This window comes from Apium graveolens, chromosome 11 (assembly GCF_009905375.1).
Source record: "Apium graveolens cultivar Ventura chromosome 11, ASM990537v1, whole genome shotgun sequence".
NCBI classification, from domain to species: Eukaryota; Viridiplantae; Streptophyta; class Magnoliopsida; order Apiales; family Apiaceae; genus Apium; species Apium graveolens.
Window position 1 is genome coordinate 11,472,303 of NC_133657.1, and position 72,089 is coordinate 11,544,391.

Genomic DNA, 72,089 nt, shown 5'->3' on the forward strand with positions numbered 1-72,089 from the left:
AAATGTTTGTTACTGATGTTGTTTCAATTTTTGAAAGTGAATATTTGCGAAAACCGAACGCAAATGATGTGCAACGTCTCCTTGAGATGGGAGAGGCTCGCGGTTTTCCAGGTATGATGGGCAGTATTGATTGTATGCACTGACAATGGAAAAACTGCCCCAAAGCATGGAAAGAAATGTTCATGAGTGGTCATAAAGGGGTTCCAACAATATTACTAGAAGTTGTTGCATCATCAGACTTATGGATATGGCATGCATTTTTCGGAGTTGCAGGTTCTAATAACGATATAAATGTGTTAGATCGGTCACCGATATTTGATGATGTATTGGAGGGTCGTGCTCCTGAGGTAAATTATAATATAAATGGTAACAATTATAATATGGGATACTATCTCACAGATGGAATCTATCCTTAATGGGCTACATTCGTGAAAACAATTCCTCGACCTCAAGGTGAGAAGAGAAAATTGTTTTCAAAATATCAAGAAGGCCAACGAAAAGATGTTGAAAGAGCGTTCGGTATGTTGCAGTCTCGATTTGCAATTGTACGTGGTCCTGCACGATTTTGGGATAAAGCAGATCTCTCTAAAATAATGAGAGCATGTATCATACTACACAATATGATTGTCGAGGACGAGAGAGACACATATGCCACTCCATTTGGCCCTCTACCAACTTACGATGATGCAACAGATGGTTTACCACCTCCAAACTTGGGCGAAGAACCTTTAGCCCCTTATGAAAGATATATTGAAAGAAATATCCAAATTCGCGACAAACAAAAACATCGTCAACTACAATCCGATTTGATTGAGCATATTGCAAGGTTCCATGATAGTCGTTAATTTGTTTGAATGTAATGTTTTTTTTATTATATAATGCATTTAATTTGTAAGTCATGTATTATTTTAATTTAATTCTTAGTTTTTCTTAATTTTTTATTAAAAATTAAAAAAAGTCAAAATTATATTACAACTTAAAGATAATATATATTATTTAAAACAATCATGTCAAAATTATATTAACTACTTAAATATAATATATAAACTGTTTAAAATTAATCAAGTAGGGTCTACTAAAAGTTGGACTTGAGTCTTGCATTAGACTTCATCGTCCACTTTTTTAAGGAGCCCACTTTTTGTTGAGTTGGCTTGCTGTAAAGTAAATTCGTCAGGGATCTGGGCTTGTCCACTGAACTTGCTCTTAAAGGACTTAGAGCAAGTCCAATGCATAGAGCCCTTACCTATTTTCTCCTCCAGCTGTACACATATAGGGATTGAACCTCAAATAAGCTTCTCCAACGGTGCTCCCCCTTCCCCATATTTTTTAGGTGAGAGAAAATGGAACCCCATGTTTGGGGAAGAAAATTGTCTCCCCTAAATCTTTCAGCTCATCAAACCTCGCTCATTCTCTTCTCTCTCTCCTGCTCTCTTCACCTTTTCTTCTTGTTCATTTCTTCTTTTTCAATTATTTCTCTCCAAAATAATAATTAAGTATCGTTTTGGAAATATAGGGAAGCAAAATAGGGAATATGATTGGAGTGAAATAGCTTTTTCATTACCTATATTTTAGGTAATCTTTACTTTAATATATTTTAGGGGATAAAAATAGGGAAGTCCATTGGAGTTGCTCTTATAAGTAATCTCTCATCGCCTTACTTAAAATTTAAAGTCTTAACCTCAATTTTAAAGGGCTTATAAGTAATCTCTCGTTACTGCATGAAATATGAAATAATTTGTTATTGTATTTAGCACCGCACAAAAAATTCCTCGCCCCCCTCAGCCCCTCCCGCTACATTTCTAAAATCAAATCAGACACATAACATTTCCCAAAAACCCAAAAATAGGGCAAAGCAATAACAAAAGAATGGAGGCAGGAATGGTATCAGTGGACCGTTGGACTCACGGCAGTCAAGTCTATTTCCTCACTCACCTCCACTCCGATCACACTAAAGGACTCTCTCCCACCTGGAAAATAGCCCCTTTATACTGCTCTCGCATCACCGCCAAGCTTTTCCCCTCTAAATTCCCTGACTTTAATCTATCTCTTCTTCGAATTGTCGAAACCGGTGTTTGGTACTCTCTTTCTTTGATCTCCCCTTCCTGTAATTCGCTTGTCACTGTTAAGGTCATGGCCATTGACGCTCAACATTGTCCCGGTAATTATCGCTTCCTTTTTTCGCGGTTTTAGTTTGCTTGGTAATTGTTTGATCTAGAGTCTGACTGAAGATTTTGATTGCGCTAATTTTCGGGTTTTTGGTGAAACTGTAATTTAAATATTAGCCTTTTCGTGCTTACATTTAAATTCACGTACACTGTGCTTACTATGATTTTGTTAATAGTTGATTTTTAAGTCATTGTTTATATGAATAAATTGTTTAGCACTTTGAACCTTACTCATTTTATATGTTAGCAGGGGCGGTAATGTATTTGTTCCAGGGAGAGTTTGGCTGCATGCTCTACACTGGGGACTTTCGGTGGGAAAGAACCAGTAAGAGGGCACAAATTGGAAAAACTATGCTACTTAATGCTCTCAAAAATGAGAAAATTGACAATCTTTACTTAGATAACACTTACTGCAATCCTTCGTTTATATTTCCTCCTCGTAAAGTTGCTGCTCAGCAGGTGCATATTCATTTGTCTTAATACGTTTTAATGGGGCTACCATGCATGGTTGTCACGGCCCTCGAGACTAGTCGCGACTAGTGGCGACTAGTCCAGCAGTCGAGATTTAGAAGTCGACTGAACTTGTCGACTGGAAAAAATCAGATATTTCGAGCAACTAGTTGACTGACCGGTCGACTGGGCGACTAGTCGTTCCAGGTCAACTGGTTTATTTTAAAGACCCAAATCCTGTTCAAATCCATTTTAACAGAGAATGCGACCCAGCCCTAACATATACTGAGGTTTTCCACTTTCCAGATCTTCTTTAACCTTAATTCACAATAAGCTTCTTTTTCTTCTTCTTTCACACACACATGTATATAAATATAGTTATATTATATATACATGTCTGTACAATATTATAAGTATAATATGATATTTTATAACTATACATATATATTATGTTGTATATGTATACGAATATGATTGTATATATACATATATGTATCATGCATGTATGTACTTGTACGTTTTAACTGTAAGTTATAATAATTAACAAAGTGGTAACTTGTAAGTTGTGACAAGTCCTCATCCTTGGATATGAAATGCAAGGATCTAAAATACAATATGTTGGTAGATGTTAGAAACTTGGAATTTAGAAGTCTAAATTATATAAAATATACATATATGTTATCTTATATTTAATTACAGTTACGTTTTTTTTGGTCGACTAGTCCACGACTAATCGACTAGTCGACTAGCCGGAGGTCCATCGACTCGTCTTGACTTAGCGCCGTGACAACCATGCTACCATGGCATAATTGTATTCCCTTTTTCTTATTAACTGCAATTCTTGTAGAGTTTTTTTGATACTGTCTTTAAGGACTAAAAATAGACAAGTTTAGTTCAGCCTATGTTGTTGAATGACAGTATACTATAATATAACTCAAACAGGTGCAAGTACTTGACTACATATATGGGACTTTGGGAATCTGTTACAGTGGTGATTTAAGATAGAACCATGAATAGACGTGTACAACCATACCAGATGACCAATAGCTAAAATTTTATATTATTATTGTGGTAAGATATCAACATCAGCGTAAAAACAGACAATTAACAGGCGTGCAAGGTCAATAGCTGAAGTTGTATTATAGTAAATTCAGCTGCCAGTATCAGATCAAAGAAGAAACAGATGTTGGATAGATGTGCACAACAATAATCCATGGCAAATTATGAAATTAATTACTTGCATTTCGACTACCAGAATCAATACCGATTGTCTAACAATAAATTCAAATAAAAAATTGTGTATTTCTTTAAGTTTGTGTACTTTTAACCTCTTGTAAGATTTAAAATTTCTCTGAAATTCTGTTTGTCTTTAACACCGCTTACATGTTTCAAACTTAGTTTATGATTCTGGGGAATATATTTATGTCAAAGAACATTAAGAGAGCAGATGAACCCTGGTCTCCAGTATTAGAGCTTTCTGTTAGAACTCAATATTCAGCGAAACATGTAGCACAGTTGACTCTTATTGGTTACTCTTTTGATACTGATTGCAGATCGTCGACATCATAGTCTCTAATCCTGATCACGACATCATTATTGGGATCGACTCTTTGGGTAAAGAAGAACTTCTATTAAACATTTCAAGGGTGCTTAAAACAAAGGTATTTTCATGACTTTGTTAATTTGAAACTTCTATTCTTTGAAGAGCATAATAAATATATATGTATACACACGCACACACACGTGTATATGTATGCATTAAGTTTAGAAGAGTGTATTTTGTCACTACATTTCCCACGACATAATGCCCTCCTCCCGGATGGATAGTGCTAATAATTTATGCTCCATCTCATTGATTAGAAAGAATTTCAGTTGCTTTCTTCGTCGGGCTGTGGATTACCTCAAACCGGCAATTAAAAGTACAATGTATAAACTACTGTGAAATGTGTACTAGCAAGCTTAGAATTTCCATTGGAATAAGGGTCAAGAAATATATAGATTTATTGAAAACTGAATATGTACTACTGTACTTCAGTAGTCTGTCGACAATGCTCTGGCTGACCATAGGAGAAAATTTAGTGCATTACCTTGGACCTCGGGTCTGACCTTGTAAGAAGTCAATGCTATCAAAAATATTTTGTATTGTGAAATGCTAATTTCTGGAACTTTTTTTTAAAATTACCTTATTATGAAGAACATGTAGAAGATTTTAATACAAAGATGGTGATGGGTATATCTTCTTATCTGATCATGTATGCATTTGAACATACATACTTTTCGTGACTTAAAATTACTGTTAAAAATTTCAATTACAAATTTCGAAATAAAATTACGAATACCTCAAAACATTTGAAGTCATGCTTATAAAATCGAGATAATTAGTAATCGACCTCTTCCTTCAATTCTTCTGAGCAGATCTGGGTGTGGCCTGAGCGCTTGCAAACAATGCATCTACTGGGGTTACATGGCATCTTTACAACGAAAACCTCAGTGACTAGAGTGCGGGCTGTTCCCCGTTACAGTTTTAGCATCGATACTTTGGAGGGACTAAATTTGGTGCGCCCAACTATAGGGATCATGCCATCTGGTCTTCCATGGGCATTAAAATGGGTTGGAGAAAATCGAGATCCTCTACGATCTTCATCACGTTCAGTTTCTCGCGGAAATAGAATTAACCGGAGCTCAAATATTGGCGCCTATAGCAACATAGAAATGCCAAATATGATTGTGAAGTCAGTTGAAAGATATCATAAATATATGTATGCGGTTCCATATTCTGACCATGCATGTTTTGCTGAGATACAAGAATTTCTTGAGTTTCTCCAGCCAAACACCATCAAAGGTATTGTTTCCTCATCCCCTTCCTATGTCGACCCTCATTACTATTTCAGCCACCTTTGTAGAGGAATTCAGCCATCATGCAAATATCAGAAACTTGAAAGTCACAGTGAATGGAAAAAGGATGAAGAGTTTCATACCAAATATAATTTTGGAAGCAAAGATTTTGTGGGAGCAGTCAGTGAACATAAAAGACTTAGACAACGTGCTCTAAATAGTCGTGAAGAAAGGGTTAGTATACTTAGAAGAGTAAGGCGTGGTGTAAAATTTTTGGAAACTGACCACAATGACTAATCAGATATATAATGAACATGTATCAATTGCAGTAAATAGTAAGTGCAAATTTTAAATGTTATAGCTCTCGGCTCTAAGACATTATGCCCGGGAAGGTGCTTATTTGAGGCATAAGCTAGACATCCTTGTCATTTTTTAGGCTTACCCACTAAGGTGCTAATATTAACCCCAGAACTAAACCTCATGTAATGTATCTCTAATTTGTATGTTAGGATTTGCATTAGAGTTGTCTAATGTGTTTTGACTTGATTTAAGCTATAACTAATCTTCTAACTTGAGGTTCATTTGTTTATCGAATATACTAATTATGTTAAGATCATAATAAATTCCTAATTCTGTTTTTCAGTCTTTATTTGATGATAGAATCAAAATTCTGTTTGTCAATGTAATTTTATTGTGTTGAACTTCAAATTAATGCACAAAATATATACTGTGCTAATTATTTGGCCTCCTGAATGAATTGTTCTTATATAGTATTACCTACTTATTTGCAATTTTAGAATTTTTTTTATTACATAGTAGTTTTCTGATTGTGGTGTGTTCAGGAATAGAATGTTTACCTGCTTCACAATTTTAGGGAAGTTTTGATTATATTCTAGTTTTCTAACTGTGGGGGTTCAGGCTGTATAGGCTGTAGCCTTTGAATATACTGTGCTAATTATTTGTTCTCATAGAATCTTTACAATGTGATAATTGAGTCACATGTCATAATTAATCTCAAGCAAGAGACTAATAAACATGAGACTCACTGAGACCTATCTGTTCGACGTCCATTTGCTAACTTTAATATAATATTTTTTCGCTTAGTGTTAATCTGATAGCTGCATACCATGTTTAGGAGAATATAACTGATAGATTAACAAAGTTAAGATTAATGTATAACTGATAGCAAATAGGGTACACATGATGTCCAGAAAGAATATTGGGTTTTTAATATGGAAGTAGAGATGACCCGGGGCCAAACTGAAGACACCGCGAAGGGTCTTCAAATCTCCAAAGTACTAACCTCAACCCGATGGGCTCTTACCCAATCCTGATGATTCTTGTGGATCAAGAAGGGTATAGGAAAACTTGAATTATGAACCCGGAATGTCAATAGACCTGCTTGGGGTATGCTTTAGCGGCTAGAATCCATTGAGTGACATAGCTAGACAGATTTGGGTCAGATACTCAGATTCCTTAAAGGTTTTGAAGCTTAATGTAAATTATGTGGGTTTATGCAATTAATCCCGATCTGCTTTGGGGTCTGATTTGATTTACAAAGAAACCTGTCATGAGACAAAGATTTCCTCTTGAAAAATCTTAACATCACCCAGACTCGATTTTCACAGGGATAGTTTGAGTTATCGGTCTTCTGTCAGAGAACTAGGAAAGGTGACTTTGCTTAAATCTAAGATCTGCATCTTTATTTCTGATTCTTCTAATTGTTGCTCTGCACAGATAGAGATTGAGTTTGGACTTCAGACCATTTATAAATTGTGTTGAATTCAGGTGTTCTGAAGTAATGCTTTAGAAATGCTAGCTCATGTTGTGAACATGTTAGCAAATACACGAAAATAAGATAAAAGATATAGTTTATTTATTAGGGGCTCGTTTTCAGGAGAATTGGGATGTTTTTATAATTTTATTTCCAAACACATAGTTTGTTTTTCACAATTAACCAAAGAAACATATATAAAAAAGACTTGGTCTGTACATAATCCTTCTATAAAAATACCCTCTTTTTGTTTCTTTAACAAATTTTTATTTTTTTAACATTTTGTAAAGCTAGCCAGAAAGATATTGCGTGCCCATTAATTTATTAGTGGCACATATAATTTATGTCCATTTTGTCATTTCTAGCATCTTTGTGCATGTTTGAGCATCTTTGTGCATGTTCGGCTCATCATTCATCATTCTTGGGGCTCATTTGAGTCCAAAGCACAATATACTATTTGCTTACCTGTTTGGCTTAGAATCCATTCTGAGCCATAAATGAAATGTTAGAAATCCTAACATTTACTTTTTATTCTTCATTTTCATTTTATCACAACTCATTTACTCTGTCTCCTAGTTTTTTTTTTAAATTTATATTAGTTTAAAATTTGTATGATATATTAAATATTTTTAATAATATTAATTTTTCTAAAATTAATTTGATGAAATTTGTTGGATATGAAATTTGTACATTTAAAATTTTAAATGATAGTTAATTATCTTTGATTTTAATTTTATTTCAAAACTCATTCCAATCGTATAATTTTATTACTTGTTTTTAGATTTTAGATTTTTATATTCATGTATTAAAATTATTAATTTATATAATTTGTAATTTAAATTTTATTTTCTTTTTAAAAAATTATAACTTTTAAGTTACGATTTACTAAACACATTATAAACTTATAAGTAACTTATACATGAAATTATCCAAACACTTAAATAACTTATAAGTTATCAGGTTCATATGACAATTTTCAATTTTAAATCATAAGTTACATTTTTTATAAAAACCCCAAACGGGCCCTTAGTCTATTCATAATTCTTCTATTTATAAGGTGATTTTTCACATAGAAATATATATAATAACATAATTTGATTTATAGAAGTTGTTGACTACTTCTACATAATAAAACAAGTGGACTGATTGAGTATTGAAATCGACATATTAATATTCCTATTTAAATAATTCTGAAATTAATTTAATTATTTGTGGACAATTTTTAGATCGATAACTACTAATCCTCCATGCATAGCCAACCAAACGTGGTAGAAAGACAACCAAAAATTAATGGGAGGGAACGGGAGAGAAGCAATTGTCGTGAGCTTAGGGTTACGGTGGCTTCATTTGTAGTTTTGTACTTCCTCTTGACCAAAACCTTTTATACTTTACAAACAAGAGATTCACAAAGATTGACTAGTCGTCTAGAGAGACAAGGTCTTCTTTGTAGTTGGTCTCATTGCTTATAGTATATTTTGAGCTGCATTCTCCAGTAGGAAATATGAACTTTGCATGCATATATTTGTACTAGCAATGGAGTACTATTCTATGTTAACACTACTTCTCATATGTTTATTTATCAACATTTATCCCTCTTTTGGAGCTGATAGCATATTAGCTAATCAGTCTCTCTCTGGCAACAATACCATAATCTCTTCTGGTGGAAATTACGAACTTGGTTTCTTCAAGCCTAGTAGCTCTTCCAAGTACTTTATTGGCATCTGGTTCAAAAAGGTCCCAGAGCAAACCGTAGTTTGGGTTGCAAACAGGGCGAAACCTGTAAGAAATAAGTATACCTCAGAGCTGAAAGTTGTAGATGGTAATTTGGTGCTTTTAGACGAGATGAAAACACAAGTTTGGTCCACGAAGACAGAATTTACTTCTTACACTCTAGTAGCAGTACTTTTTGATGATGGAAACTTGGTTTTGAGAAATGAGTCATGTTCAGCTTTGATTACCCATCTCACACCTGGTTGCCAGGTAGTAAGATTTCATATGATAAACGTACAAACAAAATGAGAACTCTTACTTCATGGAAGAATTCCGAAGATCCTGCTCCTGGATTGTTTATACTGGAAGTTGATCCAATTAACAATGAGGGTGTCATTATGTGGAACAGGTCGAAGCAGATATGGAAGAGTGGACCTTGGGATGGTCAAGCATTTGGTTTAGTACCTAATGTGCGCCATAATTCTTATTCTCTGTTTAACTTCACCTATATTACCAATGAAAATGAGACTTCTTTATCCTACAATGTGATACAGACTCCACACTGTATATCCAGAACCATCATAGATTTTCTGGGCAGTTACAGCTATTTTCATGGTTGGGAAAAAACAATAAGTGGGTCTTAATTTGGTCTGTGCCAAAACAACAGTGTGAAGTTAGTGATGTTTGTGGGGCGTATGGTATATGTAATCAACTTGCTTTACCTCCCTGTAATTGTCTGCCCGCCTTCGAGAGTAGGTTTGAGAAAAGTTGGAGCTTGGGAGATTACTCTGGTGGTTGTGTCAGAAACAACAAGCTGGAGTGTGGTAAAACAAATGCATCCAATGGCCAAAAAGAGGTGTTTGGAAAATATTCATACATTAAGTTGCCTGATAATTCTCGATCCGTTTCATCTGTTGGAAGTATTGCAGACTGCAAATCTGTATGTTTTAGCAACTGTTCTTGCAGTGCTTATTCTTACCATGATGGTACCTGTTTTACTTGGAACACGGACCTCTATAATATGCAACAGCTATCAAAAGACGACAATAACGGGAAGGTCATCTATATAAGACTCAGCCCACTAGAGTTCTCTAAAAAGAGTAGGAGGTTTGTTTATGGAGCTGTTGGAGGGTCATCTGTAGTTATGTTAATAATTCCTTTAGGGCTTATTTTAATTATAATTAGAAGAAGGAATTTAAAGGAAGTGAAGAGTGCTCAAGCTGTAGAAGGTACATTGGTGGCCTATGATTACAAAGATATGAAAATTGCCACAAAGAATTTCTCAGAAAGGTTGGGTGGAGGAGGTTTTGGATCTGTTTTCAAAGGAACATTGCCGAACTCAATAGTAATAGCAGTGAAGAAGTTGGAAGGCATTAACCAAGGAGAAAAGCAATTCCACAATGAAGTTAGCACAATTGGGAACATTCAACATGTAAATCTTGTGCATCTTCGTGGTTTCTGTTCTCAAGGTAACGAGAAGTTGCTTGTGTATGAGTATATGTCCAATGGTTCATTAGATTCCCATATCTTCAAAGCAGAGAAGGGTAAAAGTATATTATCCTGGAAAACAAGGTATGCCATTTCACTAGGCATAGCAAAATGGTTAGTTTATCTGCATGAGAAATGCATCGACTGCATCATACATTGTGATATTAAACCCGAAAACATTCTTCTGGATGAATATGAAGACAATCAAAGAGATAGTATACAGGAAGGAATGCATATAATTGTTACTCAGAGTTTCAACCTTATCCGGGAGTATGGAATGGCTACAATGTTCACTCTGATTACATCCTAGGAGCATGAGACATATGTAGGCTCATCTAAATGACAAACTAAGAGACAGCTGTTAAGACCCAGACAATCTCAGCCATACACCAATAACAACCTTAATGTTTCAATGAGACAAAAGTAGAAAATATTAGGAAAGGAGTAAAGGACAATAAAACAGATCAGCAGAGTAGAAAATACACTAGTATTTCCTCAATACTCCCCCTCAAGCGACAGGGGAATCCTTGGATGATACTGTAAGCTTGTTCAAATGAGAATTGTGTAAACCAACTGACAGCTGCTTGGTGAAGATGTCTGCTACCTGTTTTTGAGAAGACACATGAACAGTCTTAATATTTCCAGTTTTGACTTGATCACGAACGTAGTGACAATCTAGTTCAACGTGCTTGGTACGCTCATGAAGTACCGGGTTTGCAACTATAGAAAGGGCTGCTTTGTTGTCACAGTTCAACAGAGTAGGTGGAATATTTTTGAGGTCCAAATCTTTAAGTAAGGCAGATAACCAAGTCATTTCGCATGTGGTGAGGGCCATTGCCCGATATTCTACTTCTACGGAGAATCTCGATGCTACAGACTGTTTTTTGGACTTCCACGAGATGGGCGAGTTGCCTAAGAAAATACAGTAACCCGTGGTGGATCTTCGGGAAATTGGACAAGACGCCCAGTCACTATCGTAAAATGCAGTCAACTGGGCTGCAGAATTGGAAGCTAACAGGATGCCTTGAGACTTTGAACCAGCAAGATACCGCAGCTATCGATAAGCAACTTGGAGATGTGCCGTGGTTGGCTTGTTGGTGTATTAAGAGAGAAGTTGCACGCTAAAACAAATGTCTGGGCGTGTGATTGTCAGGTAAATCAACTGCCCAAGTAGACGTTGGTACACTAGAGGATTAGGAAGAGGATCACCCAAATCTGGAGTTAACTTTATGTGAGAATCCAAAGGTAGTAATAAAGGTCTGGCATTCAACAAGTTGTGCTCCTTTAAGATGTCAATTGTGTACTTTCGCTGACTTAGAAAAATACCATCAGCAGAGTTGTCAATCTCAAGACCCAGAAAATAACGCAGCTGGCCAAGATCTTTCATGTGGAAATGTTGAGCTAGAAGAGACTTGAGTTTGCCAATGACTGTGAGACAGTTGCCACTCAACAACAAATCATCAACGTAAACTAGAACAAGTGTTATGTTGGAAGAAGTGTGCTTGCTGAATAAGCTATAGTCCGTTTTGGACTGTTGATATCCCATCTGAAGCAGAGTCGTAGATAATTTGTCAAACCACAAACGTGGTGCTTGACGGAGACCATACAGAGACTTCCTTAGACGACAGACCATATTTGGTGGGACAAGAGACAGCTCCATATTCACAGAAATTCTACCCCCAATTCCTCTGTAACGTTTAGGCATTTTCATATAGACAATTTCAGACAAGTTGCCATGTAAAAAGGCGTTAGATACGTCCATTTGATGAGTGTACCAGCTTTGAATTGCAGCCACGGCAAGAACAATTCGAACGGTTGTAAGTTTGGCAACCAGAGCCAAAGTTTCAAACTAGTCCACACCAGACTTTTGGTGACAACCCAAGATAACAAGACGTGCTTTGTACTTGCTATGGAACCATCCTCTTTGAACTTTGTTTTGAAAATCCATTTAGAATCAATAGAACGTTTTCCTTGAGGTAGCTCCACAATATCCCAAGTGTTGTTCAGTTCAAGAGCTTCCAGCTCTAAATTCATTGCTTCGACCCACTCATTACTTTGGACAGCCACATTAAAGGAGACAGGGTCTTGGTGTGTAGAGATAGTAGATAAAAAACAATTAAAATTGTTGTCTATAGATGTAACAGCAAGATTCGAAATGTGATGAGTATTATTGGGTGTCACAAAATCTTGTAGCCAATGTGGTGGAACATAAGGTCTAGTTGATCTCCTAACAGGAATAGGAGAGAGAACAAGTGGAACGGGACTGTTGGCAGCAGAAGAAGATTCTGGGCTTGGTGGAGTGGAATTCAACTGTGGTGGTTCAGGTATATCAGTTGTGTATAGTTCATCGACACAATCATAGTTGTTATTAGTCATAGAAGGAGGGATGGGCTGCATATAGTTGCTGGCAGAGTCTTTATGATATGGAAAAATGGTTTCGTGAAACACCACATCTCTAGAGGAAAATTCTTGTTTTGTAAGAAGGTTTAGAAGACGATAGCCTTTCTGACCTGGTGGGTAGCCAAGGAAAACACAAGGCACACCACGATGTTCAAATTTATCAAGAGGTGGGGAATGATTATATGCAAAGGCCAAGCACCCGAAGACCTTTAGATTATCATATTCAGGTAATTCATTGTATAACAGCTCATGAGGAGATCTGTTGTACAGAACACGAGTTGGAATTTTATTGATCAAATGCACGGCTGTAAGAACACAAGCCCCCCAGAAATCCAAAGACAAACCAGCATGAAAACGAAGAGCTCTAGCCACCTCTAAAATGTGACGGTGTTTCCGTTCCACTCGAGCATTTTTCTGTGGTCGATATGGACATGAAGTTTGGTGGAGGATTCCATTAGCAGAGAAGAACTCATTGCAAGATGAAGATGTAAACTCCAAAGCGTTATCAGAATGAATGGATTTCACAGATGCATTGAAGTGATTTGACACATATTTCAGAAAAGATTTCAGTGTAGCAAGAGCATCTGATTTAAGGTGCAACAGATAGACCCATGTATTACGGAAAAAATAATCGATAATTGTCAAAAAATATCTGTACTTTGATTTATAAGGGACCTTATACGGACCCATATGTCCAAGTGCAACAGTTCAAAGATTGTAGAAGCATGTGACTTGCTTTTTGTAAAAGAGAGTCTAGTGAGTTTTGACATGGGACAGGAAACACACACTGTAGTAGGGTGAGAAGTAGAGTATTTAATACAAGGAATATGTTTGAGGCTAGACACAGAGGCATGTCCCAGACGATGGTGCCACAAAGCCAAGTCACTTTCAGCAGTGGCAGAGACAATATTGCAATCAGCAGACAAGTAGGTTGTATTTATAGGAGCAGAAGAATTAATGTAATACAGATCATTTTTAGCAATCCCAGTAGCATGTATTTGTTTTGAAAGTTTATCAAAGATCACACAATGAGTAGAATAGAAATGCACATCACAATTGTTCTCTCTTAGTAAGCGTTGCACATAAAGTAGGTTATGCTTAAACGAAGGCACACACAAGACATCATTGAGAGTCAAGGTGTTGGGTTCCGAAGGCATAAAACGCAGCGGATAAACGTAAATAAAACAAAAATTTCGAAACCCAAAACATGATCCATGTATAATTATGGGCAGATTATGGAGATAACGAATCATACCTTTCAAGAGCTTAACTTTCACGAACTCAACGGAGATCCTAGCTATCACGCTTTGTGTCTACCTCTCGGAGAAACACCTCTATGGTATCCACACGAGCACCTTCAAGAACGTCTCACGAACTTGACTACGGAATGGATGTACTAGCCTCCTTCTTGACGATCTGAATTGTCTCTGCCTCTCTTTGCTGCTAGGGTTTTTTTCTTAAAAACGTACAAGCCTCTTTAACCTATCATTATCTATTTATAATGGCTGATTAAAAAGGCCCATAATAGCAAAGCCCAACCCTAGTAGGTATTGGATTAAATAATAAAAACGAATTTCTATTATTTAATTAATAACTAAGTCATACTTAATTATTATGGGCAAAAACATTCCTTTTAATTCGAATTTATATTATCTCAATTAAGTCTTACTTAATTATAATAAAATTCAAATAATCATCAATTAATTTAAATCTATAATTTAAATTAACTATTCCATTAAGTGCTCTATTTGTGCGACCCTATAGGCTATTATTTAATTGACAATAATTTTATTCTCTAATAAAATTATAAACAATGAGCGGTATCTAGTAATACATCATTGTTACCCAATTAAACAATAATTAAATCGTGATTAGATAAAACCTTTCGTGATTAATATTTTTCGTGTAATATAATCCCTTTAACCATACATATTATAGATTAAACTCGAGGCATGTATTTAGTCATCCTCTTCAACATTTAATCCGGGTTTACTTGATCCATGAGTAGATTATCGAGACAAATCATTATTTGAGCATGGCCATGCTTTTATAATCTCACTCAATCAAGAGGCCAATAATATCTCTCCTAATTATAGGAGGGTTAAATCCTTTATCTATCATTCATATTTCTCATACGACTCATGATATACCCGATGTCCACTTTTATCATCACCCGATCAAAAGTAACTTTTAATGTAGTCAAAGTATATTAATCCTCGTATAGAAATATAATGATTTCAAGTCAAAGGATCGTTACACCATTATCACCGTGAGTCTTTCTTATGACTTTATTAAACATGAAGAATCTCACTGTGGGTCTGTCCAGTACCATGTACTCTCATATGTACCTATGTATTGACTTTAGTATCTCCATACTTATAACCAATGAGATGTGGTTATCTTGTCAAACAACATACTAGTCTATCTATGTATTATTATTGTCCTATATAATAATACTCGACTAGGGACCTTTAAGAATATGATATATTATATAATCTCAAGTTCAAGTCATGTACTTAAACTATACAATTTGTATCATGATTCTAAGGACATTTATTATGCTAACAAAATATCGCAGTAATTAAGGTCATAATAAATACATTTATTGAATGATCAACTGACATAAAGATTATAAAAGAATAATGTATTGCCTCTAGGGCACCTACACTAACAATCTCCCACTTGCACTAGAGCCAATCACCCATATATCTAATACCCATGGAACTAGTGTGACCATCGTGCTTCTGCTGCGACAAGCCTTTGGTCAGTGGGTCTGCAATGTTATCATTTGTGTGCACTTTACATATGTGTATATCACCCCTTTCATTAATCTCTCGAATAAGGTGAAATCTCCTGAGTATATGTTTAGCCCGGGAGTGTGATCTAGGTTCTTTAGCCTGTGCAAAGGCTCCATTATTATCGCAGTATAGATCAATGGGATCTGCGATCGATGGAACCACTCCCAAATCAGAAATGAACTTTCGAATCCAAACGGCCTCCTTAGCTGCTTCACAAGCTGCAATGTACTCAGCCTTCATTGTAGAATCAGCCACTGTTTCTTGCTTTAAACTCTTCCAGCTTACAGCACCTCCGTTTAGACAAAACACAAAACCAGACTGTGATACAGTATCATCTCTGTCTGTTTGGAAACTTGCATCGGTGTAACCTTTTACAACGAGTTTCTCTTCTCCTCCATACACCAAGAATGAATCTTTAGTTCTTTTCAGGTACTTAAGAATATTCTTAACTGCCGTCCAATGACCTTCACCCGGATTAGACTGGTATCTGCTCGTCATGCTCAAAGCATACGAGACATCTGGGCGAGTACATACCATTGCATACATGATAGATCCAATTGCTGAAGCATATGGAACTTTATTCATGTGGTCCTTCTCATCCAATGATTTCGGACACTGGTCCTTAGAGATCGTTATCCCTTGAGACACGGGGACATATCCCCTTTTTGCATTTTGCATTCCAAAACGATGCAAAACCTTATCAATGTATGAGCTCTGACTTAGACCGATCATCCTTCTAGATCTTTCTCTATAGATCCTCATTCCTAGAATGTAGGATGCCTCTCCTAAGTCTTTAATGGAGAAATTGCTCCCTAACCAAGTCTTAACAGCCTTTAGAGAAGGTATGTCATTCCCCATTAGTAGTATATCATCAACATATAGTACTATGAATGCCACATAGCTCCCACTAACCTTCTTGTAAACACACGGTTCATCTTCGTTTTGAACAAAGCCATACTCTGTGACTATTTCATCAAAACGGATATTCCATCTCCTAGAGGATTGCTTCAATCCATAAATGGATCAACACAATTTACATACCTTGCCAGCATTCCTTGGATCGACAAAACCCTCAGGTTGTGTCATGTACACATCCTCTTCAAGGCTTCCATTAAGGAAGGCTGTTTTGACATCCATTTGCCAGATTTCATAATCATGGAATGCTGCAATGGCAAGTAAAATCCTTATAGACTTGACCATAGCCACTGGTGAAAAAGTTTCATCATAGTCAATACCATGAATTTGTTTGAAACCTTTTGCAACCAGCCTAGCTTTATAGGTCTGAACATTTCCATCCATGCCCTTTTTCTTCTTAAAAACCCATTTGTACCCTATGGGTTTTACCCCTTCAGGTGGATCAACCAAAGTCCATACTTGGTTTTCGTACATGGAATCTATCTCGGATTTCATGGCTTCAAGCCATCTCTTAGAGTCTGGACTGTTCATAGCATCTTGGTATGTGAGAGGCTCATCTTCATCTATGAGCATCAAATCACCACACTGAGTCATGAGAAATCCATATCTCTCTGGCTCATGGCGAAATCTACCAGACCTACGAACAACCTGTGTTTGTTGAGCATTATCATTATTCTGCTCTTGTTCCACTTCAGGTTCAATGCTATTTTGCGGTTCTCGATCTTCATCGAGATCTATAGTTCTCCCACTGTTTCTTTTGGAAACAAAATCTCTTTCCATGAAGACAGCATCTCGAGCAATAAACACTTTCTGCTCAGAAGGACTATAAAAATAATACGCCTTTATTTCATTAGGGTATCCTACAAAAATGCACTCTTCGGATTTAGGTCCAAGCTTGTCAGATTCTTGACGTTTCACAAACGCCTTACATCCCCAAACTTTCATAAAGTTCATGCCTGACCGTTTCTCCTTCCATATCTCATATGGAGTCTTTTGAACCTTCTTAGTGGGAACACGGTTAAGTGTGAAAGCCGCTGTTTCTAGAGCGTAACCCCAGAAACTAATTGGAAGATCTGCATGACTCATCATCGATCGCATCATATCCAACAAGGTGCGATTTCTCCTCTCTGAAACTCCATTCCATTGAGGTGTTCCTGGCGGAGTGAGTTGTGATACAATACCACACTCTTTCAAATACTCTCTAAATTCGGTGCTTAAGTATTCACCCCCATGATCGGATCGTAAGATCTTAATACTTGCATCTCCGCTAATTTGCTTCTCTACTTCAACCTTGTATTCTTTAAATTTTTCAAAAGAATCGGATTTGTTCTTCATAAGATATACATATCCATATCTACTGAAATCATCAGTAAATGTTATGAAGTAGTAGTAGCCTCCTCTAGCCATTACACGCATTGGGCCACATACATCACTATGTATTAGCTCCAGACATTTAGTGGCCCTTTGACCCTTACCAGTGAAAGGGGCTTTAGTCATCTTACCAAGCAAACAAGATTCGCATTCTTGGTATGATTCAAAATCAAACTTATCCAAGTATCCATCCTTATGTAATTTGGATATGCGTTTCTCATTTATGTGGCCTAGACGACAATGCCAGAGGTATGTTTGATTTGAGTCATTCATTTTAAGTCGTTTGTTTTCTATATTACAGACAGGGTTATCTAAATCAAGAACATATAAACCATTAAATAAACGCGCAACACCATAGGTTAAATCATTCAAAGCAAAAGAGCAACTGTTGTTCTTTATTGTAAACGAAAAACCTTTCTTGTTCAAACAGGAAACAGAAATAATGTTTCTGCGAATCGCAGGCACGTAAAAACAGTCTTCTAGTTCTAAAACAAGCCCAGAGGGCATAGATAAATAATAAGTCCCTACAGCTAAAGCAGCAACTTTTGCTCCATTGCCTACTCTTAGGTCCACTTCTCCCTTAGCCAAAGTTCTACTTCTCTGCAGGCCCTGCACATTTATACAAATGTGAGAAGCACATCCAGTATCAAATACCCAAGATGTAGAAATAGACAAATTGACTTCTATAACATAAATACCTGATCCAGAAATCTGAACTGCTTTCTTTTTCTTCAGATCCTCCAAGTAAATTGGACAGTTTCTCTTCCAGTGACCATCTTTCTTACAGTAGTGATATTCACCCTTGGCCACACCACCTTTAGGCTTTAAAGCCTGTTTGGGACCTGACTTTGGCTTGGGTGTAGAATCAGATCCAATCTTCTTCTTACCCTTCCATTTGCCCTTCCCTTTGGCCTTACCTTTATTTCCCACCATCAGTATGGGAGCAGGTTCAGCTGTCTTCATGTTGGTCTCATATGTTCTCAACATATGAAACAATTCAGTAGGTGTTTTGTCAAATTAATTCATATTATAGTTCACAACAAACTGAGTGAATTTGTTGTTCAAAGAATTCATGATTAGGTCAATACCAGTTTCCGGACCAATCGGGAAACCCAAAGTTTCAAGGTACTCAATGTAACCAATCATCTTCAGAACATGTGGGCCAACTGGTTCACTCGCCCCTTGTTTGCAATTAAAAAGTGACTTACTCGTGTTGAACCTTTCTTGACGAGTTTGGCTTGCAAACATGCTTTGCAAGTGCTCATTGATAGTATATGCATCCATATGCACATGTTGTCTTTGAAGCTCAGCACTCATAGTTGCCAACATAAGACATGCAACATCATTTGCATCATTCTCATCCCTTGTGCGTGCTGCTCGTTCATCAGCAGTAGCACCCTCAGGAAGGGGGCCTGGAGGAGGAATATCAATGACATGAAGCTTGCGCTCCTGCCTGAGGACAATCCTCAAATTCCTCTGCCAGTCTAGGAAGTTGTTTCCTCCTGTCAGCTTGTCCTTCTCAAGGATTGAACGTACGGACAGTGTGTTTGTGTTGTTTGCCATTACTCAGTATCTACAATAATAAAAGCGCAAAATAAACATTAGATTGTCTGAGTTAAAATTTTATGTTCATATGATTATGATATATTCATAATATATCTCCCACTATTTTTTATCAAATTAATAGCCCTAACTATTAATTCGGAAAGTATATCCCATAAATCTTTCTAGTGAGCCAAGATCCATATTTCGTCATGTTCTAAGTCAACCACTGGTATCCTTAAAACATGATTATTTAGGTAGACAACAGTTGTCAATTATATCATATATAATTCTTGGATAATTTGGTGAACAACAATTGATCTTATCTATCTAATAGATTTTTAACCAAACTCTATGCTTCTAAGTTCATAATAGTTGAATATAACCGTTTATATTCACCTTATTATGATGACTCAGTTAAGTTAGACCCAATGATACAACGTCCGAATATAACCGTTTATATTCGTCGCATTTCACCATGATAGATAGGAGTCCCCTGCCACTGACAGCCCTTCCCCTTATCGATCTAGGATTTAATGAGTGTTCATTCATTGGAAAGCATCTGATTAAAACTTAATATTTTTACTTAGGGATTTTTAATTTAGAACGATCATGATCCCATCATAAAGAGATTCCCAATTTTTCCTTGAATAAAATACTTCAAATCAATACTCGTCAATGGTTTGATTTCCAGGTAGTGGAGGAGTCACATCGGTCTCGCTTAAAACCCACAGCCTTACAAGTTCTATGAACCCGTTGTTGACAAAATCGTCCCATGTCAGAAATAAAGAAAATTCGTATTTTATTCCGTATTTCATAAACACGAGAATCTCATGATCGTTTGTTAATTTTAAATCTTGAGTCGTTACAGATTTTATCTTGTTTAAAGGCATGACATGGGTGATGTATATAATACATACATGCATCATTAATCTAATTAAAACATGCATTTTCTACTCTACACATACTATTTATACATCATATGAAAAGTGCGTAAAGTAAACGTGCAATAATTATGGCCCAATCCTATGTGATCTTTTCAGGCTAATGAAAAGATCAAGGTCAGTCTATGGTGTAAAAAATAACTATTACATATGTCTTCTCTATTGCTTCCATTGTCTCCTTGGCCTCCATAGGATGCCTCCTCTTTCCCTTGTCCTTCTTGGATGTTACATTAAGAATTATACTAATGAACTTACAAAAGAACTCGAGTTACATTCGAGATAAAACAACTACAAATAGAAAACGATATGCAAGTCGTATTTATTACAAACCAAAAGAATAAACCATTACAACTAAGGTCTTAAGGCCATAACTATGCACCATGCTCAAGTAACCATTAAAGAACATGATAGATCATATAAAGATGACATACTATTTATCACTTATCCTGATCCAATCAAGAATAATAAATAAGTAAAGCATATGTCATAAGCACAAATTAAAAACAAAACCCTAAGCACGCGGATCGACCTCCGCGGTGAGGTCGCTAGGGGGGTTCGGGGGGGCAGCGAGCCCCCCGATGGCGGAAATTTTTGCAAAATCAAGTATCAGAATACTAGCAAAACATGTATCAGAATACTATTCCAGAAGCATGTATCAGTATACACACGATCCATATCCCAGTGACCAAAAACATGTATCAGTATACATATTTTAAGAGATCGCATACATAAGAGTTATGGCAGATCTTAAACATACTAGTATCATCATATAGATCATTAACAGATTCATCATATCATTCATATAACATAACTGTTATCATGGCAGACTCATATAACATAACTGTTATCATGGCAGACTCATCACACATGCATACTTGTAAAAATACAGTAAACACGTAACCAAATCAGCCCCTTATACACGTAGCTCTGATGCCATTGTTGGGTTCCGAAGGCATAAAACGCAGCGGATAAACGTAAATAAAACAAAAATTTCGAAACCCAAAACAGGATCCATGTATAATTATGGGCAGATTATGGAGATAACGAATCATACCTTTCAAGAGCTTAACTTTCACGAACTCAACGGAGATCCTAGCTATTACGCTTTGTGTCTACCTCTCGGAGAAACACCTCTATGGTATACACACGAGCACCTTCAAGAACGTCTCACGAACTTGACTAACGAATGGATGTACTAGCCTCCTTCTTGACGATCTGAATTGTCTCTGCCTCTCTTTGTTGCTAGGGTTTTTTTCTTAAAAACGTACAAGCCTCTTTAACCTATCATTATCTATTTATAATGGCTGATTAAAAAGGCCCATAATAGCAAAGCCCAACCCTAGTAGGTATTGGATTAAATAATAAAAATGAATTTCTATTATTTAATTAATAAGTAAGTCATACTTAATTATTATGGGCAAAAATATTCCTTTTAATTCGAATTTATATTATCTCAATTAAGTCTTACTTAATTATAATAAAATTCAAATAATCATCAATTAATTTAAATCTATAATTTAAATTAACTATTCCATTAAGTGCTCTATTTGTGCGACCCTATAGGCTATTATTTAATTGACAATAATTTTATTCTCTAATAAAATTATAAACAATGAGCGGTATCTAGTAATACATCATTGTTACCCAATTAAACAATAATTAAATCGTGATTAGATAAAACCTTTCGTGATTAATATTTTTCGTGTAATATAATCCCTTTAACCATACATATTATAGATTAAACTCGAGGCATGTATTTAGTCATCCTCTTCAACATTTAATCCGAGTTTACTTGATCCATGAGTAGATTATCGAGAAAAATCATTATTTGAGCATGGCCATGCTTTTATAATCTCACTCAATCAAGAGGCCAATAATATTTCTCCTAATTATAGGAGGGTTAAATCCTTTATCTATCATTCATATTTCTCATACGACTCATGATATACCCGATGTCCACTTTTATCATCACCCGATCAAAAGTAACTTTTAATGTAGTCAAAGTATATTAATCCTCGTATGGAAATATAATGATTTCAAGTCAAAGGATCGTTACACCATTATCACTGTGAGTCTTTCTTATGACTTTATTAAACATGAAGAATCTCACTGTGGGTCTGTCCAGTACCATGTACTCTCACATGTACCTATGTATTGACTTTAGTATCCCCATACTTATAACCAATGAGATGTGGTTATCTTGTCAAACAACATACTAGTCTATCTATGTATTATTATTGTCCTCTATAATAATACTCGACTAGGGACCTTTAAGAATATGATATATTATATAATCTCAAGTTCAAGTCATGTACTTAAACTATACAATTTGTATCATGATTCTAAGGACATTTATTATGCTAACAAAATATCGCAGTAATTAAGGTCATAATAAATACATTTATTGAATGATCAACTGACATAAAGATTATAAAAGAATAATGTATTGCCTCTAGGGCACCTACACTAACACAAGGTTGGGGTCAAATGTACCTGAACTTTTTGTGATATAATCACAGCAGCTCCTGTTGGCAAATTGATGTTATGTGTCCCCTCCAAAGACGTAGCATTAGCCAAAGTTGAGGAAAGAGAGGTCATATGGTCAGAAGCCCCCGAATCCACAATCCACTCCGTAGAATTGTCACCGGCATTGAAGCATGATATCATTCCAGAAAAATGAAAATCGATTTCATCATCATTATCAGACTGCTTAGATGGGATAGTTGTCATCATTTGTGCCAATCGTTCGAGTTGTTGTGGAGTAAACAACTGAGCAGCATCACTTGTCTGGGCATGTGCTGCAAATTTCTGATGTTGAACACCAGATTTTAGAGAGTTCTGAGGCTGCCACTTTCCTGAATGCTGAGTAGACTGAACATATGATCTACGAGCTCCTCCTGTGCCTGTGTTGGACTTTGTAGAATGAGGATGCCAACTAGGATAACCCACAATCTGCCAATAATTTTTAGCAAGATGTCCCTTTCCACAAACATTGCAAACAACAACTGGTTTATCTTGAGAAGCTTTACTAAACATGGCCATCAAATCACTTCCAGATGCCCCCAAATTCAGCATAACACGTTGTGCTTCTTCTTGTTCTAGTGCAGAGCAGGAAACCTCTACTGGGTAATGGTATTTGTAACAATAACTGACTTCTATGAGAGTTATATTGTTCATCCAACCTATTTAAAAACTGAAACAACCTAGATTCCTCTTTTTGTAGAGCTATAGCATCTAACAGCTTGACTACTTCTGGGGTTGGGGCAGCAATAACAGGAAGCATATTTAAAGAATCTAGTTCCTCCCAAACAGCCTTCATAGATGTATAATACTCTGTGATAGAAGTACTTTGTTGTTTCAATTCATACAAATCTTTACACAACTTGTATTTACGACTTCCATTTGTTAAAGAAAATCATTTTTCAAGATTAGCCCAAATATCTTTTGCATCAGTCATATACATGATGGATCTTTTAATAGTGGGTGAGACATTATTAGTGATCCAGACAATAACCATATTTTTATAAGTCTCACACATTTCAGCTTTAATAAGATCATCAGTGGGCAATGGAACCGTACCTGTGACGAAAACCAGTTTGCGTTTTGACGAGAGATTGATTTCTATCGATCTACGCCATAGCCTGTAATCAGATGACCCTTGAAGCTTATCCACTTGGATCGAACTAGCGTTATCCGAGGGATGAAGAAAGAGGGGTGTCATCATTTCTTGATATGTCAAACGAGCACCAGCAATGAGGAACACAACACTCGAATGATCGGAAAATAAACAGAATGTTAATTAATTCTCCCGTGCACTCCGCTCTGATACCATGAAGACAATCAAATAGATAGTCTAAACGAAGGAATGCAGAGAATTGTTACTGAGAGTTTCAACCTTATCTAGGAGTATGGAATGGCTACAATGTTCACTCTGATTACATCCCAGGAGCATGAGACCATATGTAGGCTCAACTAAATGACAAACTAAGAGACAACTGTTAAGAACCAGACAATCTCAGCCATACACCAATAACAACCTTAACGTTCCAATGAGACAAAAGTAGAAAATACTAGGAAAGCAGTAAAGGACAATAAAACAGATCAGAAGAGTAGAAAATACACTAGTATTTCCTCAATATAATATATGTGTCCCAAAGTTGCATATTTTGGTCTAACAAAGTTGGTTGGGCATGCTTTTAGTAGGGTTTTGACAACCATGAGAGGAACTATAGGGTATCTTGCACCATAATGGATATCAGGGCTAGCTATAACAACAAAAGCAGATGTTTATAGCTATGGAATGATGTTGTTTGAGTTTGTGTCAGGTAGACGAAATATGGATCAAAGAAGAGATGGTAAAGTTGAGTTCTTTCCTGCAAGAGCTGCAAATGTGACAATAGATGGAGGCAACATCCTTGACATTTTGGACTCATATTTAGATGGAAGTGCTGATATAGAACAAGTAACGAAGATATATCAACTAGGTTATTGGTGCATCCAGGATGATGAAAATGTTAGGCCATCAATGAGTCAGATAGTTCATATTCTTGAAGGTGTAATGGACATGAATCTACCTCTAGGTCCACGACGTCTTCAACTCTTTATGGATATGGACAATGAGGAGGATATTGTTAACTTCACTGAAAAGTTATCCTCCCCTGGTTGACAAATAAAGAGTTAATTAGAGATCCTGTGTGCATTAGTAAACGAGCATCAGAGTGATTGTATTTTCACTTATAATGGTATTGATAATTTTTACTGTATTAAGCTAGTTCCGTTTATAAGAGCATCTCCAACTTGGAGAGTTGTTAGGTTTATTGTCCATGTTGCAGTCAAGTGCCCGTTATACCTATTGTCCCAGAGGTATTCTTTTTTTCTTCGAGTCACCTGCGCGGCCTGCTCTCGTGTCCTCTGTTGCCTAGTAGACCCGGAAGCCCCGACTGTACTCGCACTACAAGAATGACAGCCTTTCCCATACAAGTCCAAATAGACTAAGTGCGCAACATTTACAGTCAAAACCAACTTTTATATTTATTACCTCAATAAATACAAAGGACACAAGAGTTATGGCAGGAGTTCACAACGCTATTACTCCCCTCGGTTTCATTTCTCATGCAATCTACCCATAATACACTTAGATTTTTCCCCATCCAAGTGTTTCCCCCATTATTGCCTATATTTCTACTATACGAGCAATATATTTCATACACAATACATGTTTACATCTGAATGCCTAAAATATAAAGAGTCCAGCCACAAATTTGAACTTCAGGGCAGTTTATAATTGTCGGGCAGTTTAAACAATTGTACCACATGCCTTGCAACTGTCCCCTTGAGTGCCTGCCACTTGTGCCCTTATTATTTTCCAGTTTCCCTTGTCATCCAACTTCTATGACTCATTAAAACTGTAAATAATCGTTACCAAGTGATTTGCTACTCACACTAGTTGTTGTTAAGACTGTCACCAGTAACCCCAGCAGAACCAGTAGCCCCGGTCACCCCATCTAGTCAGACTGCGCGCACAATTATCGTCGACTAAGAGACGCCATGCCCAGTCGCCTTGGCTGTCACCGAGCGACGTCTCATTTAACCTAGGTTCTCCCAACTCATGCCCAGCCAAGAAGTCTTACAAACCATCCTACACGACTTGAGTCAATGTCCTCATTGACTTGAGTTTTGCCTCAATTTCATGACCATCCTTAATTCTGCCTTCATCATGTCAACAACCCAATCAAGCGCCTCAATGCTAGCCCCCCTTAAAGGTTATGATGTCGCTGCCCATTTTGTAAAGTCACCCCACTAACTTGAACGATGCAAACAAACCAAATCAGTGCTTTCGCATGCCTTCCACCGGCCTGACTTTGTTACCCATCATCCAAGAATCTGATCACCCGCTTGTCTCATATTCCCCAAATAATTAAGCCAACCTAGGCGCTGGTCGCCCAATTGTACAGGCTCCTTAGGCTCACCTGCTAGCCTCCAACAAAGCCTACTCCGTTTTGAACGACGCCCCCACACGTGGAGCATCTTCAACAACCTGCAAAGTATTAACCCCACATATAAAACCTGTTCTTTTTGCAACCCGTTCCTTCTCGCATAGATCAGCCCATAAAGAAGCATGATTTCCAATCTTTAAATATTTTTTATAAAATATGGTCCCCTGCGGACAAACACCCAACAACCTTTTGCGCAACGTCATAATTGGCGCAATAATGACCATCATCAGTTTTCGCCGCCTCTTCAAAACCAAATTCAACTTCGCTATCAACATCATCCATAGAATGAACCATTTCTCCATGGGGACATACCCTAGCCACATGAGGCCCCTCGCAAACAAAACACATAATTGTTTTTGACACATTGGGTTGTCCAACGCGCTTGGCTTCAGTTTGAGCGACTCGTGCACCATGCACCACTTTCTTTCCATGATTCACCATAGAATTCTTAGGAACATAAACATTAATATTAGTTTTAAGGTCTCCATCACCCAACGAGATTTTGGCAACATCCCACCTACGGAACATCATTATAAATCTGATTTCCTGTAATTCCTCCAACCATCCATCGGCAGGAGAAGCAATCTAAAGTGACAAGTCACTAAACCTGTCCTCCACCACATCAATATGATTTCCCATTGCCCTCATCATCTCATCCGGTTTCTATTTCATGACTTCGTATTTCTGAACCAACGGTAACAAGTTAGCGTCTAGCGATTCACACATAACTTTCTCAAACCAAGCAACATCATCATAAGCGTCGCTGTCCAGTGGATTATTCACAATCTTTTGATGAAATAACCCAACGAAATCCAGAAAGATTGGGCAACAAAGATCTGATACAAGTTGTCATAGTCGTATTCTCTTTTTCTTTGAGTCACCTGCGTGGCCTGCTCTCGTGTCCTCTGTTTTCAGCAAACCCGCTAGCCCTTCTGCACCAGCACCACAAGAACATCAACCTTCCCCACACAAGTCTAAATAGACTAAGAATGCAGAATTTACGGTCAAAGCCAACCTTTATATTATTACCTCAATAAATATAAAGGACACGAGAGTTATGACATAAGTTCATAATGCATCACGGAATTATAAGAGAAGTAAGCGCTAATTCTCGTAAGGACTCTTACACGAGAAATCCATTCATTTCTTGAATCCACAAGGCAAACCTTGAATCCACAAGGGTTTTGTTAAATCCACAAGAATGACATGAGAAAATTCTCCAGGGTTTCAACTTCAATAAAAGATTATTAATCTGGTACATAATGATGATGTTTATATGGGTAGGGATATAAAACCCTAAAACTAAATAAACAAAACCAAATCCTAATCAAAAATAAAATATCTATTGTTAGGCAGCATGATCATGCAGTATTTAGCATGGTCATGCATAAACCCTACACCCTCTCCAAATTACAACTGTTGGTTTGGCATGATCATGACATCCAAAGCGTGATCGTGTCTATCATCCCTCCTCCGTAGCGTGATCATGCAATCCTATTACCGTGATCATGTAGTCCTTTTGCTTGTACCTTTTTTCCGATACATAAAATCGAAATCCTCCTAAATTAGACTCCTCCACTTCAAAAGAACTCGACCTCGAGTTCTTATCTAGAATAAAAATTACGTCGATTTGCTGTTTATCTCGTCATGGTGGAACTTTTAAATGCGTCGACCTTTTTGGAACTTTATAGCTCATATCCTCATCCAAAATTATTTTTAAGCATAAATGTATCACTGAAATCAGCTCCAACCAACTATGATAACCTTTGTGTGCATAAATTTGGAATCGACATCACCAAACTCATGTGTTGTGCCAAAAGAGAACACAGATTCATATGATGACTTCAAAACACCTTTATCTTCCAACGAATACAAAACATACTTCCCATCATTATCTATGACGTCAACTATTTTTCTCTCTACTTTTATGACATAATTCTGATCAAATTGATGTGGCCTACCCATTACCAACTCATATGAATCCACATGAAAATTATCAAAAACCACATCATCTTTGTACTTCAAACCAACAATGTCAGCCACGTAATTTACACTTACGTTAGTGACATCCAATAGGTTACTCCAAACAACATTATTTTTGGAGACATAAATTTGCAAAAGCAACTTGATTTCACTAACTATCTCCATCAAATTAAAGTTTTGGTTCTATTCACAATTTATCAAATTTTGAGAAGTTCAGAGACTTATCTTGCACAAGTTCTTACACAATGATTGAGTTAAGTTCTCATGTTGCAAATCATCTACCTCCAGTGATGTATAAGTGTTCAAGGACAATGTTTGCACAATTTGAACAAGACGTTTATCATCACCCTCATTCCCGTCTTTAGAAACATTCTCAAGGCTTTCTTTAATGTGTTCTTCTATATCTTTATTCTTATCTTCTTTTATCACCATATCATCTACGCCCACTTGAGAAGACACAAAATCTTCACCACTTGTTGTCTCACCTCCTTCTTCAACCTCATATGTATTCCACAGATTATTCTCTTTTAGTTGAGAACATTCATCGAACACATTATTTTCAAGTCCATAATGCTCTACTATATCATCCACATGATTGCAACCCAACAAGCTATCCTGTTTTGGTTGAGGACAAATATCAAACACATTGTAAGCATTATCAGGTTCATAATGTTGAACTGTACCATTCATCTTCACGCTCTTTATGAATCTTATACTCATAATTCTCTGGTGAAAATATCTCCAACATCAACCGTCTAATCCGTCGCCATGTTTTGAACGGTTCTTTCATTTCCTTTTTTCCCAGCATAACCAGTTTATCCCACTAAATCGCAGCAATACTCTTTAACCAGATAGCTATCATATCTTCACCTGTTTACTCTCAGTAACACCCATAACATCAAAGAATCTATCAACATCAATATGCAAATTCATGAATTCATCAACTCCAAGAGACCATAAAATAATGGTATATCAGCTGATACAATATCAATTTTATTGAGATGATTACCCATATTTGACTCCATACTTCTCGCTTTGAGGGACTCAATTCTGATATCCTCTTTCACTTTTACGTTACGTTGATGGTTATTGTTATGTTGATGGTTATTGTTATTAATGTTGTCCGTCAACGTAGTATTCCTGTCTGTCAACGTAGTATTCGGGCTGTTGGTATCTAACTACAGTTTTAGTATTGACACTTTGGAAGGGATTACATTTGCTATATCCCAGTATAGCGATCGCTGCGATATTCATGCTCAGTTCTCAGCGAAAAAGAATGAAGAACTCTAATATTGTCAGATGTACCAACTACCAAAATAAATAAGTCAAATAGGAAATAGAAATTCCGATCCCAATCGAAAGGTTTTGTCAATACATGAATGTAGTTTTATAATATTTGTATTACTAGCCTGCTAGTGGTCCTAAAGTGCTATACTTTCCAAATCAAAGTGCTGGTTTTGTTACATATCCTCCGGGCAGAGCGATATCTGAGGTTTAAAATGCCTTGCAAAAATAATAGCACATTTGTTAAAAAAATTGATTTTGTTGAATTTAAGAACTTGTTGATATCTTCCATAACACCAACGAAAAAATGTTTTACTTTCACAAGATAATTTGCTAAATCACAAATATTCAGATTCAAACTACTATAACTGCATCAGCCTTGTACCAACTTCAACAAATTGTGTCTATCATCTCCAACCCAATTTTAAATTTACACGTTTATGTTATTTAATGTAATATTTTTCTCCAATTTTAATTTGTTATCTGACATTATGAGTACACGAAACAACAAAGTAATTGACACGAGATTACCGAAAGGAACTAATTGTGACGTCTAAGTATTGGAACATTCAGGCATCTTCTACTGAATTTTTTACAAATAAGCATGCGTGATTTCTTTTTAATTTTTTAATTATTTGTAATTGTTCTGTGCGTGGTAATACTTAGCTATTAAAATGTTTATTTAGTCAAGATTTCACTAATTTCAAGCCTTTGTTTCAAGGAAGAAATCAAAGAAGCCGGGTGCATTCGACCAATGAGAAATACGCTTTTACACATACTTGTAATTTTTTCAAATATCAAAGCTGAGTGCATTAGGTATTTGTTTGAACTCACGAAAATCATTTTCCAAAAGAAAATGTGGAAGTCAGGGATAAAGTCGAAACAAATTTCCATCCGTGTGTGTGTTTCAATTACAAAATATTTTTGAGATATTTTTATATTTATTTTTCTTGAATAAAATACTATATAAATTTTCTAAAACAAAAATAACAATTATTTAATAAATTCATAAATTTCCGAGGTCAACTGGAATTTTTTGTAAGTAAAATAATTTTACTTATTGTTTTTAAAACAAATTGGGAAATAAGAAAATGGAAGGAATTTTCTATTTCTTTTTTCTAAATTGCCGTGTGCTTACTTTCCATTTTACTTTCGGTAAGGCAGGAATTTAATAATTGACTGGGGATTCTAGAAACAAGAGTCTTCTTTACATTTGACCCTGTTGCCTTCAAAAAATTACTTTGCACATTCGTTTATATCATGTAGTTCGCATTCCTCGGCAAATAGAGAACAACTTTTCATGCACATTTCAAAGCTCGCTATGGGTGCTAAAGAAAGCAATATTTTCATGCAACTATCATTATTGTTATTTTTATTTCCCATTCATCTTTGCTTTGGAGCTGATAGCATATCAGCTAGTCAGTCCCTCTCTGGTGACCAAACCATTGTCTCTTCAGGCGGAAATTATGAACTTGGTTTCTTTAAACCAGGTAACTCTTCCAAGTACTACATTGGCATCTGGTACAAGAAGGTTTCCGAACAAACTGTCGTTTGGGTAGCAAACAGGGAGAAGCCTGTAAGCAATAAGAATTCCTCAGAGCTGAGGATTGTTAATGGTAACTTGGTGCTTTTCGATGAGACCCAAGCCCAAGTTTGGTTCACTGATACAGGATCTAATTTTCGCAATCTAGAGGCAGTACTTCTTGATGAAGGAAACTTCGTTTTGAGAAATGGGCCAAGTTCAATACTGTGGCAAAGCTTGGATTATCCTACTGATACATGGTTGCCAGGTACTAGGATTTCATATGATAAACGTACAAACATGACGAAAACTCTTACTTCTTGGAAGAATTTGGAAGATCCTTCTCCTGGATTATACACGTTGGAAGTAGACCCAGTTGGCAATCAGGGTGTGATTATGTGGAACAGGTCCAAGCAGATATGGTATAGTGGATATTGGGATGGCCAGACATTTAGCAAAGTACCTGAGATGAACCAAAATTCTTATTCTTTGTTTAATTTCAGCTATGTTTCCAACAAAAATGAGACTTCCTTCTCATATTCTTCGATACGTACTCTATCAATCATATCTAGACTTGTCATAGATAAATCCGGGCAAATCAAACTATTCTCTTGGTTGGACAAAACCAATAAGTGGAGTTTCATTTGGTCTGAGCCAAAACAACAATGTGAAGTGAGTGATGTTTGCGGGGCATATGGCATATGTAATCAACTTGCTTTACCTTTCTGTAATTGCCTGCCTGCCTTTAAGAGTAGGTTTGAGAAAAGTTGGATTTTGGGAGATTACTCTGGAGGTTGTGTCCGAAATATCGAATTGGAGTGTGCTAAAACAAACTCATCCAGTGGTGGAAAAGACATGTTTGGAAAATATTCTTACGTTAAGTTGCCCAATAATTCTCAATCTGTGTCGTTCGTTAGGAGTATGAGAGGCTGCAAATCTATGTGTCTGAGCAATTGTTCTTGCACTGCTTATGCTTACCATGACAGTGCCTGTTTTACTTGGAGAGGAGATCTCTTTAACATGCAACAGCTATCAAAAGAAAATGTTGACGGGAAGGTAATATATATTAGACTCAATTCACTTGAGTTCTCCAAAAAAAGTAGGAAGGTTGTTTACGGCATTGTTGGAGGGTCATCTGTAGTTGCATCAATGATCCTTGTAGGATTTATTTTGGCGTGGAAATTAAGGAAAGCAGGGGAGAGGGCTGTTGAAGGTACATTGGTGGCTTATGGTTACAAAGATATACAAAGTGCCACAAAGAATTTCTCAGATAGGTTGGGAGGAGGAGGCTTTGGATCTGTTTTCAAGGGAACAATGCCTGATTCTACAGTCATAGCAGTTAAGAAGTTGGAAGGCCTCAACCAAGGAGAGAAGCAATTCCGCAATGAAGTCAGCACCATCGGGAACATTCAGCATGTAAATCTTGTGCATCTTCGTGGTTTTTGCTCTCGCGGTAATGAGAAATTGTTAGTGTATGAGTATATGTCCAAGGGCTCATTAGATTCTCATATTTTCAAAGCAGACAAAGGTGGAAGTGTATTGTCCTGGAAAACAAGGTATGACATTGCTTTGGGGATAGCTAAAGGGCTGGTTTATCTGCACGAAAAATGCATCAACTGCATCATTCACTGTGATGTAAAACCAGAAAACATACTTTTAAACGATGACATGTGTCCCAAAATTGCGGATTTTGGTCTAGCAAAGCTGGTTGGGCGTGACTTTAGCAGGGTCTTGACAACCATGAGAGGGACTAGAGGATATCTTGCACCAGAATGGATATCAGGAGCAGCCATAACAGCAAAAGCGGATGTGTATAGCTATGGAATGATGCTGTTTGAATTTGTGTCAGGTAGGCGAAATATGCAGCAAACTCGAGATGGTAAAGTTAACTTCTTTCCAGCAAGAGCTGCAAACGTGACAATAGATGGAGGCGATGTCCTTAGCATATTGGACCCTAATTTAAATTACATTGCTGATATCGAAGAAGTAACAAAGATTTGTAGACTAGCTTGTTGGTGCATCCAAGATGATGAAAATGCAAGGCCGTCAATGAGTCAGATAGTTCAAATTCTTGAAGGAGTTTTGGACGTGAATCTGCCTCCAGATCCAAGAAGTTTTCAACTCTTTTTGGATATGAACAATGACGAGGATATTGTTTTCTTTACTGCTAAGTTACCCTCCTTGAGTTTGCAAATAAAGAGTGATCCTTCGTGGACTTCCTCACTCTCCAACAACAGTACATCCTCAGCAAGGTCTTTAGAATGACGATTAGCTCAGTATTATTTCTTTTCATAGAACCTTAAATGTTATCCATGTTATGTATCTAAACTTTCTAAGATTTCCAATAAAAAAAAGAACTTATATATGCTCCAATAGTGAGACATGTTTGATATGTGCATATGAAGAGAGTGATTAATGTATCTGGAATATTTTTCATATGTTAGTTATGTAAGTGGTAAATGGTGAAAGTCTGAATTTCATATTAATAGAAAACTTCATTTTTATGGCTTAAACGAAAGTTAAATTTATAGTGGCACTAAAATTTTAGAAGAAAAACAAGCAACAAACGAAACTAATCAAAGCAGAATTTTATCTAACAAATACATGTCACAGGTCTAGAACTGGTTTAAACAAAAAAAATTTTGAAGAACTACCGGAGGAACATGAAGATATATATGTTTGCCGTATGTGTATCTGTTGTTTGTAGCAGTCCTTAAAGAAATTAGTTTGCTTTACATGTGTAACTAAGATTCGGTGTATGAAAGACGACTTAGTGAGGTATATGAAGTAATTAATCTGATCTCCTTTATTCTCAATTATGATTAACATGTCATACAGATAACGTTAACAGTGTCAAGAACAACAGTATCGAATTTAAATCTGGGAATGCTGCAACTCAACATCCTTGGAATCCGATATAGAACAGAGATGTTGTCATGGTGATCAGATATGCAGAACAAACAGTGGTATTTACGACCAAGACCACCTTGAAATTTATACTCGGGGCCAACAATAGCAAATTTAAACCATGGAATGCGGTATGTGATCAACATCCTTGGTATCCAATGGATCATATTCTCTATGACACGCCTCAAGATGATCGGCAAGGAATGCTTTATCAATATCTTCATGGTGATAAGATTTGCAGATGAAGTAGATAATTGTCCGTGTGACAAGTCCAAAGAGAACTAACATTGAGATTATCATAGACCAAAGACATGCATTCAATATCTTTCCCCAAACCGAGTCTAAGCTCACAACACTTGCTTTTAAAAAGCGGTCAGCTCCAAAGAAACAGATGCTATATATTAGAGAAATTGCAACAGAGACTCCGGTTTTTCCTTTAATCAAGTTTTTGCTCCTCATCATTGCTTGAAATCCACACACGTCTTCTAAAATTGATATGATGCCCGACAATAGCTGCCACACAAAGCTCAAATATACAACACCCGATAGATATATCAGTAAAAAAATGACAGCAACTGTAATTACAGTGGTACTTGTTCCTAAAGCAACAAACCACAGACATGTGATAAGTAAAGCACCTATGATTAGTGCAAGAGAAATGAAAAAGTTCCATAACAAAGTGATTGTAAGTCTTTTCCAGACCTTTGGAAAAACTTTCATAACCTTAATATAAGTAAATTCTTTTGCAGTGTAAATGCATGCAATGGTGTATACAACTGCAGATGTGGAAAGGAGGTGAAGGATCATCGAAACAAAGAAAAGAGGTATGATGAATAGCGAAAATGAGGTCCATGAAGTCTCAGAATATTTTTTAAATACCATTTGAGTATCATCCATGGCATTGTTGTCTGGGGTAAGTTTCCCAAACATGGACTGGGAGAGTTCATTTTGAGCCCAGTAAATGAAGGAAAGAGGAAGGATAACAGAGAGTGTAATTTGGCTGAAAATTTTTCTGTGTGAGGTTATGATTTTAAAGGTTTCTTTGACGATGCCAAAGAAGCTAAGAAGATGGATTTCTTGTTGTCCTCCTTCCATGAATTTTTCTTTTTCTCCTACTGATTCAGATTAAGTAGAAGTTGTTATGGAAACTGAGAGGAAATACTTGGTTTAAATAGAGGTGTGTGTGGGGGACACTAGGGAATGGTGGACTTGGTGCACTTTGTTTTTTCAGATTTTCTTTAATTAGAAAGTGTACTAATCATTAACTGGGGATAAAAATTGTGGAGATGCAGTTTTTTTTGTTAATTTTGTTTGAAGTTTAAGAGTTCATGTCCTTCCCAGTTGTCTAGTACTCCCTCCCTCACACTCATTTTTATATATTTTTTTTCTGATATTTAACATGCATTTTAACATTACTATAAAATATAATTTTATAATTTATTTTTAGGATAATTTTATTTTCTGTATAAAAGTTTAATTATTATATTTTTATTTAAAGGAAATAAATATTAAAAATTATTTAGGAAATCATGCTTTACGAGAGTTTTAAAATGCGTGCCGTCCGTCCCCCGATATAAAGAATCAAGTGGGACGGAGGAAGTACATTTTATATAAATAACCTCAAAATTATATACTTTGTAATACTATTGTTTTTATAAAACATAACAAATGGATTAGGTCCATAACTCAATCTATAACAACAATTTTGAAAATAAAATACCAGAATTAATTGTAAACTACTTTTGTACAAGACCACAACAATACATATTTATTGAATAAATATAGATTATATTATAGACAATTATAATTTCTAGCCCGCTTAACTAAAATAATCTAAGATAATTAATATTAATTATATAATATTTTTCACTTATTTTGTGTAATAAAATAATGATATAAATAAATTATATCATAAAATATTTAAATAAAAGCTTTTGCACATAATAATATATAATTCACAATGGAAGAAAAACATGTACAAAATTAAAATATACCTCAAATATTAAAATATTCAGAATAACTCAAGCACTAAGCACACCATAATTTTACAATAGATATTAGATTTAAGTTTAATATATATCCAAGCTACAAAAGTGTTACAAATTTCCAACCAATTTTAACTTTTTATTTATTTCTAGAGAATAAAGAAAAACAGATTAATCATCTATACTCTTTATTAATAAGCGAAATTATATATAATTTGGTGCTAAAAGTACAAAGTACCAAAAGTACCAAATTTTGGTACACATAAGTTGACTTCTATTCTCTATTAACTTCGTTTTTTTGACACAAATCAACTTCTATTCTTTGTAATTTTTTTAGTTAGTATTTATCCAATCGTCTATTTACTTCATAAAATAAAAATATTTTTTAAATATTTTATAAATTATATTAAAAATTTATTAAGTTACATTAAATTAAGTAAAATAACTTATATTTATTTTAATTTTAGAAAAACTACAAACTATTAGGTAAACTACTAACACGAATTGACTTATATTCTCTGTAAACTTTATTTATTTATAAATTATATTAAAAATTTATTATGTTACACTAAATTAAGTAAAATAATATAAATGTACTTTTATTTTGAAAAACTACTAACTACAAACTAAACTATTAACACTTAACACGAATTGACTTCTATTCTCTGTAAACTTTATTTTCTATATCATTATTATAAAAATAATTAAGTAATAGCAAATGACTTTAGTAACATTTATTAACTTTTAAACTGAAAATTATTAATTTAATGATCGTATTTGTTACTGTCCATCACAGCGTTTATTTACTTTAAATTAAAAAACATATTTTAACAATAACAGATTTATAGGTTGTATTTAGATTATATTAAGTAATATTAAATTAAGTTTAATAACATCTATTTACTTTTAATTTCTAAATTATTTTTTTATCAATAATTAAGTAATATTAAATAAACTATATTAAAAAGGATAATTATAAGATAATTATCAAATTATATTAATTAATATTAAATCATTTAAAGAACAGATATTTGGTTAATATGATAGAGATATAATTCGTTTCACAAAAATAAAACTAATATGTTAGATTTCTATATCAAGTAAAATAATGCAAAACTAGAATTATAGTGAAAAATTTCAGAATTAATTCGATTCTTTTGAACCAAATAACTATTTTTTGCAAATAACAATTTAATATTTGATATTGATATATTAATTTTAATTCGTGTTTCGCACGGATTATAAATAATTCTCTACAAATATTAATATGATATTTTTCGTCTCGGGCCCGTATTCCGCACGGGTTATCAACTATATATACTATTAAGCGTCCCTAAGCGTCCCAAATCTTGGTACTCACTAGAAAATTATACAACTATTTTTAAAATTTTATATAATAAAATCTCAACTGACAAAAATTAACTTCTACTCTTTATAAATTTTATTTTCCTTCAATTTTTATTTGTTGCTGAACATTCAAACTTCGGTTTATTTTAAAATAATCGTATTAGTAAGTTAACATGTCAGATTTGTATAAGTAATTAGGTGCATGCATAACTAGAACTACACGGTAAAATTTTAGAATTACACTTAACTTCGATTTTTTAATTACATATTTTAACAATATTTTATATATTATATTTAAATCTGTATTTTGCACATATTATGAGTTTCAATTTTATGCAAATAATAATGTGATACTATTATTTTTAATTTTGGATCCGTGCGGAGCTTGTGATACTATTATTTTTAATTTTGGACCGGTGCGGAGGTTACCAACTAATATTAAAGTTAAAAGGAGAGTGTAAAACAATTTATACATGTCGGAGAATATTGAAAAAAAAGCAATTTCAGAGGATTTGTGTACACGGCTCATTCTGGTGGAAGATAATGTGAAAATTTTTATGTAGACCGGTATTAATTGCATTTTTGTCAGCTCCATTACTTTAAATTGTAAAATGTAAATTTATACTCCATCCCTCTGACTGAATTGTTTATTTTACTTTTCGACAAGCAGTATAGTTTCATAATATTGTTTTATAAAAAATAAATTTAAAAAAATATTATGAAAATATAATTTATAAAAGGCTCGAAATGAGTGTCTAATGGAATATAAAGCTCTGGAAAGTAACTCTAACCTAGCTACATAAACATTGGCAGCTGGGGGGTGTTGGGTACTGTTTGGCAGCTTTAAGAGAATCTTTGATGATTGTCCCATTGTTAATGTATTTTGTTAATGTATATTTAGCCCGTATATATGAAATTTTTAAGAAAGTCCAATAATGATCAAACAAAATTTGGAGCTGGAACAAAAAATTCAGTAACTAGTGTCCCAAAATACATACATAGCGTGCAGAAGAAACGTTCTAGATGCGCGATTGCCATGCATCAAGTAGAAGTTTAGAGTAGTGACATTGATTTCTTGATGCACTAAGTAATAATCTACTAATAATGAATATGACACCTTACCTATTTCTCTCCATAACAAATTTAACGCTACTATGTAACTTGATTAATGTAGGTCAGGTTAATTTAATCCGGTTGTCATTGACCTTTTCGAATAGTACTGTAAAGACAGTGGTGTAAGACAATTGTTAAATCTTTGACAAATAAAATATAACAAGAACTAAATTAAGGTCGGGATATATCTTTATTGACACTAGCCTAGTTAATTTATTTAAATATTTTTAAAAAGTTAATAATATAGATGTCATGTCAAATTTTTAAATTTTTACTCAGAAAATTTATTGAGTACGATATTTGTATTATGATTATAATAAAAAAGATTATAATTATTATACGATTTCAAAAAATTTATTATTTCATTAAAATATACTATTGATTCATATAAAAAAAAGGATTACTGAGTTGAAATCAATATAAGAATTGCAATTAAAAAATGGGTTAAATAATACATATAATATTATCATTTATATAGAAGTAAAAAAAATAAAAATTATACATTTAGAGTTATAATGAAATTCAAAAAGGGTATCACTACAAGAAAAAGTTGAATAGACATCACACATTAGACATCGGTTGCGGATGCCACTGATGTTAAAAGAGGTAATAACATCACCCCGTGTTTTTCTGATATCTTTGTTATTTGAAGACATCGATTATTTAACAGCCGATGTCTAAAGTTCTCTAAAATAAATCAGCGCGGGCCACTTCAATTTGTTTCCCCCCTTAGTGAAATTTTACAAAAGTTTCCCTCGTTTGATTGCCAATTATTCCCCGTGTCCAGAGAAACTAAAAACAAAAAAAAGTAAATCTCTCAAAAATCTCTCTCTCGTCTCTCAACCCCCACTGAATCTCTCTCTCTCTCTCTCTCTCTCTCTCTCTCTCTCTCTCTCTCTCTCTCTCTCTATCTCTTTCTCACTCGTCTCTCACCACTACAACCTTCGCTACTCTAATGGCCACCACCACCAGCTCTGTTGTTTTAGTAACCACTATCTCCACCAGGTCCGATGGGTTCACCATCACAATCACCTTCACCGGTCTGCTAACAATCTCTTGGTGTCTCCTTTACATGAATACTATTATGGTCTTCTCTGCTTTAACAGTTAAGTTTTTTAAAATCAAAACCCTAATTTCTTAAATTGGGGATTTTTAAAATCGAAACCCTAATTTTTTAAATTGGGGTTAAGGAATATGGTTTGGGTAATAATTAGCATGCTATTTTCGTTTACTTGGATTTATCTTTCATTTATTAATTTATTAATTTTGTTTTTCTATATGATACAACTATTATTTGAGGTAATCTTTGGTTTATATTTAAGGTACTTTGATTGTAGATGAAATCTTGGGTATAATCAAGGGAGTTGCAGTGAAAAGTGTTTACTTGCATCTATTTAAGTGTATATTGTGTAACATTGCACCAAAGAGGACTATTGTGATATCAGTTTTGGTAAGTAGTAACAGCCACTGATAGTGGTACTTGTAAATGTCACTATGGAGGAATTAAGGGAGAGCATGGTAGGCTGAAACCCGATATTCTAAGATGTTGGTTCTGCCTACTACCTAGGATAGATTTCGGGTCACTCCAGGGCCGAGGAGTGCCATATGTCACTACATTTTTTTCAACTTCAGTGTTGTGCATAACTAGAATTTTTATATGCACTTAGTAACTTTGGAGTGCTTGGATTTTGAGGCAGGTGGTGGCAAGCATTTCTAGTGTTACTGGTCGTATACTCAGCATGGTCATCTCCATTCGAATTAGCCGTTAAGGAGGTTGCTACTGGATCACTTCTGCCGGTTGATTTGGTTGTCGATGCCTTCTTCGCGATTGATATCATTCTCACTTTCTTTGTAGCTTACCAGGACAAATCTACTTATTTGCTTGTAGATGACCACAAGCAGATAGCTGTAAGGTACAATCATTTTCCCCCTGAAGTTTCAAATTTTTGTTGCCATAAATTTATATCAACTTTATTTTTATATATTTTATGTCCTGGCTCAAAGGGCTAATAAACCTTATAATTTACAGAAATATGTATCTAGATTCTATATATACATTTTATAACTTGGTGCTTGTCATTCGCAAACACCAAAGTCCTAGCATACCTATAAACATGCTCTTAGGTCGATGATAATTGACAACTACAGGGACTACTAAGATGAGCAGAATGTCATCGATCGATTCCTACTTTGATGCCTCTTGCATCTTTACGATATGGTTTTCTTGTTTTTGTATGTTAATGTATTCTTTGGTCATTTCAGGTATGTTACACATCTATGGTTTCCCATGGATCTTGCATCAACGCTACCATTCCAGACAATATACCGTATTTTTGAAGGAGAAATGCACCGTGGAGAAGTTTTTGGTTTTCTCAATTTGCTCAGGCTCTGGCGATTGAGGCGTGTCAGCGAACTCTTCTCTAGGTATAACATTCCACGGCTATTATTAATATACACTGCAACATCAAGAGTATGAAATCATGTGTGTAACTAGTGTAACTAGTGTATGCGCATTTGAGGCCTAAATCTAGTGGATTCAGCTTTACTTCGATTCTAACCTAGTTGAATTGTTACTTACAACCTAGATTCAGGAGTTTCTCTGATGTTTCTCTCTTTTAAGCACACGCATTGTCATTTGACTAGAGACTTGGCACAATTGACATGTGAAGATGGATTAGCTTTTTCTGTAAACAGATTAATTTCAAAATACATTTTGACATATCTTTGAGATGAAAATCCAACTGTTTCAATAGTTTTTAAAATTATGACTCTAATCTAGAATTTTTAAATTTTAACAGATTAGAGAAAGACACACGATTCAGTTACTTCTGGACGAGATACTGCAAACTTATTGCTGTAAGTATATACTTCTTTCTAACCACTTCATCTTCCTAAACCAAATACTGTTCTTCTTTCTATGTCCCTTCTACGTGTTAACTTCACAAATTATGCACATTATACAAGTGTGTTTGTAACACGAACACATGCATACGTGCAATCATTAATAAAGTCATGTCTAAGAGAAAAGAAATTTTTGAATTCCAATTTGGTAAAATTCTCTTGGGTCCTGATTTCCAAATATTCAGATTGAGTTGAAGGTTAGGTGATCATTCATTTTGAAAAAGGTTTTGTTGTTGGATTTTCACAGGTGACATTATTTGCAGTGCACTCAGCAGCTTGTTTTAGCACTGTTATGAGGTTTTAGCACTGTTTTTAAGAAACTCGAACTCTAAAATTGTTAAAGAATATTTAAATTCTAACTTTCGGGATTAATTTCCAAATATGCATTTTATCTGGACAACTGTAAAGAAACAAAGTTAAGAAGGGCTAGCATAGCAAGCACAGAGACTATATAACTTTCATTTGATGTTTTACTTTTGTAGAGGGACTCCATAAATGAGATCTTGAGATATGCAAGTAAAAACAGGCTTCCAGAGGGTTTGAAAGAGCAAATGCTGGCACACATGCAACTCAAGTTCAAGACAGCAGAACTACAGCATGAAGAAGTGCTTGAAGATCTGCCAAAAGCAATCAGATCTAGCATCGCTCAGCATCTTTTCCATAAAACTATAGAGAATACCTACCTTTTCGAAGATGTCTCTGAAGACCTTATCAGCCAGATGGTAAAATGCGCTTCTATCTTCTTTAACATTCATTTTATAAATAACAGATGTAAAATCCCTGGCTCTGTTCTTCCTAAATTTTTTTAATCTACTATTCATTGTCATTGAGATCATATAGAACTTTTACATGTACTTATGCTACACAAGTAAATTTACCTGAGCAGTATGCAGTGCCTTTTGACTGACAGGTTTCAGAAATAAAAGCAGAATATTTTCCACCCAAGGTTGAAATTATCTTACAGAATGAGATACCAACAGACTTTTATGTCATCGTATCTGGAGCCGTGGTATGACAATGTAATTAATTTATTTTAATTAAGTGTAATTAATTCAAAATCGCAATATCTGACAATCTGAAACTGCAGGATGTAATAACACATAAAAATGGACTAGAGCAGGTACATTTTATATCCATAATATTTGTAATATAATTAATCTTTGCATTTATCCAGAAAGAATTTCCCGGATGAAGAACTCTGCTTTGTACAATGGCTATCGTGCATTATTATTAAGCCTAGTCAACTGTATCATTTTTCTTTGTTTCTTTGTTCATTAACCTGTCAACTTGTTCATCTGTTGCTTTGCAGTTAGTAACAAAATTAAGTTCAAAGAATATGTTCGGGGATATCGGGGTTATCTTCATATCATTAGTATCAAAGAGACTTCTTGATATGTTTTTTTTAAACATCTCATACGAGATAAAAAGGTGGGAGTGATGAAATTCGTATTCATATATGTTAGAAAATATATAGTTTGTTCAGCTGCTATTTAGACGTGTTGCAGAAGAATTAGCCAAGAATTAGATGGAACATGCATCTATTTAGACGTGTTGCAGAAGTCAACTGGTGGACAAAACTCTAAAACACAGCGGGAACTTGGATCCAGTCTTCCTGAGAATGTAGATGCTTCACCAAAATATATAGATGATGAATTGATGGGCATAACAGAGAACAAACTAGTATCTTTTCAATGTAAGATGCAGTTTATTTTGATGATGATAAAGGACCAGACTATGTATTTAAGCATATATTCAAATCTATTATTTGTTTAGTTTACTTGAGTGCAAGTTCCGTATATTTGATATATCTTAGTTACAAAAGCAATTGTACATCACTTTTAAAGAACAAAAACTGATGTCAAAAAAAGTTAATGTACATGCTTTTAGATAAAAAATTAATGTCAAAGACTGCCATGTTCCAAGTATAAATTGAAAATAGGCATCACTTTATTTGGGATAAAACTGATATTTATGTGACAATATAGACATCACTTTTTAAGAAGAAAAACTGATGTCAAAAAAGTTAATGTACATCGCTTTTAGATGAATAATTGATGTCAAAGAATGACATGTTCAAGTCTAAATTAAACATAGACAACACTTTGTTTGAGATAAAACTGATGTCTATGTGTTGATATAGACATCACCTTTCACTAAAGAAATCGATGTTTAATATCTGATTTTACATCACCTAAATGAAAATACACGATGTCTATGTGGAAAAAAACATAGCTCGTAATATGTTAAATCTGTTGTAATAGGTGTAATTTATTTATTAAATTATTTAATTCTAACATTTTTTATAAAAAACCAATGCATGAACATCATTTTTTTTCCCAGAAACGATGTCTAAGCAAGTAAAGACATCGGGTTATGGCCGATGTCTAGAATAGACATCACCGACATCAACATCGGTTGCCAAACAACATAGACATCGACCAAAAACCGATGTCTATGGACTTTTTTCTTGTAGTGTATATTAAAAGTTAATGAAACTATAATATATTAAATTAACAATACATAAGGGGATAAAGAACACAAAGCTTAAAGCCAAAAGGTGAAACAAAAATAAAACCAAACTTAATAGGGATAACAAAAATAAAACTAAATTTAATAAAATCATAATACATGTAGAAGTATATCAAAAATATATGATGTAATAAAAATTTTAATAAAATTAAAAGACATACAAAAGTAGAATTATAATATATACAAGAATGAATAAGTGAAATTAAAAATTGGTGATACTAAAAATTGGTCAAACCAAAATTAATGGTATCATCTAAAAAGAGATTTCGCTTATTAATAAAAGTTATTAATTTAGTCCAAAATTATCTTTACTTTAGCTCACAACATTATAAATTATTTTTCTCCCGAGTCCTGAATAGAATTGACAAATAATATATTACAAATTTAAATTTTAATTATAAACAATTTTTCTAACTGACAGGAACTAACTTATAAAACACCCACTTTGGTTTTCCCAACTTACAAGTACTGGACTGGAGTGGCAACTGGCAAGTGTCGTCGTGCATGACAAACAAGTAAATTGAAATTCTTAACCTCATCGTGATTTTTCCCTAATTATACATTTGCCTTGTCCGTCCTTGTTTTTTTAATCACTTATCTATTATATAAACTATACTATATAATCGTGTTGATTTTATCATTATATATTTTAAATTTTAATTTTAATATGTTAGTCGTAGTATTCGAACCTTAGATCTCTTAAAGAATGTTAATTTTTTTTATAATTTTAATATGTTATTACCTAATTTTTAAGAATAAATCTAATGGTTCTTATCGATTTAATCTGACGACATCAATGACCAACAACTACCGACAACCAAATTTTTAATATTTCGTTTTTAATATAATAGTATAGATAATTGAGCAACTAGGAGTTCATTGAGACAATTTAATAATTTGAAATTACTTAAGTACCCCTCATGAATATGTATTAATAAATGTCAAATTTAATAACATATATATAAATTACAACTACCTCATTAATTACTAATAATTAAATATTTATTAGTACTCCATTATTGTGTATTAAAAACTTATACTTACAGTTACATATGTATTTTTATAAGTATAGACTAAAATTCTAATACTATTATAATTTTATTTATTTATTATTATCTCATTTAATATATCGTGTGTAATATTATAATTATTTTAATTATAGTACAAGAAATTCTATTTTGAACGAAAAAATAAATATAATATTCTTATTTAGATACCTATAATACCTGAATTATAAGTTCACAACAAACGTGTACTCTTGTGTCAAATTAATTATCCTATAACTTATTTTTACATAATTAACATTCAAATACATGTATACATACATACATACATACATACATACATACATACACACACATATAAGAAATTAAGGTAACTAATAAAAATAAAATCATTTTTTTTGTAATCGATTAACATGATCTTGTCAAATAATAAATTTCCATGAAATTTAAAAATTTTAAACATTTTCAAGTAAACATCTTACGAAAATACAAAATTGAAAAAAGTGCATCTCACATTATATCATAATTTTCAATTCTATAATATTAATACATTTCATTAACATATGAAATTTGAAAATGGATGTATCTCATATGAGTTATAAAATACAAAGGCTGAAAAAAACTCATTCTTGCAGCAAAAACTATACACAAATAAAAATAACTTCTCGTAACAGGAAATATATTTTATTTTATAAGCACATATACAAATTTTATAATAGTTGAAGTTAGATTTTGCCCGTGCCTCGCACGGGCTATGGAGCTACTTAATATTAATACAATACTCCCTCCGTCCCACCCATTTATATATATATGAAATGTATCACGGATGTTAAGAAAAATTATAATTTAATTGAAAAAAATAAGAAAAATGGATAAAGTCGTGGGATCGAATAATATTTAATATATTAAGTGGGTGTAATGAATGAAAGTAGTGGATGTTAGTGGATAGTAATAAATTTAAGAACGGTATAAAATTGAACGGGGACACATAGAGTAATGTCGAAGAGATTATCGTCATTACACAACTGAGATGAGGATAAGACCAAGTCAAGTGTAAATTGGTCGTAATAAGTCAATGTTAAAGCCTTTTATTTTTATAGTTATAGTCATAGCCCATAGCCATTTACCTGTACAAGCTAGAAACAAATATGAGAAGAACATCAATTTTAGGGGGTTAGAACTCTGAATTTTTGATAATTCGATTTCGGATATCTTTTAATGCTAACATTACTGAAAATTTTAGAGTAAAATACAATGTGTGTACCTCAACTATCCAAAAACTACAGATTATATGGCTCAACTCCTAAAAATACAGAATGTGTGGCCTGACTAACAAAATCACTGCAAAATGGGGGCTCGGCTGTTAAAACTAACACTATTAGTTTTGGAGAGGGGCATAACAGTAAAAGCAACACAAACACACGGCTACAAGATCATTTGCTGCCTTCATTCTGCAGAATTGAGTTTGCCTTCTTCAAATTGAGCAAGCTGACTCAATGCCTTTGTTTCTACGCGATGGTGGTGATAATTTGCAATATTTTCCAGCCGAAGCTCCTGTTTACACAGGTATTTACAGTCTTAGTTAGTAGCATTGTATCTGTTTGTCTTTTTATTTAGGGTTTGTGAGGTTTTAATGGTTATTTTCCTGTTCTTTATATGAAATTCAATGTTTGACATTGTTATACACATAGCCTGATGTAACCCAATTTTATGTGCCCGATTCTTGATGCAAATGATAAAATTGTTGCAGATGGTGACTATATCATGGAGGTGAGTATAATAGTAAAAATGGAGCATATGTAGGTGGAGGGTTTAGGTATTTTGATAAGTGTGATGTTGATGAGATGTCTATTCTAGAGGTTGCTAGTATGTTTGAAGAGGCATTTGGTCCTATAGGCTATTGTGAACTAAGCTAAAAGATGCCAAAACTTCTGAATTATTTGTCTTGAAACATGATAGTGATGTAGTTGTAATGTATGGGAAACTTGACTATACCAGACTAGTCTATGCGTATGTTGTCACTATTAAATTTGTTGATGAACCATCACATAATTATTTGAGGAATGAGCAACTGTATCTCGATTATCTTAGTTATCCTAAAATAAAAAGTTTGAAAAAATGAGATTAGACAAATTTTTGAGTAGAGGGTATTGTTGATAATGTTGATGACATTGGTGACTATGATCATAGGGTGGAAAGGGTAGTAGAAGAGGTTGTTGTAGTTAGTGATGTAGAGGATGTTGACAATGATAATGTTAGTTTCATGAGGATAGTTCTAATGTGGACAACACAGATGATGAGGTAATAGCTCTTAATGAATTAAACTCAAAGTTAAAACAAAATTAAACACAACAAAGTGACAAAACCCTGTATCTCCCCGTTCATTTGGCTACACTCAGTTTATGCATGATACATTAATAGAAAAGTATACTGGTGGTGGGGAAGAATCAAACATTAGTGATGTTGACTGTAATCGTGAAGAGGAAAGAATGGATGCAAATAGCACTGATGAGGAAGACACTCTTTACCCTATTTTTAATGAGAGGACAGACATGGAAAATCCATAGTTTAAGTTGGGGTTGTTGTTTGGTAATGTTGTAATTTTTAGAGTAGTAGTAAGACAACATGCTATATTAAATATGAAAGCTATAGTACAGTCTGGGAATTTTGGTAGGAAGATTCATCTTTGGTGCAATGGTGAGGGATTCTCTTGGAAAATATATGCATTACCCAAGCCAAACACTCAGACATATAAGGTAAAGACCTTGATAAGAACTCACAAATGTCCACCAACTTTCACACATAAAATGATTACTGCAACATGGATTGCTCAATATTATGAGAATGAGATTAGAATGAATCTAACTTGGCCAATTTATTGTTTTCATAAGAAGGTTGTGAATGACCTGGGCTGTGATGTTAGTGTGCACACTATTGGTAGAGCAAAAATAAAAGCTTTAAAGGTTATTAAAGGGAATCATGCTGGACAATATGATTTATTGTGGGACTATGTTAATGCATTGAAAAAAGCTATGCCTGATTTTACTATGGAGTTGGTTCTAGATGAGCAAGAGGCTGGTGTTGAGGGTAGAAGATTCAAGAGGATGTACATTTGCTTAGGGCCCGTGAAGAAAGGCTTTAGGAGAGGATGTAGACCTATCATTTGAGTGGATGGTTGTCACTTAAAAAGTCCTTTTGGTGGAGAATTACTAACTGTTGTTAGTTGTGATGCAAATGATGGTATGTACCCTATTGAATGGGTTGTAGTTGAAGCTGAAAACAATGACACCTGGAACTGATTCTTGACTTTGATTGTTGTAGATGTGAACATAGTGAATAGTGTGAGCTGGACATTCATTTCAGACAGACAGAAGGTATGTCCAACCTATATTGGTTATGACACCACTAGACATTTACATTTTATGAGTCTTACAAATTTGTTTGTATTCTGCAGGGATTGATAAATGCACTTGTGAATGTAGTTCCAAATGCTCAACATAGATTCTGTGTAATGCATCTCTACAAAAATATGTACAAAGATCACAAAGGCATTGGATTGAGAGCATTATTATGGCTAGCAGCTAGAGCTACAACTGATTACATGTTTAACAAGTACATCATCTTTGTTTAATTCAAATAATGAGAAACTGATATCGACCAGGATTTAATCGTGTCATGATTTCATCTATCAGTATTTATACCTTGTCAGGACCTAATATCTATTATGGAGGGCTATGACTTTGTTCAATTCAAATAATCAGGAACTGATATCTATCAGTATTTAATCTTGTCAAGATTTGACTTATACCTTGTCAGGATTTAATCTTGCCAGGATTTAATCTTGCCAGGATTTAATCTATCAGTATTTACACCTTGTCAGGATCTGATATCTATTATGCAGGGCTATGACTTTGTTCAATTCAAATAATCAGGAACTGATATCTATTAGTATTTAATCTTGTCAGGATCTGATATCTATTATGCAGGGCTATTACTTTTGTCAAAGGCTGTGTAGTACAATGGTCAGCCGGTGCCAAATATCTTGTTACAATGACTGATGGTGGACATGAAATTGTAGTTGATATGGAAGCAAGGTCCCGTGCATGCAAGAAGTATGATCTAACAAGTCTTACATGTTATCATGCTTGTGCTTGCATCCAGTGAAGGCATTTCAACATTCCTGATTTCATTCATAAAACTTATACGAAGGATATATATTTGAATTGTTATGAGCAAACAATTGAGCCAATTAACAGTGAGCAATATTGGGATTTAACAGGACTACCACCTCCATTCCCTCCTGTAATGAAGGTTTAACCAGGTAGACCAAAAAAATAAATAAAAGAATGATGTCCCAGTTGATCCAACTAAGCTGAGAAGGACCAATACAAAATGAATTATAGTTATTGCAAGGATGGAACTCACAATATTAGAATATACCCAGAAAAGGTAACTACTTGTTATGCATCTACTTTAGGTAATCATGTTATATTTAATTACAATTACAATATTTGTTATTGTGCCTTGTAGAAAGCTGAAATTGCCAATAACAATGATCAACACAAGGCACAACCAAAGAAGTCTAGCAAGCCTAAAACTCGGGCAAATCAGAAAGCACCTACAAAGAAGAAGGCTCCACAAAAAAAAGCCCGAGACCACAAATGTGCCTTCTGAAGCTATGCATTCAATCAGCCTGACACATGTACATGAAGGTAGCCATAGTGGCATCTTCAGTACTTCAAGACAACCAGCTAGGGTGTCTAATACACCACTTGGGGTTCAGCCAATTGGAGGGTTGAAAGCCGGTAATCTTGTAAATACTTTGAAGTAGTTGGAAGCTGAGGCCAGTGCAAGAAAAGCATCACTAACAACAAATCCACCATGTAGAATATGATCTAATTGGATAGTTAATAGTTTTTGGTACTGAACTAGCTGCAATTAATTTGTCTTAAGAGGTTACTATAGAATTATTTTTGGTTATTACTATTAGTTATTCGATTATAACCTCTACATTATATTAAATCAGTTACAAATTTGTAATGAACTAAATTATGTTGAACCAGTATTTATGAATGTGATAACATTTTACAAGGTGTATACTTTTTCTTAATTTCAATATTTGAAATGTAATACATTGTTTTTGCAATTTCCAAAGAGCGTACCTACATGCATTGTCCATTCCATTCAATGGTCAATACTTTGAATCTTGTAACTCTAAAATGTATTATATTCACTGAACCACTCCTTATGCCTATTAAATGGGGTAATGTTCTAATATTTTTTTAATCTTGCAAACACAAAATAGTTTTATTAGTTGTTGATAGAAGATGGCTTACAAATTGTGTATGAAAGGTGTGTTTGATAGGACCGAGTTCAAGGCTAGTGTTGGAGGTGTTCTAAAAATGAATGGAAGGTGGGTTCGAGGTGTTGAGGGAATGATTGGCTTGTTTGACCCCGAGACTGCGGAGCTTTGGGCCATATTCGATGGACTAAAGATGGCATAAGAGCGTCAGTACACAAGTGTGGTGATTTTCAGCGAGAGTAGGCGAGCAGTTGGATGCATCAACAATCCTGATCCTGATTATGCTATGGATGGCTTGGTGGAAATGATCACTATGCTTCTTTCCGAGAACTGGACTCATGTCGATTGAAATCCACATCTCGGAACTTCCGAACTGCATTCTCCCCTCACCAACGCGTTTTAACGATACTTATTCATTCACAATCGCACATAAGGTCTAGCAAGTCTTCTTCAGCAGCCATTGAACAACTTGAAGTAGGCTGCTTAGAGCTTTTGCCTTAATTAAAAGGGAAGAGGTAAATGGAGGGAAATAGGAGCAATAAAAAGAAGGGGAAAAAGAGAGGAAATCAAGAAAAAGAAGGGTAAAAAGAGGGGCAATTCTGCACTTTCATATTTCTGCAAGCGGACGTTAACTACAAACTAACGGCAGCCCCCATTCTGCACAAATTCTGCTAGTCTGGCCACACAATCTGCAATTTCAGAAGTTGAGCCACACCATCTGCAGAAATGGGATAGTTTAGGTACACAGTATGTACTTTACTCAAAATTGTATCTGACTCATTGGAAATATTTTCCTAATAAATCGAACCGAGCCGAGCCTGACAATTTTAAAGAAATAATTTTGATTGAACTTCTTGTCATATTATGAAAGTATGAGTAAGCCTTATCTAGTTTGAACTCAGGTTTACTTTAAAATAGTTCAATTCGCTTAATCTTCTTGTATTATATATAATTAAATGTATTATACATACCTTTTAATGCATAATCTTCTGATTATATAAATATTGTGTGTGTTTAGAAATGGACCTGCCATCTATGTATTTATATAAAGGAAAATCTCGTGTGTGTTTTAGGAATATGTTGTGTACTTGATGATAACTTGAACAAAACACTTAGTAGTTTTATTTAAGTGAATTTTGTAGATTTCAACGGATGATCATTTCAACATCCGTTGAAAGAGTAGGTTATGTAACAATAAGATTAGTAGCATATTTCTGCATACTTAAATAGCTTAGTGATCTAGATGTTGTAGATTTTTTAAGTCATGTTGATTACTAGATTGATATGCAAGATAGGTTGGTTAATTGTAAATATTAGATGCCTTGTAATCTTGTATAAATGAAATGGAGTTAAGTGCGAAGAAGACAGTCTCAACGGATGATTCACAAAGCTTCAACGGATGATCAACTTAAGTCTCGACGGATGATCAAACAGAGTTTCAATGGATGATCAACCAGAGTTTCAACAGATAATCAACCTGAGTTTTAACGGATGATCAAATTCAAAAGAGCAGTTGATAGTGACTTGACAGTCACATGCGTTGGTTGTATGCAAAAGGAATGTGGCAGCCTAATTCAGGTTTTAGAGAACAAAGAAACATTTCCATTTCCATGCTAAACTGAAGATATTCAAAGGTGCTGAAAAGAGAAGTGAAGCAACATGAAGTTAGACTAGAAACATTTTGTCTTATTTGTTTATCTTCTTATCATATAACTTGGTGATATATAAACCAAGAGTAGCAAGTTGAAAATTATCCAAGTAAGTAAGCAATTACCAGAGAAATAGAAAAGGCTACATATGTAAAGAATTTCTCAGTTCTTAGTGAATTCAACTTGTAAGCAGTTGTGTGCAAATATTGCATCACAGAGTTCTCATATTAATATATATCTCTGGTGTAAAAGTTCAATCCACCAGAGAGTTTTTAAGTACTTGTATTTAAATACTTTATATTTTGATTTATATACTTCTTTCATTCCGCATCACCGTTAAATCAAACACAATTATATATTAATTGAAGAACTATTCTTAAAATTGAAAAGAAGCCAGAATTACATTCAACCCCCCCCCCTTCTGTAATTCTTGTTTAGATTGTTTGGGAATAAAAATTGGTATCAGAGCAAGCTCTTGAAGAACAGAGAGTTTAAAGATCACAACAACTTACAAGATGAGTAGAAAAGATGTTGGAGTAAAGATTCCATTTCTGGACAAATACAACTATCACCATTGGAAGGTCAAGATGCACATGCATATCCTGTCTCAAGATGAAGCATATGTGGACTGTATTGAGAAAGTTCCACATGTCCCTATGAGAGCTGCTACAAGAAATGAAGCATCTGTCCCAAAGCCTAGAGCAGAATGGTCTGATCCAGATATTAAACAAGTTCATAAGGATAAGAAGGCCATGGACATTATGTTTAATGGTGTTGATGGTGACATGTTTGATAACATCATTAATTGCAAAACTGCCAATGAAGTATGGGACACAATACAATTTATTTGTGATGGAACTGAGCAGGTAAGGGAAAATAAAATACAACTCTTGATTCAACAATATGAGCATTTCCATAGTGAAGAAAGTGAGTCACTCACTGACATTTTCAGTAGATTTCAAAAACTACTGAATGCTCTAAAGTTGCATGGAGGGGTCTATCAAACTAAGGACTCAAACCTCAAATTCCTTAGATCTCTGCCAAAGGAATAGAAGCCTATGACAGTCTCATTGAGAACTTCTCAAGATTACAAGGAGTTCACCTTGGATAGACTGTATGGGATTCTAAAGACCTATGAGCTTAAAATAGAGCAAGATGAGAAGTTGGAGAAAGGAAAAAAGAAAGAAGGTTCCATTAAATTAGTTGCTGAGCAAGGAAAGAAGAAGGAGGTAAAGGTTGAAACTGTTGAATCTGCACCAAACCCTAGAGTTTGTGAAGGCAAGGGAAAATGGCTAATAGCTGAACATGAAGACAATCTTAGTCAAGATGACATGGATGACATAGACGGGCATCTTACTTTTCCATCCAGGAGATTTGCCAAGCTCAAATTCAAGAAGAATTTTGGAGCAGCCAAGTCAAACAGAAACATGGTTGATAAGTCTAACTTTAAATGTTTCAAGTGTGGTTTGGCGGGTCATTTTGCTAGTGACTGCAGAAAGTCTGATTCTGGTAAAAAGAAGTTTGAGCTTGTTGATTATAAACAGAAATATTTTGAGTTGCTCAAACAAAAGGAAAGGGCTTTCATCACACATGAAAATGATTGGGCTACAGATGGATTAGAAGAGGATGAAGATACAAGCTATGTCAATCTAGCACTTATGGCCAAATCAGATGAAACAGAGGTAGTTCATCAAGTAATCAGGTAATCACCATTAATCTAGCACATTTATCTAAAGCTGAGTGTAATGATGCCATAAATGACATGTATACTGAATTATATCATATGCGTATTACACTCAAGTCTCTCACTAAAGAAAACACTAAACTTAAAGAGAACAATCTGTTTTTAAGTGAAAGAAACATTGTGTTAGAAACTCAATTTACTGAGTTCGAAAAACTGAAAATAGAGTGCAAGATTGCCAAAGATGAATTGACTGAATCCTTAAAGAAAGTGGATATTTTAAGAAAGCAGCTTGAACGAGAACATGAAATAATTAAGGCATGAAAAACATCTAGAGATGTCCATGCTCAAATTACTAAAGTTCAAGGTATAGAATCAATCTATGATGCAGCCTGAAAAAAAAGCAAGGAGAAACTTGATTCCAATTTGGTTGAAGGACTTTCAACAGATGTGGATTCGACGGATGATGAACATTATCCGTCGAAAGACAATGAGCCACATCCTTTGAGTGAAAGTAAACCAGTCAGCAAAGCCAAGCTAGCTAAATTAAATAAAAAATATGGATCAGTTTCTAAGAACTTTGTTCCAGAAGAAACAAGTCAAGTGAAACTAGACAAAAAAGTCAATGTAGGGCATTTGTCCATTAAGCAAATAAATGACAGATTAGAGATAATTGAAGTGAAAGTAGAGTCTAAAAGGAAAAACAATAGAAATGGGAAAGTAGGAATTAACAAACATAGCAACTACACACCTGATAAATATGCACCAAGAAAAATATGTGTTAAGTGTGGTAGTGTTAATCATTTTTCTGTTAATTGCAAACTTGTTATGCATTCTTTCATGTCTGCACCTCCTTCATTTCCCAGTATGCCTACAATGCCTTTGAATGTTGTGCCTGCTCATAATTTGAATGCACAGTTTGCTAATATGCCATTTGCACAAAATGGAATAACATGTTTGCACAGAATATGCCTTTCCATGTTAACCAGTCTGTGCATGATAATTCTGCAATGATGAATGGTTTTAAGGGCTCTACTCAATTGACTAAGGATGAACTACAAATATCTAAGTCAAATGAGGACAAGCCTAAGAAACCTAAGAAAACGGCTAACAAAATAGGACCGAAGGAAACTTGGGTACCAAAATCAACTTGATTTGATTTTGTTGTGTGCAGGGAAACAGAAAGAATCTTTGGTATTTGGATAGTGGGTGCTCAAGGCACATGACTGGAGATTCTACCCTGCTCTCTGAGTTGAAGGAGAGAGCTGGCCGAAGTATCACTTTTGGAGATGACAGCAAGGGTTATACTATGAGATATGGCTTGATTTCAAAGGTAATGTTATCGTTGAGGAAGTGGACCTAGTGGATGGACTCAAGAACAATTTGTTGAGTATCATCCAGTTTTGTGATAAGGGTAGCTCATTAACATTCAATTCTGAATCCTCTGTTGTGACTAACAAGAAAAGCAACAAAGTGGTTCTTACTGGAGTAAGAAAAGGAAATGTGTACTTAGCTGACTTCAACTCATCAAATGCAGAATCTGTCACTTGTCTATTTAGCAAGGAAAGTCAAGATGAAAGTTGGCTATGGCACAAGAAGCTATCCCACCTTAACTTCAAGACTATGAATGAACTGGTCAGAAAAGATTTGGTAAGAGGGATTCCTCAAGTGGAATTCTCAAAGAATGGACTGTGTGATGCATGTCATAAAGGAAAGTAGATTAAGGCATCATTCAGAAAGAAGCTTGATTCAATAATTGAAGAACCTTTGCAACTACGGCATATTGACTTATTTGGACCAGTCAATGTATTGTCCATCTCAAGAAAAAGATATTGTCTAGTAATTATGGATGATTTCTCAAAGTTCTCTTGGAAATATTTTCTAAAGTCAAAAGATGGAGCTAGTGAAATCATCATCAATCACATAAGACAAGTTAACAATCATCCTGATTTCAAAGTAAGAAGAATCAGGAGTGACAATGGAACTGAGTTTAAGAATTCTGTGATGAGATTATTTTGTGAAGAGAATGGGATCATGCATGAGTTTTCAGTAGCAAGAACTCCACAACAAAATGGAGTGGTGGAAAGGAAAAACAGAATGAAGCTGTAGGAACAATGCTGGAAGAATCAAAATTACCAACATATTTTTGGGCAGAAGCTGTAAATACTGCATGCTACACTCAAAATATTTCTTTGGTTAATCAAGCAAAATGCATGACGCCCTACCAATTGTTCAAGAACAGGAAGCCAACATTGAACTTTCTTTATGTCTTTGGCTGTAAATGCTATATCTTAAGGAATCAAACTGATCAACATGGAAAGTTTGATGCCATAGCTGATGAGGGAATTTTTTTTGGATATGGAGTTGGAAAAGCATACAGAGTCTACAATCTCAGAACCAACATTGTTATGGAATCTGTACATGTTGTGTTTGATGATAAAAAGATTGAAGGACTGCAAGATGGAGATTTCCATGAAAGCCTCAAATTTGATAATGTTGAGATGATTTATGATGATAGTGATGATGAAGGTTGTAACACCCCCAGATCCGGGGTCGGGGATCCGGGTCGTCACGGTCTTTCTTTTCATAATATCACTTAACTTAATTAATAATAAATAACCTCATGCTGTGACCCCACACTAATACACACCACAACATGTTATAGTCTCAGAGATGAAATTAAAATAAGTACAAGTCCTTGAATCCACAATTTAAAAGTTATTACAACCCAAAATGATTACTTGATAAGTTTACAGTTAATTGCCATTATCTGCCACAAGTTATAATTATACATAATTGATTCCCAAAAGTAGAATGCCTGATCTACATATAGATCTACCTCTACAGCTTTAGCATCTACGATATCAACGGGAAGACGCGGGACGCCTCCCACGCTCTTGCGCTGGGTCTGCTTGAATCTGGCCATTCTTCCTAACTGTTGTTGTGTGATGAAGAAATGAAGCAAGAGTGAGCATTATAGCTCGCAAGATAATATATAGTGTAATCAATAATGCAAGTATCTAATTAGATAACTTATTGGAAATTCTTATTAAGTGTAAGATAATTACTAACTGGATATAAGCTTAAAGGGAGATGAAGTTACCAATACTTCACTATACTTATATCATTTTTGAAAACTACTTGAACTACCACTGTTCAAAGTATAATAAGTTTTCGAAGTTCATCACATAGATGGGACTACAACATAAGACTTGAATAGATTCAATCTTTGAAATGTTATTGAAGGAAGTGAAGTTACGAGATACTTCATTAAGTCCCGATATATATATATCCATATATATCTCTCATACATTTCTTGAAAGTCTCTGTCATGTAAAGTATGAACAGGGTTGCAATATCCAATGAATTTGGAAAGAAAAGAATTTTGGCATAAACCCGATATCTTGCTGATCAGGAAAAGATATCAATAAGTAACTCTTTCTACTGTAGATGGATGACCTCGCTGGTCATCACCCTGGCCGTATTAGGACCTCGCGCTAGACCGTTACCCGGCCACTCACGCGTGGATGGACTGTCACCCAGCCTCTTACACCTTCATAGACCATACCCCGTCCTGTTGCTTATGCCGACTCAATTAGATGAACTTACTTCCCGAATGTTGGGCAAGTAATCAAATTATTTTCTCAAAATAGCAACCTCGTTGCGAATATAAAATACACCATAGAGCCGGATCCCTCAAATTTTTGAGCGAGTATTCAAGTCCCCTTTGAAAGGAAGACCTTAAATTTGAAAACGAGTTTTGGGATCCGCTCTAACTTGTAAAATCATTTTGAAGACTCAAAAACATTTTTATGAATGTTTAGAGTAATGATGATTTAATAAAATAAATCAATCCCAATATGTTAGAGAATATCTGAATATTATTATTTAACTAATATTCCTATAAGGATAATCTTTATAAAAAAATATTTGAAGTAGAAGTTTTAAAACTCATACTTAAAATGAGTAATAAATAACAAAAGATATACTTATACGAAAGTACGATCTTTATTTGAATAATTGAAAATAGTTTGATTATTATTCAAAACTATCGAATATACCTTTATCCGATTAATAGTTATAGAAAACTATATATATATATAAATATATATATATATATATATATATTATATTCGGGAACATCGACTCCCGGTTTAGAAAAATGTTCACCTTTGGGTCCCATATACTAAGGGTATACGAAACTACTGTTTATCTCTAGCATAGTATTATGCAACTTATAAGCATTTGAATTGATAATAGCATATCAATATTACGAAACAGGCATGCATATAAATGTCATATCACATGCTTCAATATATCACAAGACTTTGCTAATAATAACCATGCACTTATCTCAAGATAATGCATCAATATATTACATCACAACAACAGTATAACGGGTAGAAAACTTGCCTGAGCGACTGAGGGTGGTAAAAGGCCTGGGACGAGTTTGATAACCTATAAACAACATATAAGTTGGAATTAAACCACGGTCGCTTAAGAAACTAGACTTTAACCAATTAGACTCTAACATTGGCTTTTGCGCTAAACGATTCACATAAGTCGCTCGAGTACCCTCGACTCCACCATTTTTAATAAATTAATCGTTACGAATTTTTAAGGCGACGCTTTTGAGAATACCCTACCAACTGACCCTTTAACCTTACATAATTATTTCATACTCTAAATAGTCATTTAAGGACCTTAACCAAGGTTTCAAAGTAAGGCGAGGGGAAATGGTTCGTTCGCGAAACGCCGTTACTTAAAATGGTCGTTTCTCCTAAACCGTACATCGGATTCAAGAGAACCACATATCAAAACGAAGCTTACGACACAATCTAGCTAAACATGGAAAAGTCACAGATTCAACAGTTAGCTTTCTGTCCCGAATACTAAGTACAAGCAGTTGTATAAAAACGGGCATTACGACGGCTATGTTTACGCGATTACCAAGTTTTAACCACTTCAAATCAATCACAAACCAACTCACAAACAACATTACAACCAAAATCCATCCAAACCTCACTACATCAGTCCCAACATCTCAAGATTTTCCAATTTATACTACCCCAAACATGAACTACTAGCTATACTTAAGTTCATTAACCAATAACCAAGATTTACAACTCAAACTCATTACAAATCCAACCAAACTCTAAATATACATGAACCATGCTTCCCATGAACTATACCAATCATAACAAGCTCTAAATATTCAAAAGTAAGGCTAGGGTAAGAGATTATACCTTCCTTGATGAGTAGAAGTAACTAAGGAGCTTGAAACAACCTTTGAAAATCCTTACAAAAGCTATATCTAAACAAAAACACAAGATCAAAAATTTCAAGTTCTTGAAAACACTATTCACTCTCTTCTTCAATGATTTATTGAAAGAGATTGTGAAGGAAATGGGAGCTTAGATTCCTAGGATAGCCATATCTAAGTATAAGGGACCTTGGATAATTACCTTACAAATTAACAAGGCTTGGATCTTGGTTTTTGATTTTTTTTCTCCTTGAAAAGATGAAGAAGCCGAGAGCTTCTCTTCTTGAAATGAAAAGTCAACTTCCAATTTGTGTTATGATTTTACTTGGCTTGGTTGATAATCTTTTGTTGTTAATTAATTTTTACCATGGTGAAAAATGCATGGCTCACAATCAACCAACCAATCCTTCCATTTGTCATGCTTCTGTCACCATGCTTAAGTCATCTTGTTAACACATGTCATCTCCTTGTTGGTGTGATGACATCATCATCCACTATCCTCTTTGATTAACCCTTAATAACTTGGCTAATGACCGCTTATCTGTTATACGGTTCGCTTAACTTTCTTTCTCGTTTATCGTTTGAGGGATCATACTCGGGATCTTATTACTTGGGTTCCCTTAAACCTTTCTTAATATTTTATATTCCTTTTATAATCCTCTCTTATAATCCTTGAATTTAAATCATTTTAATCACGTTACCTTATACTCAATTCCTTCGGTATCTGGTGGATTTTCGGGAAAAATCAAAGTGTTCGAATTTGGATTCTGACGATCTTTACATACACTTATATACCATATAGAATACTAATAAGATCTCAGAATATCAATAAAAGAACTGCTACATAGTGTGACATGAAAAGTTTTCTTATTCAGCATAATCAACAAAATCACTATTCATAAGGCTTACAAAAAGTCCAAAATTTTTGGGGTTATTACAAAGGTGATCAAGAACCAATGTCTAAGGACAATGCAGAAAAATCTACAACTAATGAAGCACACAATTCAACATTCGTTGAAAGACCAAGTGCATAATCCGTTGAAAGACAATCTGCATCATCCGTGGAAAGGCAAAACCCAACATCCGTTGAACCATCAATAGGAATTGAGGGCCAATACATATCACAATTAGAAAGGACTCCAACTACAAGTTAAAGATCCACAACCTCAGGGGGGTTTCTTCTAATCAATACTCTGTCACATATCAAGACAACAATGAGACCTCTTCATCTAGAGCTAATATACCATAACAGAGAAAATGGATTAGAGATTATTCATTTGAATTAATCATTGGTGATTGTTAGATATATTTGATAATGTCATGACTAATATGATTTATGTTTAGTTTTCAGATCTTACTTAAACAGGACAAATCAGTACTTAACTGAAATCAGCACTTATACTGAAGTCAGAACTTAAGTCATCAGTATTTAAGGTTCAGGAGATATTTATCAGAAGATAATATCAGGACTTAAAGGAAATGTTCAGATAAGGAAGGCGGCTGATTGATTGAAGAGAAGATCAAGACAAACGTAAGAAGAGATATGCATGAAGAAGGAATCCTGTAAAGAGTGGAATACTTGGAAGAAAAGATATCTGATTGATATATTTTAGGAAGCATAATTATATTCCATATCAATTAGCGATTATCTTGTAACTGTGTAGTATATAAACACAGACATAGGGTTTACACTATAAGTGTTATCATTATCGAGAATATTATTTATTGTAACCCTAGCAGCTCTCGTGATTTTTGTTCATCACTGAGAGAGGACAGTTCCGTATTGTAACAGAGTTTATTGCTTTGAATAAAGTCTGTTTTCTGTTACCTGTGTTATTAGAATTCAATTTGATTGTGCTATACACTGTATTCACCCCCTCTATAGTGTGTGTGACCTAACAAGTGGTATCAGAGCCTATCTGTTAACACACAAACAGTTTAAGATCCAAAAACAATCATGTCTGAAGTAGAAACTCAAACTAAGCCCACCAAAACTGAAGAACCTCCAAAGACACAAATCCATAGCCGATATGAGGCTATTAGAGTTCCCATATTGAAACCATCTGAATATCCCATATGGAAGGTGAGGATGACTATGTTTCTGGAAGCTACAAATCCAGAATATCTTGATAGAATCAAGGAAGGACCTCACAATCCAACAAAACTCGCTGTTGCAGTTGCAGGTGAAGCAGCAAAGTCTGTACCAAAGGAGAAGAGTGACTACACTGCTGAAGATATCTCATCAATTGCTAAGGATGCTAAGGTACGACACTTATTGCATAGTGCCATTGATAATGTAATGTCAAACAGGGTAATAAACTGTAAAACTGCAAAGGAGATATGGGATGCCTTGGAAACAAGATGTCAGGGAACTGATACGATCAAGAAGAACAGGAAGACAATACTCACTCAAGAGTATGAACACTTTGACTCAAAGGATAATGAGTCAATGACTGATTTATATAATAGATTTGTCAAACTCTTGAATGATTTATCACTGGTTGATAAGGAGTATGATCTTGAAGATTCAAACCTTAAATTCCTGTTAGCTCTTCCTGAAAGCTGGGATTTGAAGGCAACAACTATAAGAGACAACTATAATCTTGATGAAACGACTCTTGATGAAATCTATGGGATGCTCAAGACTCATGAACTTGAGATGAAACAAAGAAGCAAGAGGAAAGGAGGAAAGACAAGAACAGTTGCTCTTAAGGCCAAAAAAGAATCTCCCAAGGCAGCCACCTCAAGGAAAGGCAAGGGTAAAGCGCTCTTCACAAAGTCTGATACTGAGTCATCAAGTTCTGATAGTGATGATGACTCAGAATCTGAAAGCTTGCCTGAGACGGATGTTGATGAAGAGATGATGAAGCTGTGTGCTCTTATGATGAAATGAATCACAAAGATTGCATACAGGAAGTTCAGGAAGGGAAAGAAGTTTTCCAGGAAAGGTGCAAGTTCTGATAAGAAGAATTTTAGAAAATCTGAAGGCAAAGGAGGAAAGTCTGACAGAGGAGATTACACAAATGTCAAATGCTACAACTGTGGTGAGAAAGGCCACATAACTCCTGATTGCAAGAAAGTGAAGAGTGACAAAGGCAAGGCTCTTGTCACAAAGAAGAAAAGCTGGACAGACACCTCAGATTCTGAAAGTGAGGAGAACTATGCCTTGATGGCAAATGCTGATATGGCAAATGCTGAAAGCAGTACTGAAGCTGCTGAGTTAAAGGTACCTCAAACTACTTATGCCTTTCATACTGATGATATTAATGAGTTGAGAAGATATCTTAAAACCATGTTCATTAGCTATAGAGACCAAACTTTAATATGTGAAAGATTAACTTCTGAAAATCTTGCTTGTAAAAAGAGGAATGATTATTTAGAAAAAGAGTTAGTCATGTTCCATCAAACTCAGAAAGATAGAGGTGATGCTTTCTATGTTAGGGATGAAGTACTTAAAATGAATGAATCTCTAAAAACTGAGTTAGAAAAGGAAAGAGAGATTATCAGGACTTGGACTAACTTTGGTAGAACAACTCAGAATTTGTTAAGTAGTGGAAACTGGAAAGAGGGCTTAGGTTATGGAGATGGGAAGAATGACAAAGGAACTGTATATATTAAGCCTATAGTTGTTAAACAAAAGTCAGAGGTAAAACCTGTTAAGTTTGTAGCTGTAAAGTCTGATACTAAGAAATCAGAAGTTAAAAAGGAATTGACTTCTGACAAACTAAAACAAGAAAAGACAACTGAAGTAAACGTAGGCTTAATGACAAAGAAGCAGCTTAAGCATAAGCTGAAGGATGTTAAGAATGCAAACAAGGTAAAATCACCTAGGAAAAATAGGAATGGAAAGGAAGGTATGAATAAAAGCAATGATTATAAGCCTGTTCCTGATGCTCCTAGAAAAAAGTGTCATAACTGTGGAAGTTCTAATCATCTGGCTTCTTTTTGCAGGAAGAATAAGAACATAAACTCCTTACCTTCAAAATTAGGAGTTAAGAGTCAGTCTGTTAGATATAAGCCACAAAATCCTTGTTTTCATTGTGGTAGTTTATGGCATTCCATTTATACTTGTTAGGAATATCATAGTCTGTACTATGATTATTATCAAATAAAACCTTCTTTAAAGAAAGTTAGCATTGTTCCTTCTAGTGTAAGTTCTGATTCAAAGTCTGATAGTGTAAATTCTGATAAGAAAAATGTTAACATAAACTCTGATGCTAAATCCGCTGTAAATGTTAACAAACTTAATAAGGCCAAAGGATCCAAGCAAGTCTAGGTCCTTAAAACTAATCATTAGTGGACTTTGTGATTGCAGGGCAACAGGAAAAACATCCTAGTTCTGGATAGTGGATGTTCAAGACATATGACTGGAAATAAAGCCCTGCTATCAGACTTTATGGAGAAGGCTGGCCCAAGTGTTTCTTATGGAGATGGAAACATTGGAAAAACATTGGGATATGGCAATATCAATCTTGGGAATGTCATCATTAAAGAAGTACCTCTGGTCTCAAGACTTAAACACAATCTGCTGAGTGTTAGTTAAATCTGTGACAGAGGTTATCATGTGGATTTCTTTGAAGAACACTGTGAAGTTGTAAGTAAATCTACAGGCAAAGTTGTTCTGAAAGGATACAGGTATGGTAACATTTATGAATCAAAGCTTTCAACAAGTACTGATGGTTCTGCAATCTGTCTGATGAGTAGAGCATCAATTAAGGAAAGCTGGAATTGGCACAAGAAACTCTCTCATTTAAACTTCAACAATATAAATGAACTTGTTAAGAAAGATCTTGTGAGAGGACTGCCAAAGTCAATATTTGCTCCTGATGGCCTTTGTGATTCCTGTCAGAAGGCTAAACAAAGAAAATCTTCATTCAAGAGCAAGACTGAATCATCAATTCTTGAGCCTTATCACCTACTACATGTTGATCTATTTGGTCCAGTGAATGTCATGTCTATTGCAAAGAAGAAATATGCTATGGTCATAGTGGATGAGTTTACTAGATACACATGGGTGTATTTCTTGCACACTAAAAGTGAAACTCCATCTATCTTGATTGATCATGTCAAGCAACTGGATAAATTGGTCAAAGATTCTGTGAAGATAATAAGAAGTGATAATGGCACTGAGTTCAAGAATTTGATCATGGAAGAGTTCTGCAAAGACCATGGAATTAAGCAGGAATTCTCTGCTCCTAGAACTCCACAGCAAAATGGAGTTGTTGAAAGAAAGAATAGAACTCTCATTGAAGCTGCACGAAGTATGCTTGATGAAGCAAAACTTCCAACCTATTTTTGGGTTGAAGCTGTGCAGACTGCTTGTTTTACTCAGAATGCAACACTCATTAACAAGCATGGAAAGACACCATATGAGATGGTGAAGAAAAAGAAGCCAAATCTGAAGTATTTTCACGTATTTGGATGCAAGTGTTTTGTTCTTAAGACTCATCCTAAACAGCTATCCAAATTTCATCTAAAAGCTGATGAAGGTATCTTTGTTGGATATCCACTTTCCACAAAAGCCTTCAGAGTCTATAACTTGAGAACAAGGGTGGTCATGGAATCTATCAATGTCTCCTTTGATGATAAGAAGATTACTGGAATTGAAGATTTCAATGATCATGATCAGCTGAGATTTGAAAATGAAGTTTTATATTCTGATTCTGTAAATCCTGACAGTCTAAATCCTGATACTGCAAACTCTGATGGATTAAACTCTGATGTTATTGAAATTGTGGTGACTACGCCAAAGGAAGATACACCTGTGCAGGGGGAGCATACTGAAGATACAACCACATCTCAAGAAGCATCGGAACCTACAACTGGCTCTTCAAGTTCTGATTCATCAAATTCTGATGAGCCAAGTTCTGATAATTCTGGAAACTTAAATAATGAAGGATCCAACTCAGAGAGCATAATTTCAGGGGGAGCATCAGAAAATGTTGATGAAGACAGCGTGGATCATGAGGGAGCATCCAGTTCTAGAGAAAACCTTCCATCTGCAACTAATTAGACTAAATCACATACACCTGACTTAATTATTGGAAATCCTGATGCAGGTGTCAGAACTAGAACAGCTACTTCAAGTGAATGTCTTTACAATTCTTTTCTTTCTCAGACTAAACCAAAGAAAGTGGAAGAAGCTCTTCAAGATGCTGATTGGGTGCAAGCAATGCAAGAAGAGTTCAAATTAATTTGAAAGAAACAAAGTTTGGACCCTAGTGCCAAGACCAAAAAACAGATCTGTTGTTGGTACAAAGTGGGTATTCAGAAACAAAACTGATAGTGATGGCATAATTACAAGGAATAAGGCAAGGTTGGTTACAAAAGGATATTCTCAACAGTAGGGAATTGATTATGATGAAACATTTGCACCAGTTGCTAGATTGGAATCCATAAGGATATTTTTGGCTTATGCTGCTCACAAAAAGTTTACTATCTTTCAAATGGATGTGAAAAGTCCTTTTCTCAATGGAGAATTGGAAGAGGAAGTATATATTGAACAACCTCTAGGCTTTGTAGATCCTAAATATCCAGATCATGTCTACATGCTTGATAAAGCACTTTATGGCCTTAAGCAAGCTCCTAGAGCATGGTATGAGACTTTAGCTCAGTTTCTTCTGGAAAGTGGATTTAACAGAGGAACTATAGACAAAACACTGTTCTACCTCAACCATGGAAATGACTTACTTCTGGTTCAGATATATGTTGATGATATCATCTTTGGTTCTACAAATGACAGACTTTGCAAGAAGTTTGCCAAACTGATGCAGTCAAGATATCAAATGAGTATGATGGGGGAACTTAGCTATTTTCTGGGCCTTCAAGTCAAGCAGAATGAAGAAGGCACTTTTATTTGTCAAACCAAGTATACCAGAAACTTGCTGAAGAAATTTGGAATGCAAGATTGTTCAAGTGCATCCACTCCCATGGCCACTGCAACAAAACTGGATATGGATACTGGTAAATCAGTAGATATTACTGATTACAGAGGTATGATTGGCTCTCTACTCTATCTAACTGCTAGTAGACCTGATATCATGTATGCTACTTGTCTTTGTGCAAGATTTCAAGCAGATCCAAGAGGACCTCACTTAATAGCTGTGAAAAGAATCTTCAAGTATCTTAAGGGAACAGCTGATCTGGGATTGTGGTATCCTAGAGAATTAGATTTTAAACTAATAGGTTACTCAGATGCGGATTTTGCAGGTTGCAAAATTGACAGGAAAAGCATAAGTGGAAGCTGCCAATTTCTTGGAGGCAGACTGGTTTCTTGGTTTAGCAAGAAACAAAAGTCAATTTCCACATCAACTGCAGAAGCAGAGTACATTGCTGCAGGAAGCTGTTGTGCACAGATTCTCTGGATGAAGAATCAGTTACTGGATTATGGGTTAACATATTTTAAAATCCCTATTTACTGTGATAATCAAAGTGCTATTGCTATGACAGGTAATCCAGTTCAACACTCAATGACAAAGCACATCAGCATTAGGTACCACTTCATAGGGAACATGTGGATGAAGGTACAGTGGAATTGCACTTTGTTCCAACAAAATATCAACTAGCAGATATCTTCACAAAACCACTGTGTGAAGCTACTTTTACAAGATTGGTAAATGAACTTGGAATGGTTTCAGGTTCTTTCTCTAAATCTGCTTAGTTTTGTTCTGATGCATCAGACTTTATGATTGTATTTACAGATATTACTCTCTTTGTGTATTCTGTGCTTAATTGAAAATTGTTTAAGTACTGATTGTTGTCTGATGTGAATTTCTAAACTCTGATAGTGATATGAATATTTCTGTGACTATTCAATCCTATGAGGATAACTGTGCTAGATGCTGACCTAGTAGTCTTTAATATACTAGAGATCCCATGTTAAAAGTAATTATTTATGTGGAAATCTATTGACACAAGCAAATTCTGATATTGAGCTTAGTTAAGTTTACTTTGTCTATCTTATTACTAAGTCCAAAACTAGAATAATGCTTCTTATCTGTTAAGTTCTGATGTTAGTAAATCTGTTGAATGTACCAAGTGCTGATAAACCTCACTTATCAAAAGAAAAAGGAAAAGAACAAGGAATAAAAATTAGGTACTCCTTTGAGATCTAGAGTAAAAATGTGGAAGGGACGACCCAAGTGCATTGCCGGTATTAAGTAATATGCATCAGAAAAGCAAATAATTATTTTTCTTGGTGACTTTTCACACTCTATGATTACTGGAGAAATACTCTGATAATAACATAAATTCTGATAAGCAGTCGTGACTCACTTACACTGAGAAGCCACTGTAAAATGGAATTTCAAAAGATGCATAAAATATCACAAAATAGTTGAGGTGGACTCATGCATGAACTCATTCAATAGTAGGCTTCAGAATAATGACAGGTTTTAAGTAAAGTTCTTAATTATGCCTTATTTCTAAGATGTACTGAAGTGAATCAGACTTTACTCTTTGTCTGATATTTAGCTTAATGCACACACTTACACTCCATATGAATGATGAAAATTACTGTGGTGATCAATGTTGTTTTAGATGAACAGTTTATGTGTCAGATTGCATAAATTCTGAGGACAGGTTCTGATGAAAGTTCTGATGATTAAGTTCTGAAGAACCGAAATCAGAATTTGTGTGAAGGTTACAGAGATAGGCATTCACTTTTCGAGTTAAGAAATCATATTCTGGTGACTGTTAAGTTCTGATATAAGTCTAAGTGCTGATATTAAATTCTGATTCTTTACTTGACTTATTTGTGGTTAAAATCTGAAACAATCATATTTTAAATCAGAATATGTTTGGGTGAAATATTAACAGTCAATACAAGTAGGGTTAGTGGTACACGTCCATGCACAGTAATATTTACTTGTTTCTTGTGCGCATTAAACCCTGTTTTACACTTCCAATGGCTGTTTTTATTCTCCTCAGTCTAGGGACACGAGGAAGAATTATTTCTACCTGTCAGCATTAAATTTTCCTTGCGTCTCCTGACATTCCATTGCCTATATAAACCAACACTTCACTACAGTCAGTACATCTCTCATTTTCTCTCACTTTCTCAAGCTCTCAATCTCATCTATTTCTCTCTCATCACAATCATGGTGAACTACAACTTAGCTCTAAATATGATATTTTCTCTCTTACAATGAGCTGTCCAGAATGGCAGCAGGAATGACATGTTACTGCCATTCCTGATGAGGTTTGGGACTCTGTTCCCCAAGAGGTTCTGACAGACCACTTGTTCTTCTATATGGATTACCATCGCCTTGTTGAGTGATTGGAAGAAGAACGGTTGGAAGCTCTTCGACAGTAGGAGCGAATCATTCATCTCGCTGTTCTGTTTGTAGAAAGTAGGAAGAAGAAATAGGATTTGTAGCTTAGGACACTCTTGTAATCTTTTGCTGTAATTTCGATTTCATGAATGTATTCTCTTAATATAGTAATGAAAATTTTATATTTTTGCAAGATGTTGTCTCTGAGTCGTTTGAAATTCTGATGCATTTGTAAATCTTGATTTATCTATATTCTGATGACCATTTTATTACTGATACAAATCAAGTTCTGATTCTGACATGGCAGTACCTGTTTACTTGATTTATTTTTTTGGTCATTCTCACACTTGATGTATTTTTACAGAATATTGGTTTCGCAGTGAAAATGATTTAATAAGTGGGAACAGTTTAAATTTTGAATTAAAACTGAATTACCTTACTTAATGGGATTACTTGGTAAGTGGAACGGTTTTTCCTTAAAAAACTGCATGTGATAAGTAATGATTACTGTTTTCCCGTGCCCATTAATTATTCTTTACTGCTTCATGTCTGACAGGTGTCCAACGGTTACTTTTTTAACCGTGTATAAGTAAAAGAGAGAGAAGATTGTAAAATCTTTTATTTACTTTCACACTTTATCTCTCTTTCTTTACTTCTATTCTCTCTCATCTCCTAACGTTGTTTTTCATACAGACATTTTATCAAACACCTTACAGGCAACCTTAATTCTCAAATTTTCTCATGTCACCTAAGGATTTGATTATAGATGAAGCCAAGTTCGTTCCCAACAACTATGCTGCAATCTTAAATCATGATGAAGCTCCATCTGATTTGCACTTTGTGCAAGATCTTCTGGCACACAGTGAAATTGGGTATGCATTAACCCAGCCTCAAGTCATTTCCAGTCATCAAGTTCTAACGTTCTGGCGGACTGGACATTTTGATAATGGTGGTGCTACTGGAACTCCAAGCATTATCTTTGAAGTAAATAATGTTGATCATGTGGTAACTCCTGGAGCAGTTCGTAAAGCTCTACATTTACCAGAAGGCTGCATTTTCTCAACACCGGAGGAACCAGTTCTACAGCAGCTCATGGCCAATTTGGGGTATGAGAAGAGTTTGTCCAAGCTTGGACAGTTGAAAAGAGCGCATATCAGAAAGGAATGGAGCTTTTTCTTCGACTGCATCACTAAAGCCTTCAGGAATAAGTGTTCCAACTTTGATGCCATTCCTATTATGAGTCAGCACATCGGGTATGCTATAATTCACCAAACTCATTTTGATTTTGCAAGTGCTGTGCTAGGTTTTATAGGGGATAGGATGACAGAGGATAGGAATGTCGTATACTTTGCTAGATTCTGTCAGCTTATATTTACTTTTTATTGTGCTGATGAACCTCAACTAGCCAGTTCTTTATTTCCACCCTTTAAACTTGCAAAACGAGATTTTAATGACTTGGTAAATGCTGACCTTAAGAAAAAGGTGGTTAGACCCTTACAGATACCTCAGTCTGTAAAACAGATCTTGGTAGATGCTGAACCTCAAACCTACAGATCTGTTTATCCTGATGTTCAACCTACCACCACATCCCAAACACCACAACAACCATCAGAACATACCACACATACATCTCAACCTACTCAACCCTCTATTAGAACTCATCTCAAACCTTCACAGATAGCCCAACCTTCATCATCAGCACATACTGTGAAGCCTTCATCTTCCAAGCCCAAGAGGACAAAGACTGTCCCTCAGACATCACAAAAGAGAAGGAGGATTGTTCTGAGAGATGAGTCAGATAGTGAGGAACTGGTTTCTGCATCAGAACCTGTTATTAAAGAAGCTGAGAAGGTCCCTTCTCAGAAGGATACTAGAATTGGGGGATCTAAGCTTCTCAAAAGGCTTAGAAGAATGTCTTATGCTGAAACTCCCAAGGAATCTACACCTTCAAAGAAAAGAAAGAAACAGAGAGCTCACAAGCCAGCTTCAGATGATGAGGAAGCAGCAGCTAAGGAAGGAGATCAGGAATCTCTGATCTCAAAAGAGCCAGAATTTGCTGAAGCTACTGCATCTCCACCTCCATTGTCACCAACTCGGGAAGCTGTTACAGACAAAGCAACTACACCACCTGTGTCTCATGTACATGAACCAGTATCTACTGCAAACCCAGGCACAAGTGCTGAGATTGATATTCACAACCTGGTTGTGCCTGAGGTTCTCTACTTAGAAGCTCCAACATCTTCAGTTAATCCATCAACAACACCACTTACTGATGCTAATGAAACTCCAGAATTGTCTACAACACCTTCTCTGCATCTAGATATTGAAGATCAGATTATAGGTAAGCATCAGACAATGGTTGTTGATCAGAACTTGGAAGCAGAACAACACGTAGAGTATGATGTTGAAGTCTCAATAGCTTCTCATACTGTTCTTTTATCAGAAGATGTTGAATCTGAAAGTTCTGATTCTGCAAATGCTGGTACTACTGGTGATGCTGCTAGAAATGAAGATGCTACTGCAGCTGGTCCTTCAGGACATGCACCTCAACAAACTGTTCCTAAATCTGAACTAGTCAAAAAGTTTGTTCGAGGAGATGCACCAGTACCTTAGAGTGAAACTCCTAGAGGAGAGGAGTGGACTAAGGAATGGAACACAGTTACTTTTGTTCCTTCTCAATTAATTCTTGCTGAGCACTTGGCAAAAGCTGATGAGCTACTAGCTAATGCTGATTTCAAGACACAACTTCGAGTTACTGCATTGAGTACTAGACATCTTCAAGGTCTACATTCAACAACTCATGCAGAGCTGCATAAAATTCAGGAAGAATTGCTTAAGCAAGACATGACTAAGAAAATTGACAAGAAAACCTTCTTTTAACCTACCTTTGATAGAGTTGCTTACATTGAGAAGACCCAAGAGAAGCAACAGTCTCAGATTGATGATATTTTGAAAAATCAAGCTTCTCAGCAATCTCAACTTGATGAAATCCAATCCTCAGTGGAATTGCTTATCTCTCTTCTCTTACCTGCTGATGCCAAAAAGGGGGAGAAGGTAATTAAGTCCAAATGCAAAACTGTTAAGACACTGAAGAGGAAGGATAATGAAAAAGATGACCAGGGAAACTCTGGAACGGGTGGAGGTCATGGTCAAGGTAGTGGTTTCTCATCAAGAAGAGCTGAAGCTACAACTCATAGAACAAGTTCTGATATTGGAAAAAGAATTACTTCTGATACTGGTAAAAGAATAAGTTCTGATGAACTTTTGGATCTTGATGAAGAAATATCAAGACAGTTATTTCTGAAGGAAAATCCAGGAATGGACTTTGAGAGTCTTTTGGAAGAAGAAGCTAGACTTAAGTCCGAAAAAGTTAACTCTAAATCTGAAGCTTCTGTTGGTAAAAAGAAACTTCCAAAGGCCAAAGGCATTGTGATAAAAGAAAGGATAAATATTGAGGCAACCAAGGTCAAATCACAATTGCAGATAGATCCAAGGTCTAAGGGCAAAGAAAAAGTTGGTGAACCTATAAAGGTTTATGTGCCTCCTGTGGATGAAGAAATTACTGTTGAAGATGCTTATCTTACTCTGACTTCGAGAAAGATTTCTAAGACAACCTCTGACAAGACTCAAGTTGTTCAGAGTCAAGATATAGTTAGTTCTGATATTACAAAGAAGCAAGTAACCTCTGACATAGCTCAAGATGACTTGATATCAGAAGATAAATCAAAGGAAACCTCTGACATTGCTCATGTTAAACCTTCAAAGTTACTCCTACCAGGTTTCACCAAAGCCAATCAGACTCAACCTTTGAAGACTGCTGCAAGTGGTTTTGAAGCAAGAGTGGTTACTGGAAAGGAAGCAAGAGATAAATCTGGATTGGGTAGCGCTGATGAAAGAAGAATACAGAACACAACCAATGATCCAACTTTCTTAAGTGAACCAGGTATTGGAGCAACTCC

At 35.1% G+C, this 72,089-nt stretch overlaps 4 protein-coding genes and 1 pseudogene across 4 annotated transcripts; all 5 read left to right on the forward strand.

The window, feature by feature from the left end:
• Positions 1-1,765: 1,765 nt before the first annotated feature.
• On the forward strand, positions 1,766-5,810 carry LOC141696688 (uncharacterized). Its single transcript, XM_074500806.1, has 4 exons — positions 1,766-2,158; positions 2,416-2,624; positions 4,169-4,276; positions 5,031-5,810. Exons 1-4 carry the CDS (start codon positions 1,867-1,869, stop codon positions 5,745-5,747), a joined length of 1,326 nt encoding a protein of 441 aa, XP_074356907.1. The 5' UTR covers positions 1,766-1,866; the 3' UTR covers positions 5,748-5,810.
• A 2,947-nt stretch (positions 5,811-8,757) lies between these two features.
• Positions 8,758-9,578, forward strand: LOC141695341 (G-type lectin S-receptor-like serine/threonine-protein kinase At2g19130). The gene is made up of 2 exons (XM_074499596.1): positions 8,758-9,204; positions 9,264-9,578. The coding sequence occupies exons 1-2, from the start codon at positions 8,758-8,760 to the stop codon at positions 9,576-9,578; spliced, it is 762 nt and encodes a 253-aa protein (XP_074355697.1).
• On the forward strand, positions 8,940-25,058 carry LOC141695342 (G-type lectin S-receptor-like serine/threonine-protein kinase At2g19130; annotated as a pseudogene).
• Positions 25,059-30,920: 5,862 nt separating this feature from the next.
• On the forward strand, positions 30,921-33,535 carry LOC141698006 (G-type lectin S-receptor-like serine/threonine-protein kinase At2g19130). The gene has a single exon (XM_074502595.1). It carries the CDS (start codon positions 30,956-30,958, stop codon positions 33,440-33,442), a length of 2,487 nt encoding a protein of 828 aa, XP_074358696.1. The 5' UTR covers positions 30,921-30,955; the 3' UTR covers positions 33,443-33,535.
• A 1,114-nt stretch (positions 33,536-34,649) lies between these two features.
• On the forward strand, positions 34,650-44,467 carry LOC141695343 (potassium channel KAT3-like). Its single transcript, XM_074499597.1, has 12 exons — positions 34,650-34,750; positions 34,834-34,908; positions 40,227-40,442; positions 40,792-40,953; positions 41,328-41,385; positions 41,678-41,719; positions 41,913-42,152; positions 42,341-42,439; positions 42,518-42,550; positions 42,740-42,825; positions 42,936-43,110; positions 44,381-44,467. The coding sequence occupies exons 1-12, from the start codon at positions 34,650-34,652 to the stop codon at positions 44,465-44,467; spliced, it is 1,374 nt and encodes a 457-aa protein (XP_074355698.1).
• The last annotated feature ends 27,622 nt before the right edge of the window (positions 44,468-72,089 follow it).

Excerpts from the sequence above, each read along its gene's own strand:
- LOC141696688 (XM_074500806.1), top strand. The coding sequence starts at position 1,867 with ATGGAGGCAGGAATGGTATCAGTGGACCGTTGGACTCACGGCAGTCAA. Across the intron at positions 2,159-2,415 it reads TGACGCTCAACATTGTCCCG|GGGCGGTAATGTATTTGTTC; the intron begins GTAATTATCGCT and ends ATATGTTAGCAG. Across the intron at positions 2,625-4,168 it reads GTAAAGTTGCTGCTCAGCAG|ATCGTCGACATCATAGTCTC; the intron begins GTGCATATTCAT and ends TACTGATTGCAG.
- LOC141695341 (XM_074499596.1), top strand. The coding sequence starts at position 8,758 with ATGGAGTACTATTCTATGTTAACACTACTTCTCATATGTTTATTTATC. Across the intron at positions 9,205-9,263 it reads ATCTCACACCTGGTTGCCAG|AATTCCGAAGATCCTGCTCC; the intron begins GTAGTAAGATTT and ends ACTTCATGGAAG.
- LOC141698006 (XM_074502595.1), top strand. The coding sequence starts at position 30,956 with ATGCACATTTCAAAGCTCGCTATGGGTGCTAAAGAAAGCAATATTTTC.
- LOC141695343 (XM_074499597.1), top strand. The coding sequence starts at position 34,650 with ATGACAGCAACTGTAATTACAGTGGTACTTGTTCCTAAAGCAACAAAC. Across the intron at positions 40,443-40,791 it reads CACAAGCAGATAGCTGTAAG|GTATGTTACACATCTATGGT; the intron begins GTACAATCATTT and ends TGGTCATTTCAG. Across the intron at positions 41,720-41,912 it reads CAGCAGCTTGTTTTAGCACT|AGGGACTCCATAAATGAGAT; the intron begins GTTATGAGGTTT and ends TTACTTTTGTAG.